The following is a 71,024-nucleotide window of genomic DNA, read 5'->3' as shown; positions in this document are numbered from 1 at the left end:
CGTTGGAAAATTTAAATTACCTAAACATATGTAAAATCTGATCCCTTGATTTAGGTTAAACCAGAAGTGAATGTTTTTATGTTATGTTTTGAATGCAAAAAAGATGATGTATTAGTTTGTCTTTACCTCCATTATGGACATATATAATGTGGTGGAAACCCTGCCCAACAGGTTAACTATTCATGTCCATGTGATGATTAGTTGGTCTTGTGTACATGTCTATCTGTGCAGTGGCTATGTCATTCATTTTGCGTATAATGTGAGTTTCTGTCATCCTAAAGTATATCTGTTTTCTCTTCCTGTATCTCTGCCACTCTCTACAGAAGGAAACCATTGAAAAGGGGAGGGAGTGTGTCCTCAGGGCACTACCTTTTTACCTGAATGAAGACCCAAGCATCCTCTTCAAAGAATAATTGGTTGGTAATTTTAGTTTCGTTTTTTATCTGTATTAAACCAAATTTTGAATAACTAATGTTGTTGCATGTTGTAATGTTGTTGTTGTTGTAATTTGCATGGAACCTGTTTAAATGTTTTGGGAAATCTTCTTGTATACCCAAACTATTTATATTTATCGTTGAATCTGTAGTCTGAAATAGTGGCGCACTGGGGTGCATGTTCCTAATATTGTGTTTACGTCATTAAAGGGTAGCTTTGGCCCTTTTTCTTTCTTTTTTTTAAAACTGGATGCCATTTTTCTATGTTTTTGTGTCTAAGCTACAGCTGTTCAGAGGGAGCTGGAACAAATTACCCTTGCTATCTTTACCATCGAAAGAGCTGATGCCAGCACTCCTCCAGCCGATGTGGGTATAACCATCTAGTGTGTCCTGCATGACCTGGAAGACCTGGCCTCTGCATGTGCACTCTTAATGGGTGGGATATATGCACTGAATCTCAGTTAACCTCAAGACTGAAAGCTAAGAGACAATCAAAAGTATTGAGATTTAAAGGATTTAATTGAGAGATGATACTGCACCAGAAATGTTGAAGGGTGGTGTGTATATTAGCGTTCAAGGCATATTGTTATGAGGTGGAAATATGTTCATATTCAGTTTGTGTTACATTGTGTGCATTGTAAAGGTAATTGCAATACATACTAAAATTAAGGGTAAGTTAGGAGGTTGATCTGATATCCCCGTGTTGGTGTTGTTCCCAGATCATCATACTAAATGTTGTTCCAGGATCAACATTGCAAGTGACCAATCAGAATGTTGTGACGTCATACTTTTGCGACTTCGGGAAAAACCGGCGTAAAACAAAAAACTGTACTTAAGCTGCGTGAAACCGCCTCTGTCCGCCGATCAACTGACCCTAACCCTAACCGTAACCCTTTAATAAACAGTAAGCAGAATTGATATTGTCCTTGCAACATTGGAATTTCATAAATGCACAAATGGCTTGGAATAGAATAACGTCACAACAATGTGATTGGTCACTTGCAATGTTGAACCTGGAACAACATTTTCATGATGGTCTGGGAACAACACCAACACGAGGATATCAGATCATCCAAGTTGGGAATGCAGGATGAATGTATATTTTGTGGACTTTTAAAGACGAACAATTGTTTCCATGTTAAAATGTTTACATCTGAAGTTTTTTGCCCAAACACTAGTAAAATAAATGTTGACAGTGGCGAGTGTTAAATGGTTACTGCTGTGCTGTTGCAAAAAAACTGAACGCTGACAAGCTGTTTTATTGTTAGACCATAATGTTGGCATGTTTTGTTAAAGTTTTATTTGGGATGGTGATGTAATTTTCTTTGATTGCTAATATCAGTGGACTATTTATTATTATTATTATTATTGTTGTTGTTGTTGTTGTTGTTGTTACATAATTTTTTTTTTTAAATTGTGGCTGTTGAGGTGGACACTTCACTTTGCATTGTTAAAGGAAAGCACTTCATTGGCATTGTGTTACTGGACTGACCCTAAGCAATCATTGCAAATAGCAACTTTGCTATCCATTTTAGACACTAAAAGAAAAAAACACTCACAGACCTTACTAGCATCACATGTGCATAACTCAAGTGTCATCTTATCAATGTGTTATGTGATCTTCAATGCGTTTTTTTTTTCTCTTCTATTTCTGGTAGATACAGACATTTAATTTAAAGTCTTGATGTTGCATCTGTCTACATACTGTTAATTACTAACCCTAATGAGCTGTTGTGTTTTATTTTGGACTGGGTTTACACAAATGCTCACTGAATGTGTTGGCAATAAAATAAATTAAAAAATAAGTTGGATGTACTTAATTCATTTGTGTGGAACCTGTTGACAAAATAGATTTATGTAAAACTAATTAATAAAGCACAAGGTGGCTGAAAATATAATATTTGAATTAATCTAACTTAAATTTAACATTTTACTGCCACAAATAAGAAATGTGTTGAAGTAACTAATCTAAACTATCTAACCTGAAAATATATCATCTATGTTCATACAACATAACTTGATTTAGTTAGTCTTAAATATGTCTTGTTAATCTTAAGTAGTTTTTTTTAATTAGATGAACTAAAGATTTTTGCTTTAAACTAACATAATTCAATTTCGTGGAACCTGTTGACAAAATAATTTTAATTAAAGTCAACGTTTCATTTTTTTGAGTGTAGCAGGACCCGTTTGGCCGTAGTAAGAGCCAAAATAATCCATCTTTTTGTATAACTGGAAAAATCTACAGGGAGTGCAGAATTATTAGGCAAGTTGTATTTCTGAGGAATAATTTTATTATTGAACAACAACCATGTTCTCAATGAACCCAAAAAACTCATTAATATCAAAGCTGAATGTTTTTGGAAGTAGTTTTTGTTTTTAGTTTGAGCTATTTTAGGGGGATATCTGTGTGTGCAGGTGACTATTACTGTGCATAATTATTAGGCAACTTAACAAAAAACAAATATATACCCATTTCAATTATTTATTTTTACCAGTGAAACCAATATAACATCTCCACATTCACAAATATACATTTCTGACATTCAAAAACAAAACAACAACAAATCAGTGACCAATATAGCCACCTTTCTTTGCAAGGACACTCAAAAGCCTGCCATCCATGGATTCTGTCAGTGTTTTGATCTGTTCACCATCAACATTGCGTGCAGCAGCAACCACAGCCTCCCAGACACTGTTCAGAGAGGTGTACTGTTTTCCCTCCTTGTAAATGGCTGTAGCTCAGGGCCCTGTTTCAGGAAGCCGGTTTAGTGGAAAAACTGAGTAAGTATACCCTGAGTTAACGAAAACTCTAGGTTTTCGGTTTCAGAAAGCGAGTTCAGCTGAAGCCTGAGTGAGTCACTATGACGACACACGCCGTGAAGCTAACCTGCCCCCTAGCAGGTTTACTACAACTAACCCTGACTGTCTCCGCCCCTTTGTCGGAAACCTGACAGTAGGAAGTGTCAGACATGGCGTGTCCCTTCCTTGAAGAACCAGTAGATCGTGAAGCCCAAATCCTCCGCAGAGCTCTCCGCCGGGAGAGAGTGATCAGAGCGCGTTTGGACATCTTATCATTTCCTGATGATTTTCTGTGCGAACGTTACCGTTTCTCAGCACAATCTATAATTTATTTGGATAACATCCTCAGGCCATATATTACGCATGTGACACATCGCGGACATGCTCTCAGTTCTGTACATATTATTTGTATTGCACTTCGGTTTTTTGCAAACGGGAGCTTTCTGTATAATATCGGTGACGCTGAGCACGTTTCCAAGGCTACCGTCTGTCGGGCAGTCAGGAATGTTACAGTTGCACTGAAACGTCTCCTGTACTCGTTTGTGGTGTTCCCCGGTCATAGACCCACAAGATTCATCAAAGAGGGATTCCACAAAATTGCAGGTATCAGGATGACCAAAACTTAATTTATGATGTGGTGATACTTGGACTAGAGATGGCACGATACCACTTTTTTATGTCCGATACCGATACCGATATCATAAATTTGGATATCTGCCGATACCGATATGAATCCGATATAGTGTTTTTTAATCAACAAAACTGTTTTTTAAAATATCTTGCTGCATTTTGCAAGTCTGCAAGTTCATACTCAAGTTTAAAACAACAACTACACTAAAGCTATTCTGTTATACCTGTATGCAAAAAAAAATATTTCATAGTTCAGCAATACTGATCAATCTAATAAACTTAGACCTACACCATCCTCCCTATTCTGGTATTTTAAAGAGTACTTAGTGTAAATATTAAGCAACCTAACTAATAGGGTTCCAACTCCCAGCAACAACAAAAATAAATAAATAAAAAATAGGGAACCACCCCTCACGCTCCACCTCATGATGCTTAATCAACGTAATCAACCTTAATTTGATGCAGTGTGAAAAAAAATGCACAGAAATCAATTATTTTTCAAGAAATATTAAATAGATTCAACATCTTTCTTCAACAAAATTGCAGAATGCACAGATGGTACCATCCCAAAGGAAAATGTACTATAGCTTACTAGGGTATATATATTAGACTTAATAGTCACTATATACAGTAATTGACTTCTATTCATTTTACATCAAATTAAAACTTTGGGTGTCAGATAATTATTTATTAAAAGCTCGACATTTTAAATGAGAATAAGAAAGAAAAGTATGTCTTTGTGCCCCCTTTTCCCTGTTAATGCCCTATCGGCCCCCCTGGCTAAACTTTGCTAGATCCGCCCCTGCACAGTTACCAGCCGTCAGCTGTAGAAAAAGATCCTGGAGTAGAAAGTAATATTAAATAAATTGTAACAACAGCTTATCAAGCTTAAACGTGCTGCTGTTGTTCAGCCGCTGGTTTCCTCTTTCTGGTGCAAAGTGGGCCAAAAACAAACGAGAGACAGACTCGCGACAGAAAAGCCGATCAGCTGATCATTTAAGCAGTTTCACGATTGAAGTAGCAGCAAGAAGAGGCAGTCGCTCCATATATCGCTTGTTAAGCTTAACGTGGGAATGCTTTACAAACATTCAGAGATGGACTTACACACTTGCTTTACTTCTCTCGGGGATAACTTTGTCGGAGATGAAATGCTATCCAGACCACCAACAGGTCCCGCATGCCACAGCCGCTCTATCACGTGATGCATACTGCTCCGACGTTCTGAGGTGAGTTACGGCGTGTTGCAAGTTTTGTGAGGTGCTTTCGTGATATTTAATGGATCGGATTACATTTTTTATTTTTCTCCGATATCCGATCCAGTAATTTAGGTCAGTATCGGACCGATACCGATACGTAATATTGGATCGGTCCATCTCTAACTTGGACTACTACTTAAATTTTACATTTATTTTCAGGGTTCCCAGGCGTGATTGGCTGTATAGATGGTACTCACATTCCAATCATTGCTCCTTCAGTAAATGAAGGAGACTATGTGAACAGGAAGTCTTTCCACAGCATTAATGTACAGGTACATAGTTCCCTGTAGCATTTCAAACTAACAAATTATTTCATCATAGTAATGGATGCTAATTTGTGTTCTCTGCACTGTGAAGATCATATATGATGCTGCCAACATCATCACAAATGTGGAAGCCAAGTGGCCAGGCTCTGTCCATGACTCACAAATATTCCGTGAATGTACACTGAGCACAAAATTTGGACATGGTGAGTTGAAAATACTTTAAAATATATAAAGACCAATTGCTTCAGGGACATTTGAACTGAAGTGTATCCTTCTGTCTTAGGAGAGTTCACTGGCTACTTGCTTGGTGATAGGGGGTATCCATGTTTACCCTATTTGCTTACCCCTTACTCTGACCCTGAACCGGGCCCACAGCAGCGATATAATCTGGCTAATTGCAGGACAAGAGCCAGAATTGAAATGACTATCGGAATGCTTAAGGCCCGGTTCCAGTGCCTGCAAAGACTCAGGGTCACCCCAGAAAGGGCATGTGACATTATTGTGGCATGTGTGATTCTTCACAACATTGCCACAATTAGAGGAGAACACTGTCCTTCTGAACCAAACATCAGCAGTGATCCAAACCATGAACATCCTGACCCTCCCACGGACATACAAGATGGAAGCGCAGTCAGAGACACCATATGTCACAATCATTTCTTTTGACCCATCACCTCAACATGTTGAAAGAAGAATAAACAGATTTTTTGTTCAACTGGCTTTATTGGTCGTCTGTATTTCCTGTACACAAAGTATTAAAAGATGTAAACCTCATAAAGTGTCTCTGTTGCTTCCTCCTCTGTAACAGCTGTCAATGTTTCTTCATTATTTTCCTGCAGTAAAGAAATAAACAACATTGCTGTTCTACTGTAAACTCATATAATCTGTGGAGTATTACTCACAACTGCATGTTGGTCTGGCTCAACAGGAGGCTGCACCAGATGCAGTACACCATCAACTGATAGAATATGAGGTTTATACAGGTCACTTATAACTTACAAGGGACCAAATGGCAATTAACAAACATACCAAGCACCTTACACTTCATTGTCATTATGCTCTCAAAGACAACCAAGACTGAGGGAAGGCAAAATCAGTCGGAAAATAACTTCACTACAAAATAATCCATTATGGTAAAGAGTTTATCAAATGAATGAGTAGCACTGCAAAGGTGACTGTGAAGAAAGGATGTATGCACATCATGTATTATTTTGAATTTACCCCTTATGTAGGCACTTGTGTCTTGCGGGGTTATTGACTCAGAGGATGTCCCCGCAGAGATGCCTTCGGCCACAGGGCGCCCACTGTTTTGGCTGAGGGCCAACTGCTCAGCCTCTGTGAGTGGTGGTGGTGGTGGAGGACCCCCACCTGTTTTTCGGGCCTCCACTTTTTTTCTGTTGGCTATAACGGGCCACATTTGAGCATACAGAGTAAGCAAATATGTACTTGTAATGTGCTCAGATAATTTCAATAAGTGCTTACAGACAGAAAATTAATGTAGCCTCTAACTGCAATTGATTTACATGGGACAAACTGACCAAGCACTGTGGCTCATAATACAATTACACCTTACCTGTTTGGACTATATTTTTATATTTCATTTTTACTTGCTGCCAGGCACGTTTGGGGCCTGTTGGGTTGCACCTGCGCTCACATCACATCACAAAATAAAATGTATAAAATAACAAATAAAATAACATATGATAAAATAACGTGTTAAATGGGTGGAAATCCCTAGATCAATGTTTATATTAACACTCACGCATTGACTCTGTCGGCTATGTTTTGCCGTGCATGCTCACTTTCTTTTGCAGCTGTGGCTGCGTTACTTTTTTCCGCGGAATTTGCATGTTATCGGCATATGCTGCCATCAGAATTTCGGCCTCAAGCGCTGTAAAATACATTGACCGCGCCTTCTTTCCCTCCGTCTCCATGGTGACTCGCTTAATCTGTGCTCCACTGATCAGGGCTTTATGTATCCTCGTCCGCGCGCTTCACTTGGGGTTAAAGCAACTCCGCGTTGACTGAACTACTTGTTATCAGCCTTTCTGAAACCGAATATTCCGAGTTGGACAGTTCGGGGTTACTCAACCCTGCGTATCGTTTTTCACTCTGAGTTTTCTAAACCGGCTTCCTGAAACAGGGCCAAGGTGGCAGAGCAGGTCAGCCACTAATCAGAAGGTCGGTGGTTCGATCCCAGGCTGCATCCTGGCTGCATGCCAAATATCCTTGGCAAGATACTAACCCCATGTTTGCCTACTGGTGGTGGTCAGAGGGCCCGGTGGCGCCAGTGTCCGGCAGCCTCGCCTCTGTCAGTGTGCCCCAGGGCAGCTGTGGCTACAATGTAGCTTGCCATCGCCAGTGTGTGAATGTGTGTGTGAATGGGTGAATGACTGAATGTAGTGTGAAGCGCTTTGGGGTCCTTAGGGACTAGAAAAGCGCTATACAAATGCAGGCCATTTACCATAAATCTCACATTTGATGATGGACCACAGGTTCTCAATGGGGTTCAGATCAGGTGAACAAGGTGGCCATGTCATTAGTTTTTCTTCTTTTATACCCTTTCTTGCCAGCCACGCTGTGGAGTACTTGGACGCGTGTGATGGAGCATTGTCCTGCATGAAAATCATGTTTTTCTTGAAGGATGCAGACTTCTTCCTGTACCACTGCTTGAAGAAGGTGTCTTCCAGAAACTGGCAGTAGGACTGGGAGTTGAGCTTGACTCCATCCTCAACCCGAAAAGGCCCCACAAGCTCATCTTTGATGATACCAGCCCAAACCAGTACTCCACCTCCACCTTGCTGGCATCTGAGTCGGACTGGAGCTCTCTGCCCTTTACCAATCCAGCCACGGGCCCATCCATCTGGCCCATGTTAAGGTTCAAATATTGAGGAAGGAGAGTAAACACAACCATGGTCCAGAAGAGCTTGGTCAGACAATTGATTTTAATGAATACACGCGTGGGAAGACCAGTTCCGTTCGCAGACAGGGCTGATCTCCGACTTAATCAAAGCATAAACAGATTTTTTATACCATCAGGGCTTGAACTTACTGACGCCCCCCTCATCAAGACTCACTCTCATGTCATCAGTCCATAAAACCTTAGAAAAATCAATCTTGAGATGTTTCTTGGCCCAGTCTTGACGTTTCAGCTTGTGTGTCTTGTTCAGTGGTGGTCGTCTTTCAGCCTTTCTTACCTTGGCCATGTCTCTGAGTATTGCACACCTTGTGCTTTTGGGCACTCCAGTGATGTTGCAGCTCTGAAATATGGCCAAACTGGTGGCAAGTGGCATCTTGGCAGCTGCACGCTTGACTTTTCTCAGTTCATGGGCAGTTATTTTGCGCTTTGGTTTTTCCACACGCTTCTTGCGACCCTGTTGACTATTTTGAATGAAACGCTTGATTGTTCGATGATCACGCTTCAGAAGCTTTGCAATTTTGAGACTGCTGCATCCCTCTGCAAGATATCTCACTATTTTTGACTTTTCTGAGCCTGTCAAGTTCTTCTTTTGACCCATTTTGCCAAAGGAAAGGACGTTGCCTAATAATTATGCACACCTGATATAGGGTGTTGATGTCATTAGACCACACCCCTTCTCATTACAGAGATGCACATAACCTAATATGCTTAATTGGTAGTAGGCTTTCGAGCCTATACAGCTTGGAGTAAGACAACATGCATGAAGAGGATGATGTGGACAAAATACTCATTTGCCTAATAATTCTGCACTCCCTGTACATCAGAAATTTCTGTGGTTATACCAAGTATGGACTGTTTTGGTGAGATAACAAATCTCCTTTTTAAAACACTGAAAATTACCTCCATTATATTTTCCCACCAATCCCGAAGTGCCGAACAGCTCCATAAGATATGTAAAATCAAAGCATTTTGACCATCACATCTCCAACATTCGTCCGTAGAGGCCAGGTTCCATTTATACAATTGTTGCGGTGTTCGATGCCACCTATGGATTATCTTAAATTGAATCAATCTACTGCCTGTTTCTTTATACATAGTATTAATATTTTGAAAACATGAATCCCATTCAACTGAAGATATGTCCAATGCCATGCCCTGGGCCCAGTAGCCCTTAACTTTAAGGAGAGGGTCAGCTGACCGTTCTTGCAATAAGTGATAAATCTTAGAGGTAATGCCTTTACCCAAGGATGATCTTGAGAGCAGGACTTCCACAGGGCTGCCCACAGGACAACTCAAAGGGGTTCCCAGCCACTATTTGGACATATCTCCAGAATTGATTACGCTGCAACTTATATAACTCCACAATTTTATCAAAGCTTAAAAAACATTTAGTCCCACAGTCAAATAAATCTGATACATTAAGGATGCCTGCTTTACGGCACTGTAACCAGTCAACCGATGTCCCTCCAATTAAAATTATTTTATTACTCCATAAGGTTGCCGAAGGTGATTTAATAAAGTCCCAGCGACCTGCCCTATGTAATTTAAACCACAATATCTTTGCAATTATAGGATGGGTAGTTTTATGACTGGTATCAAACAGCTCCCTCCAAGGAGAAATACCGCCATTAACTTCCGTCTCTATATGGGACCAGATGGGTTTAACTGGTGCAGTAGGTAACCAAGCTCTAAGTTGTTTCACGTTCATCACCCAATAATACCATTGGAAATTAGGCAATGAAAAACCTCCTTGTTTTGCACTCGCTTGAAGTTTCTTAATACTTAAACGATGTGGTGAGCTATCCCAAAGAAACTGCCGCATTAAAAAGTCTAGATCTTTGAAATACTTATCTGGAATGTGTAATGGAATATTAGATAAAATATAAAAGATCATGGGTGCAGTCATCATCTTAATACAACTAATTTTACCCCATATTGTGAGACACACTCTGGACCATCTACCAAATTCCATTTTTATCCTTTCAAACATTGGCTCCATATTTGCTCGAACCATCTTAGTGTAATCCGAGGTAATTTGTATCCCCAAATACCTCAAACCATTCACGGACCACAGAAACTCCCTGTCACGGCGAGTGAGATAAGCCGTATAAAAATAATAAATGAGGATCCAATCGCAGGCAGTAGTGGAGGAGTGAAGGTGGTTTATTGGACATGAAATAAATATAGACAAACAGCAAATGGAGCACAAACTAAACTAGACTGGAGACAACTAAACTACTGAATACGAACCGGAACTCAAACATGAAGCAAGGTGGACGACGGTACAAGATGGTGACGGCAGGGAACACACGGATGAAACATGGTGGGAAAACACAGACGGACCAGCAACTACAATGACAGAGGACACGACTTAAATACACACAGAGAAACACAGGGGAATTACACACAGGTGGTGGACACAGCTGGGAATAATCAACAAGACGAGACAGAGGTAAAACTGAACACACTCACATGGGACGCAGACCTTCACAATAAAACAGGAAACGAGAACACTACACCAAGACGCAGACCTGACACTGAGAGACAGACAGAATGACACATGGAACCTGAACTAAACTAAACGTGAGATACAACCGAGAACAAATCCTTAAACATGAATAAACAGAAACATAGAATTCTAATAATAATAATAATAATAATAATAATAATAATAGGGCAGCACGGTGGCACGGTGGTTAGCACTGTTGCCGCACAGCAAGAAGGTCCTGAGTTCAATTCCAACATCAGGCCGGGGTCTTTCTGTGTGGAGTTTGCATGTTCTCCCCGTGTTTGCGTGGGTTCTCTCCGGGTACTCCGGCTTCCTCCCACCGTCCAAAGACATGCAGCTTGTGGGGATAGGTTAATTGGATAATCCAAATTGTCACTAGGTGTGAATGTGCGAATGAATGTGAGTGCGAATGGTTGTCTGTCCCTGTGTGTTGGCCCTGCGACAGACTGGCGACCTGTCCAGGGTGTACCCCGCCTCTCGCCCTATGACAGCTGGGATAGGCTCCAGCGCCCCCCGCGACCCTGAAAAGGACAAGCGGAAGCGAATGGATGGATGGATGGATGGAATAATAATAATAATAATAATACTCATAACGCCCAAAACCACAACAAACATTCAAAAATAAACTAATCAATCAAAACTCAAAATACTGGGTCGAAACTGACCCAGAACCATGACAGTACCCCCCCCCCCCCCCACCTCCAAGGGCTGGCCCCCGACAGCCCCAAACAAAAAGACAGCAACAAAACAGAGCACCAGACCAGGGTGGGTGGAGGGGGTCAAGGAAGGAGGGTACGAAACCAAAAACAAGGGGCTGAAGCCGAACCAGATGAAGGCGGAGCTGAAGCCGGACCAAACGAAGACGAGGCAGGGCCAGGCGGAGCCGGACCAGATGAAGGCACGGAGGCTGGACCAGGCGTGGATGAAGGCACGGCAGCGGGACGGCTGCGGAACCAGACAGTGGTGATGCTGCAGGCAGTGATGCTGCAGGAGGTGATGTGGATGCAGGCAACGGTGTAGAAGCCACAGGGGATGATTCAGCAGGTGGTGGCTAAACAAACTTCCCCGGACCGTCAGCAGACGTGAGGATGTGCTTGCTGGGTCCTCCAGGACCCCCAGCAGACGAGGCATGGTGCTGGGTGGGCTCCTCAGACCCACCATCTGACTTGGCTTGAGGCTGGACGGGCAACTCGGGCCCCCCAGCTGACGACAGTTGAGGCTGGCTGGGTTCTCCCGAACCCCCAGCTGACGACACTTGAGGCTGGCTGGGCTCCTCAGGCCCTCCAGCCGACGAGGCAGGATGCTGGCTGGGTTCACCTGAACCCCCAGCTAACATGGCTTGAGACTGGACGGGCCCCTCTGGCCCTCCAGTGGAAACAGACACTGAAGCAGCAGGCACAGAGACCTCTTCCAGTGTGGACACTGGCTGGGACTGAGCAGCACAGTGGCTAGACTCAGGCAGCAACAGTGGGATGCAGTCCTCAGAGGGCTGAAAGTGTTCCCCAATACACTCAGCAGAGGACGGAGGCGGACGGGTGAACTCACTTGAACTCTCAGGGGGTGCTGAGAGCTGAGACTGTTCTGGTGAGTTCTCCGGTGAGGCTGCTGGCGCTGGCGTCTTGACCTCTAGGGGTCCAGAGTTGGCTGGTGACTGACACCCAGCCTCTGGGGAGGCCCTAGAGGGAGCAACTGTCTCTGACATGGCCAGCTTAAGAGAACCAGCAGATATTGTGGTGAAGTGTGTTCCCTGCTTTGAATGAGATAGTGAGGATGGTGGCTGAGTAAACGAGCGGACAGACAGCTGAACTGGTGGCGACAGAGCAATAGGCAGCGAAGCGGCTACAGAGTGACCTACAGGTAGCGGAGACGACTGTAGTGGAGTTGTAATAAGTGGTGGAGTGGGTGACTGAACTGAGGGCAGCGCGGCTGCTGACTGAACTGAGGGCAGCGCGGCTGCTGACTGAACTGAGGGCAGCATTACAGGCCTGGCATTTGACTGGGATGGAAGTGAGGATGGGACAATGGAGCGGACACGGTCATAAACATGGAACGAGGGTTCAGAACAGGCAGTCTTAGAAGCTATGGCCATGGGTGAGAAATCATTGTTATCCTCAGTAGAAACACAAAAAATTGCGGTAGCGGCGGGGGGGTGTAGGTGAAGCTCGTGGAGAACGAAACTCTGCACGAGCGGATGCAGAGAGTCCAATAGCCAGGGATAACCGGAAATAAGGTGTTGTAGGTTGGCTTCCACAGTGTAAAGAGAGGCGTCTCCCTCATGCTCTAACCACTGGTTAATTAATCTAGAAGCAGAGTCAATAACGGCCTCCCGAAGCTCCCTGGGTGGACTGAATGCCGCTGGATCCATAGCTGGCTGGTCCGTACTGTCACGGCGAGTGAGATAAGCCGTATAAAAATAATAAATGAGGATCAATCGCAGGCAGTAGTGGAGGAGTGAAGGTGGTTTATTGGACACGAAATAAATATAGACAAACAGCAAATGGAGCACAAACTAAACTAGACTGGAGACAACTAAACTACTGAATACGAACTGGAACTCAAACATGAAGCAAGGTGGACGACGGTACAAGATGGTGACGGCAGGGAACACACGGATGAAACATGGTGGAAAACACAGACGGACCAGCAACTACAATGACAGAGGACACGACTTAAATACACACAGAGAAACACAGGGGAATTACACACAGGTGGTGGACACAGCTGGGAATAATCAACAAGACGAAACAGAGGTAAAACTGAACACACTCACATGGGACGCAGACCTTCACAATAAAACAGGAAACGAGAACACTACACCAGACCTGACACAGAGACAGACAGAATGACACATGGAACCTGAACTAAACTAAACGTGAGATACAACCGAGAACAAATCCTTAAACATGAATAAACAGAAACATAGAATTCTAATAATAATAATAATAATAATACTCATAGCGCCCAAAACCACAAACATACATTCAAAAATAAACTAATCAATCAAAACTCAAAATACTGGGTCGAAACTGACCCAGAACCATGACACTCCCAACTGTTTAAATAAAGTATGGGGGCAGTGTCCTGACATAGGCATTGCCTCTGATTTATCCCAGTTGACGCGATACCCTGAAAGCAGCGTAAAGCTTTCTATACATTCTAATAGGGCTGGAATTGACTTCCCAGGCTGGGTCATAAGTAACAACACATCATCTGTATATAATAGAAGCTTATGTTGACTATTACCCATCGAAATTTCAAATATATTTACATTATTTCTCAGTTTTTGTGCCAAAGGCTCTATAGCAATTACAAAAAGACCGGGGCTAAGGGGACAACCCATTTTTGTGGATCTCAGTAAAAGGAATAGGTCTGATATGAGCCCATTCGTCAATACTCGCGCTGAAGGCGAATCATATAATATCTTTATCCACCTAATAAAATTGTCACCAAAACCAAACTTTTCTAATGTCTTAAACAGATAATCCCACTCAACACAATCAAAAGCTTGTGCAGCATCCAGCGATAGGGCCACTGTTGGATATACTGAATCATATACATAATTTTGCAAATTAACCAACCGCCTAATATTATCTGAACCATAGCGGTTTGGAACAAAACCAGATTGGTCTGCATGAATTATTTTCGCCATTACTACTTTTAATCGACCCGCTAAGACCTTTGCCAAGATTTTTTGGTCAGAATTCAGCAAAGATATGGGGCGGTAACCACTTGGGTCTAAAGGGTCTTTCCCAGTTTTAAGAATAAATGTTATAAGTCCAGAGTGCATTGACTGAGGTAATGAGCCTACTTTGAACGCCTCATTATAAACATCGAGCAACAGGGGACTTAACATATCCTCAAATGCTCTATAGAAATCCAATGGTAACCCATCTAATCCTGGAGCTTTATTAAGTGGCATACTGTTAATTGCACGGGTAATCTCCTCCACTGTAATTGGAGCATCTATAATCTGCTGGTCAGTAGTAGAAAGCTGTGGCAGGTTTAAATCAGTAAAGAATGCTTCGAATTTCTGTTCATCTAAACTCCCTTGTGTAGAACAAAGATTATTGTAAAAGGCCCTGAATCCATCATTTATATGTCTAAAAGAAGTTAAAATAACCCCATCTGATTGTCGTATGCCTGGGATATGGTTCATACTGTCTTTCTGTTTAAGACGGTATGCTAATAAACGACTGGGCTTTTCTCCCATTTCCCAATATGCTTGATTAATGCGAAATAAAGCGTATTCTGCCTTTCTGTTGTACAGTACATTCAACTTATATTTAACTTTAACAATTTTATTCAACGTAACTCTGTCTTTTGTATGGGAATGTACTGCCTCAAGTGCCTTTAATTTGGCTTCTAACGTAATGATATTCTTGTTAGCTGCCTTCTTTTTAAAGGAAGCGTAAGAAATTGTCCTCCGCCTTAAGTATGCCTTCATAGCATCTGTCAATGGAAAATTGTATTTAGTAGTCAGTATAATCTTTTAGTGATATAAGTTTGCATATGGTAGAATACTGCTTGTAGTTATTTGTATTAGGAAATATTTAACCATGTATGCTTAGAGGCATATAATTAATTGTGTAGTGACAGGATGTGTGATCTCTAACAGGCTGCAGGCTTGGTGTGCACCCCAGGAATGCACCCCCACGTCCTGGGAGCATGAGAGGTTGCACCTTGTTTTATTGTTTTAAAATAGCTATGTCTGTTTTAGTCTAAGTGCCTTTTGTTTAGATGAACTGCTGGACTTCCCCACCGTGTTATCTAGGGTGAACCATCTAGGGTGGGGGAGACTACCCTCTTTGTGACCAAGGATGTACCTTTTGTGCTTTTATGTATATGACCCTTTGACAAGCAGTAACACACACACACACACACACACACACACACACACACTGAAGTATAAAATAAAGACAAGGGCAAAGCTCAGCGCGAGTCTCAGTCTGGAGGCTGCCCTTGCTAGCAAGAAGTTCTGTGTGTTTCTCTTCTCTGAGTCTTTACTGAAGAAGTGTTTTAGAATATTTTCCCTAACAGCATCCCACCAAGTAGCCAATGTAGTGTCCTCTCGATTATTTGTCTGTTTGTAAAATTGTATTTCATCGCTTATCAATTTAATAAACCCAGAGTCTTTAATTAAGGACACATTTAAATGCCATCTGCGGCTTTGAGGAATCTGTAAAATATTTCCAAGACATAGAAAAATTGGCACATGGTCCGAGAATACTATATTAGATTAGATTAGATTAGATAGAACTTTATTAATCCCTCGGGTGGGTTCCTCTGGGAAATTCGATTTCCAAAAAAGCACAGCACCGACAGAAGTTACAGAGTTACAGAATATTATATATATATATATATATATATATATATATATATATATATATATATATATATATATATACATATATATATATACAACTAGTAGCTCAGTGTTCCAACATTCGAAAGAAGGGACTGCTCTCACAGCTAGAGATTGACGAGGTACAACACAAATGCTACGGCAAGGAGGAGTCAGGACGCCAGGTCAGGGGGGAGATATCATCACCCCCACCCGAGATTGGGTACATAGCCCCAAGTGCGATAGGAGAAGGATCGTTGAGTGCAAGAGGAACTGACCTGAAAAATAGGATCATGGCCAAGCTTGAAACCTGGATCCCCCGTAGCCGGTTACCAAGATTACGTGAAGTACCCTCAGAAGGTCTGCTAGATGATGTTAATGCAGCACTACGGACAATACCTACAACCACGGTTACCGACACTAACAAGCTGATCTACAATACGGCAGCAGTGATCAGTGAGATGCTTGGCTACAAGTTGAACAGCCACAAGGGGCAGTACCCTCCATGGAGAAGGAGGCTAGAGGGCAAGATCAAAGTAGCACGGAGGGAGGTTAGCCAACTAACGGAGTTGCAGAAAGGTGCGACAAATAAGGTGCCTAAGAAATACAGCAAGCTGTCCATACCTGAGGCCTTGGAAACTGCCAAGCAAAGACTCACAGCCTTGGCCAGCCGCTTGAGGAGGTACACCAGAGAGATAGAAGGCAGGAGAATAAACCAGCTGTTCTCCACAGAACCAGCAAAGGTGTACTCTCAGTGGCAAGGGAACAATAAGAGAACAGCACCACCAAGGCTGGAGACAGAACAATACTGGAAGAGCATATGGGAGAAGGATGCAACCCATAACGGCAATGCTCAGTGGCTAGAGGATCTGAGGGCAGACCACAGCGACCTCCCTGAACAGGGTCCAGTAACCATCACAGTGGCAGATATCCAAGAAAGGGTCTCCAGTATGAAGAGTTGGACAGCACCAGGGCCCGACATGGTTCACACCTACTGGCTGAAGAAGCTGACTGCACTCCACGAGCGTCTGGCAGCACAAATGAACCAGCTGCTAGTTAACGAAAGACACCCGGAATGGCTAACTGAAGGCCGGACGGTCCTGATCCCCAAGGACCCCAAGAAGGGACCGGTCCCCTCCAACTACCGACCAATAACCTGCCTCAGTACTACATGGAAGCTCCTGTCAGGTATCATATCGGCTAAGATGAACAGGCACATGGGTCAATACATGAGCGGGACACAGAAAGGAATTGGCAAGAATACCAGAGGTGCAAAACACCAGCTACTGGTAGACAGAACAATCAGCCGAGACTGCAAGACCAGACTGACCAACCTGTGCACTGCCTGGATTGATTACAAGAAGGCCTATGACTCAATGCCCCACAGCTGGATACTGGAATGCCTAGAATTGTACAAGATCAATGGGACCCTAAGAGCCTTCATCAGGAACTCAATGGGGATGTGGCGTACAACACTAGAGGCCAACTCCAAGCCCATAGCACAAGTTACCATCAAGTGCGGGATCTACCAAGGAGATGCTCTGTCCCCACTGCTGTTCTGCATAGGCCTGAACCCCCTCAGTGAGATCATTAACAAGACTGGCTACGGATACCGACTACGGAACGGAGCAGTTGTCAGCCACCTCCTGTACATGGATGACATCAAGCTGTATGCCAAGAGTGAACGAGACATCGATTCACTGATCCACACTACCAGGCTATACAGCAATGACATTGGAATGTCGTTCGGACTGGAGAAGTGTAGTCGGATGGTAACAAAGAGAGGGAAGGTAGTCAGAACTGAGGGGATTGATCTACCAGAAGGCAACATTGCAGACATAGAGGACAGTTACAAGTACCTGGGGATCCTGCAGGCAAATGGGAACCATGAAGAGGCCGCTAGAAAGGCTGCAACCACCAAGTACCTGCAGAGGGTCAGGCAAGTCCTGAGGAGTCAGCTGAATGGTAAGAACAAGATCCGGGCCATCAACACATACGCCCTGCCCGTGATCAGATACCCTGCTGGGGTAATAAGCTGGCCAAAGGAGGAGATAGAAACCACTGACATAAAGACAAGAAAGCTCCTTACCATGCATGGAGGGTTTCACCCCAAGTCCAGCACCCTGAGGCTGTACGATAAGCGGAAGGAAGGGGGCCGGGGACTGGTGAGTGTCAGCACCACAGTCCAGGATGAGACAAGGAACATCCAAGAATACATTGGGAAGATGGCCCCAACTGACCGAGTGCTCAGTGAATACCTCAGGCAGCAGAAACCCAAGAAAGAGGAGGGAGACGAGGAACCATCATGGAAGGACAGGCCCCTGCACGGTATGTACCACCGGCAGATAGAGGAGGTGGCTGATATCCAGAAATCCTACCAGTGGCTGGACAAAGCTGGACTGAAAGACAGCACAGAGGCACTAATCATGGCAGCACAAGAACAAGCTCTGAGCACAAGATCCATAGAGGCTGGGGTCTATCACACCAGGCAAGACCCCAGGTGCAGGCTGTGTAAAGATGCCCCAGAGACAATCCAGCACATAACAGCAGGGTGCAAGATGCTAGCAGGCAAGGCATACATGGAACGCCATAACCAAGTGGCCGGCATAGTGTACAGGAACATCTGTGCTGAGTACAACCTGGAAGTCCCGAGGTCAAAATGGGAGATGCCCCCAAGGGTGGTGGAGAATGACCGAGCTAAGATCCTGTGGGACTTCCAGATACAGACGGACAAAATGGTGGTGGCTAACCAACCGGACATAGTGGTGGTAGACAAACAGAAGAAGGCGGCCGTAGTGATCGATGTAGCGGTTCCGAATGACAGCAATATCAGGAAGAAGGAACACGAGAAGCTGGAGAAATACCAAGGGCTCAGAGAAGAGCTCGAGAGGATGTGGAGGGTGAAGGTAACGGTGGTCCCCGTGGTAATCGGAGCACTAGGTGCGGTGACTCCCAAGCTAGGCGAGTGGCTCCAGCAGATCCCGGGAATAACATCGGAGATCTCTGTCCAGAAGAGCGCAGTCCTGGGAACAGCTAAGATACTGCGCAGGACCCTCAAGCTCCCAGGCCTCTGGTAGAGGACCCGAGCTTGAAGGATAAACCGCCCGCAGGGGCGTGCTGGGTGTTTTTTATATATATATATATATATATATATATATATATATATATATATATATATATATATAATACACACACACACACACACACACACACATATATATATAAATACAGAGACAATATAAATAAAATATACGAAGGGGATAAATAGAATAAATAGGAATAAAAATAAAAATACAAGTGAATTGCACATTTCAAGAATTGCACATTTCAAGTATTGAGTCTATTGCACCGTTGACTATTTACAAAAGTATTGCACAAAAGGTATTGCACAGTGAGGTGAAGAGGCACTACAGCTTAGTTACCAATACTTGAATCTATAGAGTTATTCACTAAGGCTTCAGAAATAAGAAAGTAGTCGATTCTACTATAAACATTATGAGGCGGAGAGTAAAAGGAATATTCCCTGCCTTCTGGATGCATTGTCCGCCAAATATCATTCAGACCTAAATCTGAGGTCATCTGCCTTATGGCAACTACAGATTTACTCTCTGTGCCTCTCCTAGGAAGTGATCTATCTAGGTCTTGATCCAGTATTTGATTAAAATCTCCTCCTACCACTATTTGTGCACCTTCTAATTCCAAAAGATACTGTGACAGGTTGTGAAAAAAGGTGAGTATGTCCGCATTAGGTGCATAGATATTACATAAAATTATTGGTGTGTCCAGTAGTTGTCCATAAACCAATATAAATCTACCTTCCTTATCTGTTATTACTTTTGTTTCAGTAAAGCTAACTGCTTTATGAATCAGAACCGACACTCCCCTACTTTTACCAGTTCCAGGACTGGAAAAGACTTTACCTACCCAGGAACATTTAAGTTTTAAGGCTTCTGACTTACACGTGTGCATTTCTTGAATAAAGGCTATATCAACTCTTGATAACTTTAGATATGTTAATATTTTCTTCCTCTTAATCCCGTTATTCAACCCCTTAACATTCCAGCTGGCTATTTTGAAATCTGTGTCTATCCATGTTATATGTTGTCTCCTTGACCTGGAGACAACATATAAGATGACACCGCCATGGACCTCAACCTGCAGGCTTTGTGTTACCCGTCTCTTTATACAGGAGCATGTAGGGGTGGACTGCCTTTTTATTTGATTACCCTTTTCTCATGTTTTTCTTAGTTAGGGAGATAAGACATTGTCATTTGGTTTTATTCTTTTCATAAATAAGTTTTGTACATCCTTTAGATACGGTCCCTTTTGTTTGTTGTTTTGGGGTCCACCCCGAAGCTATAGTTCGCTCCTTTCCTTTGTTAGAATTCAATCACTGTGAAAAAAAATCACCATCAAAATTGTACTGGTTGTGTGATGTGCTGCTTGGGGTCAGACAGGGGTGGATCACCCTTATATTATGGTCTGGCCACCCTTAGAAAGGCCATAACACTAAAATGAAAATTAAAACTAGACTTATAACTGGCTGGTGTCCTTACCAGTGACCTTGGGTCTGAACTGTGGGCTCCTCTTTCCAGGTGTTCGTACTGCCTGAGTGGGACCAAGATGTGCTGTCTTGCCTCTTTTGGGTTTTCTGCATGTTTCTGGCTCAACATGCAAGTATCCACTTCTTGACGTTCGCTGTTGGTTGCAGCCACTTGAGGTTTTTGGGCTCATTTGGGTTCTCAACACTGGGTGACTTTGATGGGAGTGAAAGCATCCTCACAACATAAATCACCACACTACCTGCTTTTGTTTCAGAAATTTTCTTTATCCTTGTTAACATGTTTGGGTACTGGGTTTACCTGTAATGCATTTTGTGCTCCAAAAGCTGTTATTTTGTGCAGCTGTGCTCCAAAAGCTGTTAGCATGACCTTTTTTATCATTAGATTGTGCCACACCAGCACCTGAGAGAAAAGCTTTGAGTTTGATTTTGTGTTTGTGTTTTGCAGGCACTCAGGAGAATAAGTCATGATGTTTCTTGTGTTTGTCATGTTAGTATCTCAGTGCTTGTCAATCACCAGTCAACAGTGTCACCACTGTGAACAACATCCTTCGACTGTTCGAGCCAAAACCTTGGAGAAGTCCCTGCAGCCGCTTCAAAACTCATCACTGAGCTCGATCTCTCTTTTAACACGCTGGAGACAACAATGAAAGATGACTTTCTTTCAGATGCTGCTTTGACGGCTTTGTTCGTGAATAACAACAGAATCAAAACCATCCATGAAGAAACATTCACCCGCTGATTAATTTGGAGAAACTGGACTTCCACAAACCAGTTGGAGACTTTGTCTTCTGGATGGTTTCAGAACCTGATTTCTCTCCACTATTTCGATCTTTTGGGAAACAAATATACAACACTGGGTCCGGGAAACCTTTTCCTGCCACTGAGGAGCTTGAAGACCCTCCATTTTTGAGGAGCTTTCCTTCAGTCTGTCAGTGAAAGGGATTTTGTTGAACCTTGAAACTGCCGTGACCCTGTCCAAAGACCAGCTGGCCACCTGGCCGGGTCAGTCATGGATATTCACAAATACCCCATAGTACTGGTGAAAAGAAATATCGAGGGAAAATCCATGTTCAGACCATGTTCAGTGTGTCGTGACACTTGCACGATGGAAGAACACACCCACTTGTTGGTGCCAGAAGAGCCACTGAGAAATTATTGTTTTAGCTGGCTCATTACAAGTCGATGGCTGCTCACCTGGAGTAGGATAAAACTCTGGAGCGAATAATTGCCCGATTTTACTGGACAGGAAACTGTTTTAGACTTAGAGCTTTTTATTGTCATTGTGCAGTTTCTTGCACAGTGAAATTGGGTAAGTGGAGAGCATAGAGCCGCTGTATCTGTGCGCACCACCGTCTTGCATTTTTTGCATGTTTGGCTGGTGTCACTTTTGGACTTTGCTACCTGTAGCTAAACATTTGCAGCTAAATCATTTATTTAAAAGCAGAAGCTGCAACTGATCGAGGGAATATTTGTCTGAAAACTTAAACTGAACTCCAAGGGTACCATTGCTCCAGCTCACCATCTTTACCTGAGTGAATCAGTTTGTTGAACAATCTAAATGATTCAGAAACTTCTGTGACATCAACTTAACTAAGGCTCATTACAAGATTCACAAAACACTGCTGAATACTTTTAATATTTTTTTATTAGTTATTTTTGTTTTTGTTGTTATTTTGATTTTAATAAAACAAAATAACATAAAGAATTAAATCATTTCTTTGGTTTTTTTTTTATTTAATTTATTTTACAAATAAATTAATAATAATATTAATAATAATAACAACAAATTAGTGCTGTCAGTGTTAACGTCATTTTACCTAATGACGTTAACGCTGACAGCACTAATTTGTTGTTCCCAGAGAGCAAGCCAAACACTGGTCCAGAAAAGGACGATCTCTAGTAGATTTTGTTTTAACCTCCTAGGACCTGGTGTCCACATATGTAGACATAACATTTTGGGTTGTCTAGACCAAAATACAAAATTTTGCTCTTCAAAAACCTGATATCCACTTATGAGGGAGGACATGACACTGCCACTGTTCAATCGAAATTTAAAATGAATGTCCTCATATGTGGATCTCATTCTTTTGAGAAACAAAAAAAAGATAGTCTGAATCTGATGTCTTGGTTTTTACCTTCATCGGGTCCCAATCAACCTAAATGGCACAGAGGAATTAAAAATGCATGCCATGAAAGTTCAGGTCTTAGGAGGTTAAAAATGTCCCTGCTGATGAGACCAGTGAATGTGGGGCGACGGTGGCAAGAAAAAACTCCCTCCTGGAGGAAGAAATCTTGGGAGGACCAGGCTCTCTGGCAGGACCCTCCCTCCTGAGGGCAATACTTACCTATACTTGTCCTCCAGTGTGCGATGGTGGGCTGGGACGACTGCTTTTCCTTCTCAGCATGATGATGACCTTAACTTCCTTCCTTCCTTCCATTTCCTGTTTCAGAACTGAGAATGAAGACAAAACTGGTTAACAAGGTAACAGGACATTTAAAAATTCTCTCACTTCAGGATGAGATGCTGTGTCTTCTTACGTTTCTCTTGTAAAACAGGATGTAGGCCGACTGCTGCTGTTCCTCACAAACTGCAGATCCAGTTGTGTGGAGCACCTGTGCGTCATTATAGGTGAGCCAGCGATCTGATGTAGAGTGCTGACTCTCCTCAGGATGGACAGAACTACAGATGTAGTGTCCTGAAATCACATTAAGACAAATGAATCCAACTTCTGGAAGTCAACTGATTCAAGCAAACAGTGATTTTGACTTAGTGCTTCTTAGAACATCAAAAGCTTTTGTGTGTGAGTCCTTCACTGAAAAGTAGCAAGTTTCATTTTCTGTTTGTCACAAGTCTGTTGTTTTACCTGACTCTGTGCCTCCATAATGACTGATGATGCTGCAAAGACTATAACAGCCACCACCCTGAGAAGGAACAAATCCAAAGAGTGTTAGTTTCATAAAGTCTCACATCAGTGCCATAATTAAGCTGATTTGCTGAGGCTACGTCCACACTAATGCGTTTTCGTTTGAAAACGCATCGTTTTCTCTCCGCTTTGACCTCCCGTCCACACCGAGACGGCGTTTTCCTCAAGGAAAAACACAGCATCTTGAAAACGCTCTCGAAAACGCATACATTTCAAAACGGAGTTGTCCCATCGCAGTGTGGACACTCGAAAACGCAGACTTTCTAAAACGATGACGCATTTTGGTCATGTGATGCAGTCATGTGAGCAATTAAACAAAGATAAGCCGAGTGCATTAGACAGCAGTTGTTTTGATTGCTCTCAACTTTGACAGCCCTAAAAAAGATTAATATCAGTTTGTACATGCTCCGGATAGCTTTTCTTCAAATTCTGTAATTCTCACTCACTTTTGCGCATGCGCAGGACTGGAACGTAAGCGTTTTCGGCCGTTTCAATGCAGACGCACAACTATTTGAAAATGACTGAAAACGCCAGTGTGGACACGGAGTTTTCAAATCTATCCGGGCTAGTGTGGACGTAGCCTGAGACGTTCTGCAGTCTGTTTTTACCTGATTGGATGGCACCACCAAGTCCCTCTGCAGCCTGACGGGGTCATCCACCTTCTTAATCTTGTAGGTTTGTGTAAAGCCAAACCTCTTCAGATGCAAGATCAGAACTCTGGCAGAAAAGAAAAAAAACACAAACAAGGTAGAAAATAAGAAGAATGAGTGTCAAACACAAACAGAAGATGGGAGAAAACGACTGCTCAAGTATTGTCTCGAAGAACTCTGATATTTGATGCGCCACAGTTTGGAAACCTGGTCAGTCGATCAATTCTGATGTGACCTTACTCACCTTGGCAGTGTATCAAAAGACGACTTCAGTTCTGAGGCCGTCCCTCCACAATCACAGCGAAATTCTATTTCTTGTTCCTGAACAACAGCACAGAGAAGACAGGCTTTATGGTAGAAAGAAATCTCAACATATGCACACACACATGCACACAAACACTAACAAAAAAGGTGTGTTAAGATCGCTGATACGACAACTCTATTGGAATTTGTGATCTTACCTTCAAGTATGTCTCTAACATGTTTATAATAGACCCCTCTGGAACAAGGTCTAGAGACAAGCTGGTGAATTCCTCTTGCTGTGATGATTGGTGACCGCAGCTACACATTTCAGGAGTAACGTAGTTAAAGTAAAGATCAGGTACGTGGAAAAGAGGTATATGAAAATATTGCAACCAGCTCTGCGTTTCTGAAAGACAGGCTTACCTCTTGCATGTCCTCATGTTTTCCATTTTAAAAATGTGATGGTCTTCTACTGGGCAGCTATAACTTTGGCCCAGGAGAGCTGCGTTCCTCTCCAGGTGAGGTGTGAGCCTTTTGACCTCATCGAGGAATAATGTTAGGAATTCATGAGCGTCCTGAAAGAAAAGCAGAGAGATTTAAAACAGTACATCAAAATCAGAAGGTAAAGCAAAAAACGAAATGTCCAAATAGCTGACGCACTTTCTGTGCACTGCCGGTGTATTCAGGAGCTTGACTGCTGAATGCCTTCTTAAAAGCTCTTAGGTGGTGATCTTTAAGGCCATAATCTGTTGACTCGTGACAGTCCCTGACATCAATAAGCCTTCTGTAGAAAGGAAGGGTAAACAGACATTTCTGCTGTTAGATCTCTTTGTTCTTCAGGTTTTTGAAGAAAGTAGAAGGTTGACGTAGCGCACCTTAAGAGCTGAGCTTCTGGATCTGTGCTCCACAAAACCCCCTGACGCCTGATGTCTCTTATGAACTCCTCAATGTTGAGGAGGCTCTGCAGGCAGGAGTTCATGTAGCAGGTGTTTCCGATGTTTGGAAACCTGACACACACGCGCAACGTTTACAGTATCAGTGTAAAATAATTCATTTTCTCCACTTTGACAAAGTGAGTCTTTGTGCACCACGTGTACTCACCCGAAGCAGTCTATAGTCCCAGTTTGACTTTCTATTTTTTTCCCACCGCATGCTACACTGCTCCAAAAAGGTAAAAACACAAACACAAAATTAGGAAAGATGTCAAGATTCTGAGCAGTGTATGCGCATGTATGCATGAGCTTTGAAGTTGAAACATTTTGGAGGACGTCCAAAAGTAGTAAAAAAGATGTAAATACACAAGGTGGAAGAAAAATGCCAATAAAAGGGAAATAAAACAGCTCCAACTAAACCACTGCTATAAATATCTCCAGCAGCATTAAAGAGCGGCGCATTTCTTTACCTCTGATGAGACGTAGAAGGAATTTCCTTCTCTGCCACGTTTTGTTTGTGTAATTTCTGTTTAGAAACAAGAAAACCAACATCAGTAATGGCATAAAACAAACATACCAAGGGAGTCTCTCCATGAAAAGTGTCCAGTTAGAAAATTTGGTATTATTTCATATTATTTATCACTTTAGTGAGCTGTCAGCTCATGAAGCAGATATATAGGAATATCTTTAAATAAATTAAAAACAATTTATTCATGCTTTAAATTGAGTTTTAAAGTTTGTCCTATGAAATACAAAATCCTTCATTTGGTTCTGATCAAAATTCAGTTTTTACAGAAATCATCCATCAAGCTTCATTAAAAGATTCAAAAATGCTTATTTACCATAAAAAATATTTAGAGAAACATCCTGCAAGTCTCTTCAAACTTACCTTTCTGTGAAAAAAAAAACATTTAAACATCTTTGAACTTGATTTGAGGACATGGATGTGCTAAATTGCTCTTAATTCTTCGCATTTAACTGTGATGAGTAAATGCTTGATGACAGTGACTCTTTCCATAAAACATACCTTCCAGAATTTAAAAAGAAACCAGCGACACTTTTTTTGTGTCTTCACAGTGTTGCTCTCTGCCTCTGCATCGCTGTCAGTTTGCTGCAGAGGACGAACAAACATAAGTTTATTAAAAAAGTAAAGTCACTTTAAATTAACAAGTGCAATTTAAAGAGAATGTGCATTTCATATGTTTCGTGTAAAAGCAAACCGAGGAACAGCAGAGGTGTCTCCATTTTCTCTTCTTCTTTTGACCATTTTCAGCAACACAAGCATCCGGGATGCTGATGAGGACAAAAGTGTAAATGTTATTTTTCAAAGTGGAAATTTTTAACAAGGAGTACATGCTGGAGATTGCAGATAAAAATTAATAACTGTAATGGAACAAAATCATGTATTTTGTACATTTACACTCTACATTTTCAAACGCTAATCTCTGAATCAATAGAAATTATAGACAAGACTAGAAGTAGTAAAAAAGATGTAAATACGAAACACCAATAAAAGGGAAATAAAACAGCTCCAACTAAACCACTGCTATAAATATCTCCAGCAGCATTAAAGAGCGGCGCATTTCTTTACCTCTGATGAGACGTAGAAGGAATTTCCTTCTCTGCCACGTTTTGTTTGTGTGATTTCTGTTTAGAAACAAGAAAAGCAACATCAGTAATGGCATAAAACAAAGTATATGGTAAGAAAATACAATATCCTTCATTTGGATTCAAAATTCAGTTTTTACAGAAATCATCCAAGAAGCTTCCTTAAAAGTTTCAAAAATGCTTATTTACCATAAGAAAACATTCATAGAAATGTGCTGCGAGTCTCTTCAAACTTACCTTTCTGTGAAAAAGAAGTTTAAACATCTTTGGACTTGATGTGATCGCAGCCAAAATCTCCTCAGCTTTGCAAAAGTTCAACTGAAAACAAGCAGTCAAAGGTTGTATATTTATAAACTTTCAGCATAGAACGTTCATACCCTGAACAGCAAACATCAGCATTATGATGTATGGGGCTCATTTGCATATTTTGGAATGTATGCTCATTTGAACTGTATGGTGCTCGTCTCCAAGCAACTGCTACAAAAACAGGTCAAGTCAAGTGGCTTTTATTGTCATTTTAACCACGTGCAGAGGTACTGTACAGAGTGAAATGAGACCGCGTTCCTCCGAGACCCTGGTGCTATATATGACATATACGGACAAACCCAGGACTACATAAAGTGCAGTGTGCATAAATTGCAAAAATAAACAAGACAAAACAGTGCAAAACTAGACAGAACAGGACGATACAGACACAAGACAATGGAAATGTGCAAAATGCTGAGTATTGTGCAAAAGTAACTTGGTGTCTGTATGTATGTGTATGAGTGTGAGATACTGCAGATAAGTGCTTGGTAGTGACATGTGTGAAGGTGTGCGTGTGCCAGTGCAGTCACTGAGTGTTCAGGGGTCTGACGGCTTGTGGGAAGAAACTTTTCCGTAGTTTGGTAGCGAGGGCCCGGATGTTCTGGGACCTCTTTCCAGAAGGCAGCAGGGTGAAGAGTGTGTTTGAAGGCTGTGTGGGGTCCTCCAGCAAGCGGGTGTTATAAGGAGGGGAGAGGGACTCCAATGATCTTCTCAGCTGCTCTCACAATCCGTTGTAGGGTACTGCGATCTAATACGCTGCAGTTACCATACCAGACAGTGATGCAGCTACTTAGGATGCTCTTGTTAGTCCCACTGTAAAAGGTGGTGAGAATGGATGGTGGGAGATGGGCTTTCCTCAGCTTCTGCTTGAAGTAGAGACGCTGCTGGGCCTTCTTGGTTATGGAGCTGGTGTTGAGGGAGCAGGAGAGGTTCTCCGCCAGGTGGACACCAAGAAATCTGGTGCTCTTGACGACCTCCACAGAGGATCCATTCATGTTAAGTGGGCAGTGATCCCACTGTGCTCTCCTGAAGTCAACAATCTCTTTTGTTTTGTCCACGTTCACAGACAGGTTGTTGACTCTACACCTCTACAGATGGCCCGCAGTGCAACCCTTCAGCTTCCTACTAGATTCACCTATATACAAATTTAAAGACCTAGGAGACTTACTTCTCGTCACAGAGTTGTAGCATTCACAAGATTTTCAGAAAACTTGAACACTATTAAAGTGGTTAGTGAGACTCCACATCTGATAACAGTATAACACACTGCTTATTTATGTAAAATTGTCATCAATAAATGTGTTCAAAACAGAAGCTACACTGGCTTTAAAAGTTTTTGTTAACTCTGACTACCTGTCTGCTCTTACCTGTTTCTTTTGCTCTCTGCTGTCTTCATCCTCCATCCAACTCTACATTGTATTGTTAGGGATGACATGATGAAACTGAAGGGTGTCTGGGCACCGAAAAAAGAAAAGAAGAGAGATTGGATTAGGCTGCAGCTGGCGTGCCATTCTCTCACTTCAGGATGAGATGCTGTGTCTTCTTACGTTAATCTTGTAAAACAGGATGTAGGCTGAGTGCTGCTGTTCCTCACAAGCTGCAGATCTAGTTGTGTGCAGCACCTGTGCGTCATTATAGGTGAGCCAAGGATCTGATGTAGAGTGTGGACTCTCCTCGGGACGGACAGAATTACAGATGCAGCAGCTGCTTCCGATGTATGGAAACCTGACACACAAACAAAAGTTTACAGTATCAGTGTAAAATAATTCATTTTGTCCAGGTTGAGAAGGTGAGATTTGGTCCTTGTGCACCACGTGTACTCACCTGAAGCCGTCTGTAGTCTGAATTTTATTTTCCATTATTTATCCACCGCCCAAATGTTTCACTGCGCTACTGCAAAAAGGTAAAAACACAAACACACAATTAGACACTGAGCACTGGATGTGCATGCATGCATGAGCTTTGAAGTTTAAACTTTTTTTTATAATCAACAATTTTTATTTATTTCATTTTAAACTTCAATAACAGAGCTTAAGGATAACTACATAAATAAATAGTTTAAAAAACAAACAAACAAAAACAAAACACAACAACAAAAAACAAAACAAAGGGAAGTTATCCTATTCTTTCTTCGCACACCAATTCCCACACCACCACTCTGTCATTACTCCTCTGTTCTTCAAGTTACAGAAAGCCAGCTTGTAAAGGGGGACCAAATACAATCATATTGATGCAATTTGTCTAATAAACCATAAGTCACTTTTTCGTAAGACGCCAACTTAGCCATTGTCTTTAGCCACTCTTCATAGGGAGGGGGGGTTCTTTTTCCGCCAATGTCTTAGCAGGACCCGTTTGGCCGTAGTAAGAGCCAAAATAATCCATCTTTTTGTATAACTGGAAAAATCTACAGGGAGTGCAGAATTATTAGGCAAGTTGTATTTCTGAGGAATAATTTTATTATTGAACAACAACCATGTTCTCAATGAACCCAAAAAACTCATTAATATCAAAGCTGAATGTTTTTGGAAGTAGTTTTTGTTTTTAGTTTGAGCTATTTTAGGGGGATATCTGTGTGTGCAGGTGACTATTACTGTGCATGATTATTAGGCAACTTAACAAAAAACAAATATATACCCATTTCAATTATTTATTTTTACCAGTGAAACCAATATAACATCTCCACATTCACAAATATACATTTCTGACATTCAAAAACAAAACAACAACAAATCAGTGACCAATATAGCCACCTTTCTTTGCAAGGACACTCAAAAGCCTGCCATCCATGGATTCTGTCAGTGTTTTGATCTGTTCACCATCAACATTGCGTGCAGCAGCAACCACAGCCTCCCAGACACTGTTCAGAGAGGTGTACTGTTTTCCCTCCTTGTAAATCTCACATTTGATGATGGACCACAGGTTCTCAATGGGGTTCAGATCAGGTGAACAAGGTGGCCATGTCATTAGTTTTTCTTCTTTTATACCCTTTCTTGCCAGCCACGCTGTGGAGTACTTGGACGCGTGTGATGGAGCATTGTCCTGCATGAAAATCATGTTTTTCTTGAAGGATGCAGAAGAAGGTGTCTTCCAGAAACTGGCAGTAGGACTGGGAGTTGAGCTTGACTCCATCCTCAACCCGAAAAGGCCCCACAAGCTCATCTTTGATGATACCAGCCCAAACCAGTACTCCACCTCCACCTTGCTGGCATCTGAGTCGGATTGAGCTCTCTGCCCTTTACCAATCCAGCCACGGGCCCATCCATCTGGCCCATCAAGACTCACTCTCATGTCATCAGTCCATAAAACCTTAGAAAAATCAATCTTGAGATGTTTCTTGGCCCAGTCTTGACGTTTCAGCTTGTGTGTCTTGTTCAGTGGTGGTCGTCTTTCAGCCTTTCTTACCTTGGCCATGTCTCTGAGTATTGCACACCTTGTGCTTTTGGGCACTCCAGTGATGTTGCAGCTCTGAAATATGGCCAAACTGGTGGCAAGTGGCATCTTGGCAGCTGCACGCTTGACTTTTCTCAGTTCATGGGCAGTTATTTTGCGCCTTGGTTTTTCCACACGCTTCTTGCGACCCTGTTGACTATTTTGAATGAAACGCTTGATTGTTCGATGATCACGCTTCAGAAGCTTTGCAATTTTGAGACTGCTGCATCCCTCTGCAAGATATCTCACTATTTTTGACTTTTCTGAGCCTGTCAAGTTCTTCTTTTGACCCATTTTGCCAAAGGAAAGGACGTTGCCTAATAATTATGCACACCTGATATAGGGTGTTGATGTCATTAGACCACACCCCTTCTCATTACAGAGCTGCACATCACCTAATATGCTTAATTGGTAGTAGGCTTTCGAGCCTATACAGCTTGGAGTAAGACAACATGCATGAAGAGGATGATGTGGACAAAATACTCATTTGCCTAATAATTCTGCACTCCCTGTACATCAGAAATTTCTGTGGTTATACCAAGTATGGACTGTTTTGGTGAGATAACAAATCTCCTTTTTAAAACACTGAAAATTACCTCCATTATATTTTCCCACCAATCCCGAAGTGCCGAACAGCTCCATAAGATATGTAAAATCAAAGCATTTTGACCATCACATCTCCAACATTCGTCCGTAGAGGCCAGGTTCCATTTATACAATTGTTGCGGTGTTCGATGCCACCTATGGATTATCTTAAATTGAATCAATCTACTGCCTGTTTCTTTATACATAGTATTAATATTTTGAAAACATGAATCCCATTCAACTGAAGATATGTCCAATGCCATGCCCTGGGCCCAGTAGCCCTTAACTTTAAGGAGAGGGTCAGCTGACCGTTCTTGCAATAAGTGATAAATCTTAGAGGTAATGCCTTTACCCAAGGATGATCTTGAGAGCATGACTTCCACAGGGCTGCCCACAGGACAACTCAAAGGGGTTCCCAGCCACTTCGATAATGAACTATGTATTTGGACATATCTCCAGAATTGATTACGCTGCAACTTATATAACTCCACAATTTTATCAAAGCTTAAAAAACATTTAGTCCCACAGTCAAATAAATCTGATACATTAAGGATGCCTGCTTTACGGCACTGTAACCAGTCAACCGATGTCCCTCCAATTAAAATTATTTTATTACTCCATAAGGTTGCCGAAGGTGATTTAATAAAGTCCCAGCGACCTGCCCTATGTAATTTAAACCACAGTATCTTTGCAATTATAGGATGGGTAGTTTTATGACTGGTATCAAACAGCTCCCTCCAAGGAGAAATACCGCCATTAACTTCCGTCTCTATATGGGACCAGATGGGTTTAACTGGTGCAGTAGGTAACCAAGCTCTAAGTTGTTTCACGTTCATCACCCAATAATACCATTGGAAATTAGGCAATGAAAAACCTCCTTGTTTTGCACTCGCTTGAAGTTTCTTAATACTTAAACGATGTGGTGAGCTATCCCAAAGAAACTGCCGCATTAAAAAGTCTAGATCTTTGAAATACTTATCTGGAATGTGTAATGGAATATTAGATAAAATATAAAAGATCATGGGTGCAGTCATCATCTTAATACAACTAATTTTACCCCATATTGTGAGACACACTCTGGACCATCTACCAAATTCCATTTTTATCCTTTCAAACATTGGCTCCATATTTGCTCGAACCATCTTAGTGTAATCCGAGGTAATTTGTATCCCCAAATACCTCAAACCATTCACGGACCACAGAAACTCCCTGTCACGGCGAGTGAGATAAGCCGTATAAAAATAATAAATGAGGATCAATCGCAGGCAGTAGTGGAGGAGTGAAGGTGGTTTATTGGACACGAAATAAATATAGACAAACAGCAAATGGAGCACAAACTAAACTAGACTGGAGACAACTAAACTACTGAATACGAACCGGAACTCAAACATGAAGCAAGGTGGACGACGGTACAAGATGGTGACGGCAGGGAACACACGGATGAAACATGGTGGAAAACACAGACAGACCAGCAACTACAATGACAGAGGACACGACTTAAATACACACAGAGAAACACAGGGGAATTACACACAGGTGGTGGACAAAGCTGGGAATAATCAACAAGACTAGACAGAGGTAAAACTGAACACACTCACATGGGACGCAGACCTTCACAATAAAACAGGAAACGAGAACACTACACCAAGACGCAGACCTGACACTGAGAGACAGACAGAATGACACATGGAACCTGAACTAAACTAAACGTGAGATACAACCGAGAACAAATCCTTAAACATGAATAAACAGAAACATAGAATTCTAATAATAATAATAATAATAATAATAATAATAATAATAGGGCAGCACGGTGGCACGGTGGTTAGCACTGTTGCCGCACAGCAAGAAGGTCCTGAGTTCAATTCCAACATCAGGCCGGGGTCTTTCTGTGTGGAGTTTGCATGTTCTCCCCGTGTTTGCGTGGGTTCTCTCCGGGTACTCCGGCTTCCTCCCACCGTCCAAAGACATGCAGCTTGTGGGGATAGGTTAATTGGATAATCCAAATTGTCACTAGGTATGAATGTGAGTGCGAATGGTTGTCTGTCCCTGTGTGTTGGCCCTGCGACAGACTGGCGACCTGTCCAGGGTGTACCCCGCCTCTCGCCCTATGACAGCTGGGATAGGCTCCAGCGCCCCCCGCGACCCTGAAAAGGACAAGCGGAAGCGAATGGATGGATGGATGGAATAATAATAATAATAATAATAATAATAATAATACTCATAACGCCCAAAACCACAACAAACATTCAAAAATAAACTAATCAATCAAAACTCAAAATACTGGGTCGAAACTGACCCAGAACCATGACAGTACCCCCCCCCCCACCTCCAAGGGCTGGCCCCTGACAGCCCCAAACAAAAAGACAGCAACAAAACAGAGCACCAGACCAGGGTGGGTGGAGGGGGTCAAGGAAGGAGGGTATGAAACCAAAAACAAGGGGCTGAAGCCCAACCAGATGAAGGCGGAGGTGAAGCCGGACCAAACGAAGACGAGGCAGGGCCAGACGAAGGCGGAGCCGGACCAGATGAAGGCCAAAACCAGTCCAAAAACACAAGAAAACAGTCCACGAAAACAGATCAAAAACAAAACCAAACTAGAGCTCAACAAGAGTCTAAGAAAAGTTCAGGGGGTCGACAACACAAGGACCAAGACAGTTCTGGAGGCCGGCCGTGCACACGGCAACGGCGGCGACGGGCAAACAGTTCTGGAGGCCGACCATGGTTGACCATAACATACTATTGGCGAGACTAGAGCACACTGTAGGCATCAAGGGCACCGCCTTGGATTGGTTTAAATCTTACCTCTCCGATCGGCTCTCTTCGGTTCACTTGGCTACCTCCTCCTCCTCCGCTGTACCTGTTTGCTGCGGTGTTCCCCAGGGATCTGTGCTAGGCCCTACCCTGTTCTCACTGTATATGCTTCCTTTAAGTGTCATTTTGGAGAAATACCACATTGCCTTTCACTATTATGCTGATGACATCCAGATCTATTTTGAGCTGAATGATGATCTAGCTATGTCCGTGAGTAACTTTCAAGAGTGCATGTGCGAGGTCAAGCAATGGCTTCTGGCAAATTTTCTTATCCTTAACGATAAGAAAACTGAAATTATGATCTTTGGCAGTGACGCTCTTCGTGCCAAACTTCATGATGCTTTTGGTTTTCTCACCAGTTCTTTCCCTGACACTGTTAGGAATCTGGGTGTGCTACTTGACAGCTCATTTAAACTTGACAAACAAGTATCTGCTGTCGTTAGATCTAGTTTCTACCAACTTCGCCTTATTTCCAGGGCCAAACATTACATCCCGCACAATGACTTGGAAAAGCTTATCCATGCCTTTGTTACGTCACGACTAGATTACTGTAATTCACTTTATTATGGTCTCCACTCTACCCTCTTACATAGATTACAGACAGTCCAGAATGCCGCTGCACGCATTCTAACTAAAACTAGGAAGTTTGCTCACATCACTCCCGTCCTTGCTGATCTGCACTGGTTGCCTGTGAAATTTCGTATTCAATTTAAAATTCTGTTGTTTACTTTTAAAATTACTAATAACACAGGGCCAAGTTATCTTAAGGAACTCTTAAATTCATATCGTCCTACGAGGGCCTTAAGATCCTCCTCACAGTCATTGTTGGTTCAGCCCAGATCTCGCTTGAAGTCTAGAGGTGATCGAGCGTTCGCTCTAGCTGCACCTGAGCTGTGGAACAGTCTCCCGATTGGCATCCGGGCGTCTGATTCTATTCAATCTTTTAAATCACGGCTTAAAACATATCTGTTTGAACTTGCTTTTCCTACCAGTTAATTTCTCGCCTTGCTTCTAGTGTGTTGTTCAAATGTTCTAATGTGTCTGGTTGTTTTGCGTTGTCCTGTGCTGTCAATGTTTTCCATCACTGTGTTTGATGGTTCAGCTTTACAGCTTTACTCTGCTATAGCTCTGTGCTATAGTTTATTCTTATTAGTGGTTTTTACCTGTGAACATAATCTCACACTTATATGACTCTGACGTTATAGTCTTAATTATTTTATTATTTTATTGTTGCGTTGCCTATGTCCTCTATCACTGTGTATGATGGTACAGTTCTCTTTGCTACAGCTGTGTGCTATTGACTGTTCCTATTAGTGGTTTTTACCTGTGAACATAATCCCACACCTATATGATTCTGATGTTTTAGTGTAAATCATTTTATTGTTTTATTGTTTCATGTAAAGCACTTTGGCATGCCCCGGGCTTTTAATGTGCTCTATAAATAAAGATTGTTGTATTGTTGTTGTTGTTGACCGTGCACACGGCAACGGCGGTGATGGGCAAACAGTTCTGGAGGCCGACCACTTGGAAGGCAGTGGCGGCCACTGAGCAGGTCCGGAGGTCGGCCACGATGCCAGCGGCGGCAACGAACTCTTTCCGGAGGCCGTCCCCGAAGGCCATGATGCCAACTTAGAGGCCCGGAAAACGGCCGGCAGAGGCGAGGCAGAACGGGTCGAGCTGGCTCTGATGGCGGTGTGGCAACCGCAGGACCAGACGAGGCAGGACCAGACGAAGGCGGAGCTGAAGCCGAACCAGATGAAGGCGGAGCTGAAGCCGGACCAAACGAAGACGAGGCAGGGCCAGACGAAGGCGGAGCCGGACCAGATGAAGGCACGGAGGCTGGACCAGGCGTGGATGAAGGCACGGCAGCGGGACGGCTGCGGAACCAGACAGTGGTGATGCTGCAGGCAGTGATGCTGCAGGAGGTGATGTGGATGCAGGCAACGGTGTAGAAGCCACAGGGGATGATTCAGCAGGTGGTGGCTAAACAAACTTCCCCGGACCGTCAGCAGACGTGAGGATGTGCTTGCTGGGTCCTCCAGGACCCCCAGCAGACGAGGCATGGTGCTGGGTGGGCTCCTCAGACCCACCATCTGACTTGGCTTGAGGCTGGACGGGCAACTCGGGCCCCCCAGCTGACGACAGTTGAGGCTGGCTGGGTTCTCCCGAACCCCCAGCTGACGACACTTGAGGCTGGCTGGGCTCCTCAGGCCCGCCAGCCGACGAGGCAGGATGCTGGCTGGGTTCACCTGAACCCCCAGCTAACATGGCTTGAGACTGGACGGGCCCCTCTGGCCCTCCAGTGGAAACAGACACTGAAGCAGCAGGCACGGAGACCTCTGCCAGTGTGGACACTGGCTGGGACTGAGCAGCACAGTGGCTAGACTCAGGCAGCAACAGTGGGATGCAGTCCTCAGAGGGCTGAAAGTGTTCCCCAATACACTCAGCAGAGGACGGAGGCGGACGGGTGAACTCACTTGAACTCTCAGGGGGTGCTGAGAGCTGAGACTGTTCTGGTGAGTTCTCCGGTGAGGCTGCTGGCGCTGGCGTCTTGACCTCTAGGGGTCCAGAGTTGGCTGGTGACTGACACCCAGCCTCTGGGGAGGCCCTAGAGGGAGCAACTGTCTCTGACATGGCCAGCTTAAGAGAACCAGCAGATATTGTGGTGAAGTGTGTTCCCTGCTTTGAATGAGATAGTGAGGATGGTGGCTGAGTAAACGAGCGGACAGACAGCTGAACTGGTGGCGACAGAGCAATAGGCAGCGAAGCGGCTACAGAGTGACCTACAGGTAGCGGAGACGACTGTAGTGGAGTTGTAATAAGTGGTGGAGTGGGTGACTGAACTGAGGGCAGCGCGGCTGCTGACTGAACTGAGGGCAGCATTACAGGCCTGGCATTTGACTGGGATGGAAGTGAGGATGGGACAATGGAGCGGACACGGTCATAAACATGGAACGAGGGTTCAGAACAGGCAGTCTTAGAAGCTATGGCCATGGGTGAGAAATCATTGTTATCCTCAGTAGAAACACAAAAAATTGCGGTAGCGGCGGGGGGGTGTAGGTGAAGCTCGTGGAGAACGAAACTCTGCACAAGCGGATGCAGAGTCCAATAGCCAGGGATAACCGGAAATAAGGTGTTGTAGGTTGGCTTCCACAGTGTAAAGAGAGGCGTCTCCCTCATGCTCTAACCACTGGTTAATTAATCTAGAAGCAGAGTCAATAACGGCCTCCCGAAGCTCCCTGGGTGGACTGAATGCCGCTGGATCCATAGCTGGCTGGTCCGTACTGTCACGGCGAGTGAGATAAGCCGTATAAAAATAATAAATGAGGATCAATCGCAGGCAGTAGTGGAGGAGTGAAGGTGGTTTATTGGACACGAAATAAATATAGACAAACAGCAAATGGAGCACAAACTAAACTAGACTGGAGACAACTAAACTACTGAATACGAACCGGAACTCAAACATGAAGCAAGGTGGACGACGGTACAAGATGGTGACGGCAGGGAACACACGGATGAAACATGGTGGAAAACACAGACGGACCAGCAAATTCAAATTCAAATTCAAATTCAAATTTTATTTGTCACGTACACAGTCATACACAGTACGATATGCAGTGAAATGCTTGGACAACTGCTCGTGACCTAAAGAGAACAAAAAAGGAAAAGGCTATGAATAAGATAGGAAATAAATATGAAAAATTAAAAAGGGTAAATTTAACTAAGAAGGAATAAAATATAAATTAAGGTTAAAAATGAAATAACTGTACAACACAAATTAGAATGAAGGGTAAATTTAACTGGGAAGAATAAGATAAAGATAAATATATAAATTAAAGTTGAAAATAAAATAACTGTACAACAAAATACAAAATACACAATACACAATATAGAACTATATAAGAATGTATGAAGAAATATAAATGTAAATAAATATATACACAATAACAGCAGCTGTACAAGTATTAACCGGAAATGAAGAATATAGTGACCAGTGTTGTGCAAAACCAAAGTCCAGAAAGTCCAGTGTGTGTGTAAGAACTGTATGTGTGGGTCAGTACTGTGTGGTGGTGTGATTGAGAGACCGTATCGCCTGCGGGAAGAAGCTCCTCCTCAGTCTCTCTGTGTTGGTCTTCAGGGAGCGGAATCGCTTTCCTGACCTCAGCAGAGAGAACAGTCTGTTGTTGGGATGGCTGAGGTCCTTCACGATCTTCCTGGCCTTGGTCCAGCACCGCCTGCTGTAGATTGAGTGCAGGTCAGGGAGCTCGGAGCGGATGGTGCGCTCAGCTGACCGCACAACCCTCTGTAGAGCTCGTCTGTCCTGCATGGTGCTGTTCCCGAACCAGGTTAAGATGTTTCCCGCCAGGATGCTCTCTATGGTGCACGAGTAAAAGTTCCTGAGCACCTTGGAGGGCAGTTGGAAGTCTCTCAAGCGTCTGAGGTGGTAGAGACGCTGTCGGGCCTTTTTCACCACGGTGTTGATGTGACAGGACCATGACAGGTCCTGCGTGATGTGAACTCCGAGGTATTTGAAGCTGTCCACTCTCTCCACTGGGCACTCGTTGATGACGGGGGTCTGGTAGTTCCTCTCCTGCTTAGTGCTGAAGTCCACTATCAGCTCCTTTGTCTTACTGACGTTTAGAAGGAGGTTGTTCCTCTGGCACCAGTTCTCCAGATTCCTAATCTCCTTCAGGTAGGCCGTCTCGTTGTTATCAGAGATCAGGCCCACCACGACGGTGTCGTCAGCAAACTTGATGATGGTGGTGGAGCTGGTAGTGGCCACACAGTCATATGTGTACAAAGAGTACAGCAGGGGGCTCAGAACACACCCCTGGGGGGCTCCAGTGCTGAGAGTGGTGGAGGCTGAGACATGTCCGCCCATCCTTACTGCCTGTGGTCTGCCAGTTAGGAAGTTGGAGATCCACTGACACATAGATGAGCTGAGTCCCAGATGCTCCAGCTTGGTGGTGAGTGTGGAGGGAATTATGGTGTTAAATGCAGAGCTGTAGTCTATGAAGAGCATTTTAACATAATTCCCCCTTCTAGTGTCCAAGTGAGTGAGTGATGTGTGGAGGAGATGAGAGATGGCATCGTCTGTGGAACGATTTGGACGGTAAGCAAACTGTAGTGGGTCCAGTGTGTCTGGTAGTGAAGAAATGATGAAGTCTCTGACCAGGCGTTCAAAGCACTTCATCACTACTGAGGTGAGGGCTACAGGGCGATAGTCATTGAGAGAAGCAGGGTGGGGTTTCTTCGGGACAGGAACAATGATGGACTCTTTGAAGCATGTGGGGATCACCGACTGAGATAAAGAGATGTTGAATATCTCAGTGAACACAGGAGCTAGCTGGTATGCGCAGTCTCTTAGGATACGACCTGGGATGCCGTCTGGTCCTGCTGCTTTCCTGGTGTTCACTCTCTTGAAGGCTCTCCTTACTTCATGCTCGGAGATGACGAGCACGTTTCCGGTGCTGGCAGTATCTTCCTGTCTGCAGCCGTTAGCGCCGCTAACACTAGCATTGTTGGAGACCTTAGCTGCAGCCTCGAAGCGAGCATAGAAAGTGTTCAGCTCGTCTGCCAGAGTCACGGCCGCGTTCGTCATACCGGTTGTTGGTGCTTTATAGTCCGTTATTGTCCTTAGTCCCCGCCACAGGCTCCTAGAGTCACTCTGTTGGAGTTGTGACTCTAGTTTCCTCCCGTAGCGCTGCTTCGCCTCTTTCACCGCCCTCCGCACGTTATATGACGCGGCTTTGTACGGGTCCATGTCCCCCGTCATGAGTCCCGTGTTGTAGGCAGCGGTGCGGGATCTCAGAGCAACTACAATGACAGAGGACACGACTTAAATACACACAGAGAGAAACACAGGGGAATTACACACAGGTGGTGGACACAGCTGGGAATAATCAACAAGACGAAACAGAGGTAAAACTGAACACACTCACATGGGACGCAGACCTTCACAATAAAACAGGAAACGAGAACACTACACCAAGACGCAGACCTGACACAGAGACAGACAGAATGACACATGGAACCTGAACTAAACTAAACGTGAGATACAACCGAGAACAAATCCTTAAACATGAATAAACAGAAACATAGAATTCTAATAATAATAATAATAATAATACTCATAGCGCCCAAAACCACAACAAACATTCAAAAATAAACTAATCAATCAAAACTCAAAATACTGGGTCGAAACTGACCCAGAACCATGACACTCCCAACTGTTTAAATAAAGTATGGGGGCAGTGTCCTGACATAGGCATTGCCTCTGATTTATCCCAGTTGACGCGATACCCTGAAAGCAGCGTAAAGCTTTCTATACATTCTAATAGGGCTGGAATTGACTTCCCAGGCTGGGTCATAAGTAACAACACATCATCTGTATATAATAGAAGCTTATGTTGACTATTACCCATCGAAATTTCAAATATATTTACATTATTTCTCAGTTTTTGTGCCAAAGGCTCTATAGCAATTACAAAAAGACCGGGGCTAAGGGGACAACCCATTTTTGTGGATCTCAGTAAAAGGAATAGGTCTGATATGAGCCCATTCGTCAATACTCGCGCTGAAGGCGAATCATATAATATCTTTATCCACCTAATAAAATTGTCACCAAAACCAAACTTTTCTAATGTCTTAAACAGATAATCCCACTCAACACAATCAAAAGCTTGTGCAGCATCCAGCGATAGGGCCACTGTTGGATATACTGAATCATATACATAATTTTGCAAATTAACCAACCGCCTAATATTATCTGAACCATAGCGGTTTGGAACAAAACCAGATTGGTCTGCATGAATTATTTTCACCATTACTACTTTTAATCGACCCGCTAAGACCTTTGCCAAGATTTTTTGGTCAGAATTCAGCAAAGATATGGGGCGGTAACCACTTGGGTCTAAAGGGTCTTTCCCAGTTTTAAGAATAAATGTTATAAGTCCAGAGTGCATTGACTGAGGTAATGAGCCTACTTTGAACGTCTCATTATAAACATCGAGCAACAGGGGACTTAACATATCCTCAAATGCTCTATAGAAATCCAATGGTAACCCATCTAATCCTGGAGCTTTATTAAGTGGCATACTGTTAATTGCACGGGTAATCTCCTCCACTGTAATTGGAGCATCTATAATCTGCTGGTCAGTAGTAGAAAGCTGTGGCAGGTTTAAATCAGTAAAGAATGCTTCGAATTTCTGTTCATCTAAACTCCCTTGTGTAGAATAAAGATTATTGTAAAAGGCCCTGAATCCATCATTTATATGTCTAAAAGAAGTTAAAATAACCCCATCTGATTGTCGTATGCCTGGGATATGGTTCATACTGTCTTTCTGTTTAAGACGGTATGCTAATAAACGACTCGGCTTTTCTCCCATTTCCCAATATGCTTGATTAATGCGAAATAAAGCGTATTCTGCCTTTCTGTTGTACAGTACATTCAACTTATATTTAACTTTAACAATTTTATTCAACGTAACTCTGTCTTTTGTATGGGAATGTACTGCCTCAAGTGCCTTTAATTTGGCTTCTAACGTAATGATATTCTTGTTAGCTGCCTTCTTTTTAAAGGAAGCGTAAGAAATTGTCCTCCGCCTTAAGTATGCCTTCATAGCATCTGTCAATGGAAAATTGTATTTAGTAGTCAGTATAATCTTTTAGTGATATAAGTTTGCATATGGTAGAATACTGCTTGTAGTTATTTGTATTAGGAAATATTTAACCATGTATGCTTAGAGGCATATAATTAATTGTGTAGTGACAGGATGTGTGATCTCTAACAGGCTGCAGGCTTGGTGTGCACCCCAGGAATGCACCCCCACGTCCTGGGAGCATGAGAGGTTGCACCTTGTTTTATTGTTTTAACATAGCTATGTCTGTTTTAGTCTAAGTGCCTTTTGTTTAGATGAACTGCTGGACTTCCCCACCGTGTTATCTAGGGTGAACCATCTAGGGTGGGGGAGACTACCCTCTTTGTGACCAAGGATGTACCTTTTGTGCTTTTATGTATATGACCCTTTGACAAGCAGTAACACACACACACACACACACACACACATATATAAATACAGAGACAATATAAATAAAATATACGAAGGGGATAAATAGAATAAATAGGAATAAAAATAAAAATACAAGTGAATTGCACATTTCAAGAATTGCACATTTCAAGTATTGAGTCTATTGCACCGTTGACTATTTACAAAAGTATTGCACAAAAGGTATTGCACAGTGAGGTGAAGAGGCACTACAGCTTAGTTACCAATACTTGAATCTATAGAGTTATTCACTAAGGCTTCAGAAATAAGAAAGTAGTTGATTCTAGTATAAACATTATGAGGCGGAGAGTAAAAGGAATATTCCCTGCCTTCTGGATGCATTGTCCGCCAAATATCATTCAGACCTAAACCTGAGGTCATCTGCCTTATGGCAACTACAGATTTACTCTCTGTGCCTCTCCTAGGAAGTGATCTATCTAGGTCTTGATCCAGTATTTGATTAAAATCTCCTCCTACCACTATTTGTGCACCTTCTAATTCCAAAAGATACTGTGACAGGTTGTGAAAAAAGGCGAGTATGTCCGCATTAGGTGCATAGATATTACATAAAATTATTGGTGTGTCCAGTAGTTGTCCATAAACCAATATGAATCTACCTTCCTTATCGGTTATTACTTTTGTTTCAGTAAAGCTAACTGCTTTATGAATCAGAACCGACACTCCCCTACTTTTACCAGTTCCAGGACTGGAAAAGACTTTACCTACCCAGGAACATTTAAGTTTTAAGGCTTCTGACTTACACGTGTGCATTTCTTGAATAAAGGCTATATCAACTCTTGATAATGTAACACACGATACTTTACCACTACTGAATGTAGAGAAAGTTAGGATCTTAGGCTTATGGTGTCTAGGAATCGACTAAGGCGCGAATGACACACAGCTCAAAGAACAGTCAACATTTATTCAAAACAAACCAAAAACAGTCATTCAACAGTTCACAACAGTTCCAATTGTCCATATTTGTCAGTCTGTGTATTCAGCTTTAGAGTTCAGAGTTCAGTGTTCAGAGTTCTTTTCAGTCTTTTCAGTTCAGGTGTGTGAGTATAGTGTTAATGTTAGTAGTACTACCCGGGTAGCGTATTGTTCTGAGATCTCATAAGCTTATCTGTCAAGAAGTCACGCAGTTGTCACTTTAAGTAGGCTGGAAATCTTTCCTGCATCGCAGCTGGGGATCCGGAATCCTGGCTCGCAACTTTAGACTCCAACAAAAAAAAAAACCAACCTGCACAGGGCAGTGAACATATTTTACATGAATATCATATAACAACTTAATCAACACTAGTGACCAAATGTCTCTCACTCTTTGTATATAACGACTTAATGCAATCAATAATAAAATTAATCAAAGAGCCTTAAAACAATTTCCACATCATACAAATTTAACTCAAATCTCATATTTTGTGAACAGCAGTCACATCAATCCAATGAATTGAGAGAATGTACATTACTGATGCACGAGGAAAGTGCAAAACGTGGTCGCAGTACTATTTAGCCAAAGACTGCTCATATTTATCATCTCATTACAATAAATAAAACTTACCTACTAGCTTCCAAAGAAATATTTCCGATTGGTTTAAAACATTCACAAGTGAAGAAATAAAAAGATAATACAGCACTTAAAAGGAACACATGAAATTTACATTATACTAAGCTAATGATTAGCTGACGATTAGCTTGCTATGCTAGCGCAGTTAGTCAACTCACCGGAAATGAACAAAAAACACAAAAACAGAGGTACACCAGCATCAACAAGCGGAAAAGTAAAATCCAATTTGTGTCTTCACACACAACCTTTTTCTTGAACAAGGATTAAAGAAAAACTCGGTGAGTAGCTCCGACCAGCATATGTAGCCTTAGCGCTATTCTCCTTCTCTACAGTTCTCAACTCAAGTTCACAAGCACTAAACAATCTCATAGTGCCACCTACTGACATTCTTTGGGAACAGCAGTTCATTTTCATGAGGCAAATTTTAGGTGGGTTACAATAACTTTAGATATGTTAATATTTTCTTCCTCTTAATCCCGTTATTCAACCCCTTAACATTCCAGCTGGCTATTTTGAAATCTGTCTGTCTATCCATGTTATATGTTGTCTCCTTGACCTGGAGACAACATATAAGATGACACCGCCATGGACCTCAACCTGCAGGCTTTGTGTTACCTGTTTCTTTATACAGGAGCATGTAGGGGTGGACTGCCTTTTTATTTGATTACCCTTTTCTCATGTTTTTCTTAGTTAGGGACATTTTGGGGGACGTTATACTCTTACTTGTTAAACACATGCTCCCATCCACTCTCTTGGTCCAGAAGCTCCATAATCCAAGTGTCCCAACTCAGGTCTGATGGCATTTTTTCAGTGCTGTTTTTAACCTCTTGGGAACTTTCACTACATTCCTTACTTGATGCAGAAAGAAGAAACGAGTCAGGGATGCATAGCAAGCACAACAAGACACCAGCAGCCCAGACCTTTCACCAACTGAAGACATTTGCAGCACCATAAAACATGACAGAGAAGAGCTGGGACTATGTGAAAGGGTGAAGTGCTGCAGTCAAGTTGCAATGGTCCTATCTTTTATACAGTCTATGGTTCACTCTATTAAGATGTGATTATTTCCAAGGTCCATTTAGTTTTAGTTAGCTGAAGCTAAACCAGAAGTTAAAACGAGATGGTGAAAAACATTTTTAGTTAATGTTACGACTGTTGTCGTAATGTTGTCTCATATGTAAATCTGAGTGTGCAGGTGCCTTTCCGTGATTGGTGCATCCATGGGACGACCCATACAGATTGGCTAATGACCTGGAGACAACATATAAGATGACACCGCCATGGACCTCAACCTGCAGGCTTTGTGTTACCCGTCTCTTTATACAGGAGCATGTAGGGGTGGACTGCCTTTTTATTTGATTACCCTTTTCTCATGTTTTTCTTAGTTAGGGAGATAAGACATTGTCATTTGGTTTTATTCTTTTCATAAATAAGTTTTGTACATCCTTTAGATACGGTCCCTTTTGTTTGTTGTTTTGGGGTCCACCCCGAAGCTATAGTTCGCTCCTTTCCTTTGTTAGAATTCAATCACTGTGAAAAAAAAATCACCATCAAAATTATACTGGTTGTGTGATGTGCTGCTTGGGGTCAGACAGGGGTGGATCACCCTTATATTATGGTCTGGCCACCCTTAGAAAGGCCATAACACTAAAATGAAAATTAAAACTAGACTTATAACTGGCTGGTGTCCTTACCAGTGACCTTGGGTCTGAACTGTGGGCTCCTCTTTCCAGGTGTTCGTACTGCCTGAGTGGGACCAAGATGTGCTGTCTTGCCTCTTTTGGGTTTTCTGCATGTTTCTGGCTCAACATGCAAGTATCCACTTCTTGACGTTCGCTGTTGGTTGCAGCCACTTGAGGTTTTTGGGCTCATTTGGGTTCTCAACACTGGGTGACTTTGATGGGAGTGAAAGCATCCTCACAACATAAATCACCACACTACCTGCTTTTGTTTCAGATTTTTTCTTTATCCTTGTTAACATGTTTGGGTACTGGGTTTACCTGTAATGCATTTTGTGCTCCAAAAGCTGTTATTTTGTGCAGCTGTGCTCCAAAAGCTGTTAGCATGACCTTTTTTATCATTAGATTGTGCCACACCAGCACCTGAGAGAAAAGCTTTGAGTTTGATTTTGTGTTTGTGTTTTGCAGGCACTCAGGAGAATAAGTCATGATGTTTCTTGTGTTTGTCATGTTAGTATCTCAGTGCTTGTCAATCACCAGTCAACAGTGTCACCACTGTGAACAACATCCTTCGACTGTTCGAGCCAAAACCTTGGAGAAGTCCCTGCAGCTGCTTCAAAACTCATCACTGAGCTCGATCTCTCTTTTAACACGCTGGAGACAACAATGAAAGATGACTTTCTTTCAGATGCTGCTTTGACGGCTTTGTTCGTGAATAACAACAGAATCAAAACCATCCATGAAGAGACATTTCACCCGCTGATTAATTTGGAGAAACTGGACTTCCACAAACCAGTTGGAGACTTTGTCTTCTGGATGGTTTCAGAACCTGATTTCTCTCCACTAGTTCAATCTTTTGGGAAACAAATATACAACACTGGGTCCGGGAAACCTTTTCCTGCCACTGAGGAGCTTGAAGACCCTCCATTTTTGAGGAGCTTTCCTTCAGTCTGTCAGTGAAAGGGATTTTGTTGAACCTTGAAACTGCCGTGACCCTGTCCAAAGACCAGCTGGCCACCTGGCCGGGTCAGTCATGGATATTCACAAATACCCCATAGTACTGGTGGAAAAGACATATCGAGGGAAAATCCATGTTCAGACCATGTTCAGTGTGTCGTGACACTTGCACGATGGAAGAACACACCCACTTGTTGGTGCCAGAAGAGCCACTGAGAAATTATTGTTTTAGCTGGCTCATTACAAGTCGATGGCTGCTCACCTGGAGTAGGATAAAACTCTGGAGCGAATAATTGCCCGATTTTACTGGACAGGAAACTGTTTTAGACTTAGAGCTTTTTATTGTCATTGTGCAGTTTCTTGCACAGTGAAATTGGGTAAGTGGAGAGCATAGAGCCGCTGTATCTGTGCGCACCACCATCTTGCATTTTTTGCATGTTTGGCTGGTGTCACTTTTGGACTTTGCTACCTGTAGCTAAACATTTGCAGCTAAATCATTTATTTAAAAGCAGAAGCTGCAACTGATCGAGGGAATATTTGTCTGAAAACTTAAACTGAACTCCAAGGGTACCATTGCTCCAGCTCACCATCTTTACCTGAGTGAATCAGTTTGTTGAACAATCTAAATGATTCAGAAACTTCTGTGACATCAACTTAACTAAGGCTCATTACAAATTTCACAAAACACTGCTGAATACTTTTAATATTTTTTTATTAGTTATTTTTGTTTTTGTTGTTATTTTGATTTTAATAAAACAAAATAAAATAAAGAATTAAATCATTTTTGTTTTTTTTTTATTTAATTTATTTTACAAATAAATTAATAATAATATTAATAATAATAACAACAAATTAGTGCTGTCAGTGTTAACGTCATTTTACCTAATGACGTTAACGCTGACAGCACTAATTTGTTGTTCCCAGAGAGCAAGCCAAACACTGGTCCAGAAAAGGACGATCTCTAGTAGATTTTGTTTTAACCTCCTAGGACCTGGTGTCCACATATGTAGACATAACATTTTGGGTTGTCTAGACCAAAATACAAAATTTTGCTCTTCAAAAACCTGATATCCACTTATGAGGGAGGACATGACACTGCCACTGTTCAATCGAAATTTAAAATGAATGTCCTCATATGTGGATCTCATTCTTTTGAGAAACAAAAAAAAGATAGTCTGAATCTGATGTCTTGGTTTTTACCTTCATCGGGTCCCAATCAACCTAAATGGCACAGAGGAATTAAAAATGCATGCCATGAAAGTTCAGGTCTTAGGAGGTTAAAAATGTCCCTGCTGATGAGACCAGTGAATGTGGGGCGACGGTGGCAAGAAAAAACTCCCTCCTGGAGGAAGAAATCTTGGGAGGACCAGGCTCTCTGGCAGGACCCTCCCTCCTGAGGGCAATACTTACCTATACTTGTCCTCCAGTGTGCGATGGTGGGCTGGGACGACTGCTTTTCCTTCTCAGCATGATGATGACCTTAACTTCCTTCCTTCCTTCCATTTCCTGTTTCAGAACTGAGAATGAAGACAAAACTGGTTAACAAGGTAACAGGACATTTAAAAATTCTCTCACTTCAGGATGAGATGCTGTGTCTTCTTACGTTTCTCTTGTAAAACAGGATGTAGGCCGACTGCTGCTGTTCCTGACAAACTGCAGATCCAGTTGTGTGGAGCACCTGTGCGTCATTATAGGTGAGCCAGCGATCTGATGTAGAGTGCTGACTCTCCTCAGGATGGACAGAACTACAGATGTAGTGTCCTGAAATCACATTAAGACAAATGAATCCAACTTCTGGAAGTCAACTGATTCAAGCAAACAGTGATTTTGACTTAGTGCTTCTTAGAACATCAAAAGCTTTTGTGTGTGAGTCCTTCACTGAAAAGTAGCAAGTTTCATTTTCTGTTTGTCACAAGTCTGTTGTTTTACCTGACTCTGTGCCTCCATAATGACTGATGATGCTGCAAAGACTATAACAGCCACCACCCTGAGAAGGAACAAATCCAAAGAGTGTTAGTTTCATAAAGTCTCACATCAGTGCCATAATTAAGCTGATTTGCTGAGGCTACGTCCACACTAATGCGTTTTCGTTTGAAAACGCATCGTTTTCTCTCCGCTTTGACCTCCCGTCCACACCGAGACGGCGTTTTCCTCAAGGAAAAACACAGCATCTTGAAAACGCTCTCGAAAACGCATACATTTCAAAACGGAGTTGTCCCATCGCAGTGTGGACACTCGAAAACGCAGACTTTCTAAAACGATGACGCATTTTGGTCATGTGATGCAGTCATGTGAGCAATTAAACAAAGATAAGCCGAGTGCATTAGACAGCAGTTGTTTTGATTGCTCTCAACTTTGACAGCCCTAAAAAAGATTAATATCAGTTTGTACATGCTCCGGATAGCTTTTCTTCAAATTCTGTAATTCTCACTCACTTTTGCGCATGCGCAGGACTGGAACGTAAGCGTTTTCGGCCGTTTCAATGCAGACGCACAACTATTTGAAAATGACTGAAAACGCCAGTGTGGACACAGAGTTTTCAAATCTATCCGGGCTAGTGTGGACGTAGCCTGAGACGTTCTGCAGTCTGTTTTTACCTGATTGGATGGCACCACCAAGTCCCTCTGCAGCCTGACGGGGTCATCCACCTTCTTAATCTTGTAGGTTTGTGTAAAGCCAAACCTCTTCAGATGCAAGATCAGAACTCTGGCAGAAAAGAAAACAAACACAAACAAGGTAGAAAATAAGAAGAATGAGTGTCAAACACAAACAGAAGATGGGAGAAAACGACTGCTCAAGTATTGTCTCGAAGAACTCTGATATTTGATGCGCCACAGTTTGGAAACCTGGTCAGTCGATCAATTCTGATGTGACCTTACTCACCTTGGCAGTGTATCAAAAGACGACTTCAGTTCTGAGGCCGTCCCTCCACAATCACAGCGAAATTCTATTTCTTGTTCCTGAACAACAGCACAGAGAAAACAGGCTTTATGGTAGAAAGAAATCTCAACATATGCACACACACATGCACACAAACACTAACAAAAAAGGTGTGTTAAGATCGCTGATACGACAACTCTATTGGAATTTGTGATCTTACCTTCAAGTATGTCTCTAACATGTTTATAATAGACCCCTCTGGAACAAGGTCTAGAGACAAGCTGGTGAATTCCTCTTGCTGTGATGATTGGTGACCGCAGCTACACATTTCAGGAGTAACGTAGTTAAAGTAAAGATCAGGTACGTGGAAAAGAGGTATATGAAAATATTGCAACCAGCTCTGCGTTTCTGAAAGACAGGCTTACCTCTTGCATGTCCTCATGTTTTCCATTTTAAAAATGTGATGGTCTTCTACTGGGCAGCTATAACTTTGGCCCAGGAGAGCTGCGTTCCTCTCCAGGTGAGGTGTGAGCCTTTTGACCTCATCGAGGAATAATGTTAGGAATTCATGAGCGTCCTGAAAGAAAAGCAGAGAGATTTAAAACAGTACATCAAAATCAGAAGGTAAAGCAAAAAACGAAATGTCCAAATAGCTGACGCACTTTCTGTGCACTGCCGGTGTATTCAGGAGCTTGACTGCTGAATGCCTTCTTAAAAGCTCTTAGGTGGTGATCTTTAAGGCCATAATCTGTTGACTCGTGACAGTCCCTGACATCAATAAGCCTTCTGTAGAAAGGAAGGGTAAACAGACATTTCTGCTGTTAGATCTCTTTGTTCTTCAGGTTTTTGAAGAAAGTAGAAGGTTGACGTAGCGCACCTTAAGAGCTGAGCTTCTGGATCTGTGCTCCACAAAACCCCCTGACGCCTGATGTCTCTTATGAACTCCTCAATGTTGAGGAGGCTCTGCAGGCAGGAGTTCATGTAGCAGGTGTTTCCGATGTTTGGAAACCTGACACACACGCGCAACGTTTACAGTATCAGTGTAAAATAATTCATTTTCTCCACTTTGACAAAGTGAGTCTTTGTGCACCACGTGTACTCACCCGAAGCAGTCTATAGTCCCAGTTTGACTTTCTATTTTTTTCCCACCGCATGCTACACTGCTCCAAAAAGGTAAAAACACAAACACAAAATTAGGAAAGATGTCAAGATTCTGAGCAGTGTATGCGCATGTATGCATGAGCTTTGAAGTTGAAACATTTTGGAGGACGTCCAAAAGTAGTAAAAAAGATGTAAATACACAAGGTGGAAGAAAAATGCCAATAAAAGGGAAATAAAACAGCTCCAACTAAACCACTGCTATAAATATCTCCAGCAGCATTAAAGAGCGGCGCATTTCTTTACCTCTGATGAGACGTAGAAGGAATTTCCTTCTCTGCCACGTTTTGTTTGTGTAATTTCTGTTTAGAAACAAGAAAACCAACATCAGTAATGGCATAAAACAAACATACCAAGGGAGTCTCTCCATGAAAAGTGTCCAGTTAGAAAATTTGGTATTATTTCATATTATTTATCACTTTAGTGAGCTGTCAGCTCATGAAGCAGATATATAGGAATATCTTTAAATAAATTAAAAACAATTTATTCATGCTTTAAATTGAGTTTTAAAGTTTGTCCTATGAAATACAAAATCCTTCATTTGGTTTTGATCAAAATTCAGTTTTTACAGAAATCATCCATCAAGCTTCATTAAAAGATTCAAAAATGCTTATTTACCATAAAAAATATTTAGAGAAACATCCTGCAAGTCTCTTCAAACTTACCTTTCCGTGAAAAAAAAAACGTTTAAACATCTTTGAACTTAATTTGAGGACATGGATGTGCTAAATTACTCTTAATTCTTCGCATTTAACTGTGATGAGTAAATGCTTGATGACAGTGACTCTTTCCATAAAACATACCTTCCAGAATTTAAAAAGAAACCAGCGACACTTTTTTTGTGTCTTCACAGTGTTGCTCTCTGCCTCTGCATCGCTGTCAGTTTGCTGCAGAGGACGAACAAACATAAGTTTATTAAAAAAGTAAAGTCACTTTAAATTAACAAGTGCAATTTAAAGAGAATGTGCATTTCATATGTTTCGTGTAAAAGCAAACCGAGGAACAGCAGAGGTGTCTCCATTTTCTCTTCTTCTTTTGACCATTTTCAGCAACACAAGCATCCGGGATGCTGATGAGGACAAAAGTGTAAATGTTATTTTTCAAAGTGGAAATTTTTAACAAGGAGTACATGCTGGAGATTGCAGATAAAAATTAATAACTGTAATGGAACAAAATCATGTATTTTGTACATTTACACTCTACATTTTCAAACGCTAATCTCTGAATCAATAGAAATTATAGACAAGACTAGAAGTAGTAAAAAAGATGTAAATACAAAACAGCAATAAAAGGGAAATAAAAGAGCTCCAACTAAACCACTGCTATAAATATCTCCAGCAGCATTAAAGAGCGGCGCATTTCTTTACCTCTGATGAGACGTAGAAGGAATTTCCTTCTCTGCCACGTTTTGTTTGTGTGATTTCTGTTTAGAAACAAGAAAAGCAACATCAGTAATGGCATAAAACAAAGTATATGGTAAGAAAATACAATATCCTTCATTTGGATTCAAAATTCAGTTTTTACAGAAATCATCCAAGAAGCTTCCTTAAAAGTTTCAAAAATGCTTATTTACCATAAGAAAACATTCAGAGAAATGTGCTGCGAGTCTCTTCAAACTTACCTTTCTGTGAAAAAGAAGTTTAAACATCTTTGGACTTGATGTGATCGCAGCCAAAATCTCCTCAGCTTTGCAAAAGTTCAACTGAAAACAAGCAGTCAAAGGTTGTATATTTATAAACTTTCAGCATAGAACGTTCATACCCTGAACAGCAAACATCAGCATTATGATGTATGGGGCTCATTTGCATATTTTGGAATGTATGCTCATTTGAACTGTATGGTGCTCGTCTCCAAGCAACTGCTACAAAATACAGGTCAAGTCAAGTGGCTTTTATTGTCATTTTAACCACGTGCAGAGGTACTGTACAGAGTGAAATGAGACCGCGTTCCTCCGAGACCCTGGTGCTATATATGACATATACGGACAAACCCAGGACTACATAAAGTGCAGTGTGCATAAATTGCAAAAATAAACAAGACAAAACAGTGCAAAACTAGACAGAACAGGACGATACAGACACAAGACAATGGAAATGTGCAAAATGCTGAGTATTGTGCAAAAGTAACTTGGTGTCTGTATGTATGTGTATGAGTGTGAGATACTGCAGATAAGTGCTTGGTAGTGACATGTGTGAAGGTGTGCGTGTGCCAGTGCAGTCACTGAGTGTTCAGGGGTCTGACGGCTTGTGGGAAGAAACTTTTCCGTAGTTTGGTAGCGAGGGCCCGGATGTTCTGGGACCTCTTTCCAGAAGGCAGCAGGGTGAAGAGTGTGTTTGAAGGCTGTGTGGGGTCCTCCAGCAAGCGGGTGTTATAAGGAGGGGAGAGGGACTCCAATGATCTTCTCAGCTGCTCTCACAATCCGTTGTAGGGTACTGCGATCTAATACGCTGCAGTTACCATACCAGACAGTGATGCAGCTACTTAGGATGCTCTTGTTAGTCCCACTGTAAAAGGTGGTGAGAATGGATGGTGGGAGATGGGCTTTCCTCAGCTTCTGCTTGAAGTAGAGACGCTGCTGGGCCTTCTTGGTTATGGAGCTGGTGTTGAGGGAGCAGGAGAGGTTCTCCGCCAGGTGGACACCAAGAAATCTGGTGCTCTTGACGACCTCCACAGAGGATCCATTCATGTTAAGTGGGCAGTGATCCCACTGTGCTCTCCTGAAGTCAACAATCTCTTTTGTTTTGTCCACGTTCACAGACAGGTTGTTGACTCTACACCTCTACAGATGGCCCGCAGTGCAACCCTTCAGCTTCCTACTAGATTCACCTATATACAAATTTAAAGACCTAGGAGACTTACTTCTCGTCACAGAGTTGTAGCATTCACAAGATTTTCAGAAAACTTGAACTCAAGGTCAAGGTCACTGATATTCAAACTGACCCCAGAACTTTAGTAGATGCACCAATGGTATCAATTCAAAATCCTACGCTTCTCGTTCCATTTTTATTTCACTATCTGTAACTAAGACAAATAAACAGTATTTGGCACACAAGTCACTATTAAAGTGGTTCGTGAGACTCCACATCTGATAACAGTATAACACACTGCTTATTTATGTAAAATTGTCATCAATAAATGTGTTCAAAACAGAAGCTACACTGGCTTTAAAAGTTTTTGTTAACTCTGACTACCTGTCTGCTCTTACCTGTTTCTTTTGCTCTCTGCTGTCTTCATCCTCCATCCAACTCTACATTGTATTGTTAGGGATGACATGATGAAACTGAAGGGTGTCTGGGCACCGAAAAAAGAAAAGAAGAGAGATTGGATTAGGCTGCAGCTGGCGTGCCATTCTCTCACTTCAGGATGAGATGCTGTGTCTTCTTACGTTAATCTTGTAAAACAGGATGTAGGCTGAGTGCTGCTGTTCCTCACAAGCTGCAGATCTAGTTGTGTGCAGCACCTGTGCGTCATTATAGGTGAGCCAAGGATGTAGAGTGTGGACTCTCCTCGGGATGGACAGAATTACAGATGCAGCAGCTGTTTCCGATGTATGGAAACCTGACACACAAACAAAAGTTTACAGTATCAGTGTAAAATAATTCATTTTGTCCAGGTTGAGAAGGTGAGCTTTGGTCCTTGTGCACCACGTGTACTCACCTGAAGCTGTCTGTAGTCTGAATTTTATTTTCCATTATTTATCCACCGCCCAAATGTTTCACTGCGCTACTGCAAAAAGGTAAAAACACAAACACACAATTAGACACTGAGCACTGGATGTGCATGCATGCATGAGCTTTGAAGTTTAAACTTTTTTTATCATCAACAATTTTTATTTATTTCATTTTAAACTTCAATAACAGAGCTTAAGGATAACTACATAAATAAATAGTTTAAAAAACAAACAAACGAACTCAACAACTTCTTCAACAGGTTTGACCAGCCCACAACCCCCCCACCCTCACCCTCACCTTTACTACAGAGTCCTCTCCCCACTCTCCTACCTCCCTCGCTTCCCCCCCTTCCTGACACCATGACACCCCCCTCCTCCAATCACTCTCTCAGCAGCAAGACATCTCCCCCCCCCCCCTCCTCCCAAACATCTCCCAGTGTCACAGTGGATCAGGTCAGGAGACAACTGAGGAAGCTTCGCCCCAGAAAGGCAGCAGGCCCAGACAAGGTGTGTCCTAGGATGCTGAAGGCATGTGCTGCTGAACTTGGGGAGCCGCCACAACGAGTCTTCAACCTCAGTCTGCGACTGGGGAGAGTGCCCGCCCTATGGAAGACATCCTGCATCGTCCCGGTCCCCAATAAGGAACCGGCCCAATGAGCTGAATGACTTCCGACCGGTGGCACTGACGTCACATCTTATGAAGACTCTAGAGCGGCTCTTCCTCAACCTCCTCCGACCACAGGTGCAACATGCCCAGGACCCACTACAGTTTGCATACAAGGCGGATGTCGGAGTGGAAGATGCCATCCTGTACCTCCTGCATAGAGCCCACTCACACCTGGATGGGGGAAAAGGCACGGTCAGGATCCTGTTTCTTGACTTTTCCAGTGCCTTTAATACCATCCGGCCCTGTATGCTTCAGGAAAAACTGAACAGGATGGAGGTGGACCCCTGCCTGGTGGCTTGGATATCCGACTACCTCACCGACAGGCCACAGTACGTCAGGCTGAAGGACATCACGTCTGACACTGTGGTCAGCAGCACAGGAGCACCACAGGGAACTGTGCTGTCCCCTCTTCTCTTCACCCTGTACACCTCTGACTTCTGCTACAACTCTGAATTATGCCACATTCAGAAGTTTGCAGACGACACAGCCATCATGGGGTGTATCTGGGATGATCAAGAAGAGGAGTACAGAAGTCTGGTGAGGAACTTTGTCGCATGGAGTCACACAAACCACCTGCAACTCAACACCTCAAAGACTAAGGAACTGGTTGTGGACTTCGGGAGGTCCAGAGAAGGTCCACTGCCGGTTCAGATAGAGGGGGTGGAGGTGGAGGTGGTCAACAAGTACAAGTACCTCGGGCTGTGGGTGGACAATAAACTGGACTGGTCATGCAACACAAGAGCACCTGTATAAAAAAGCCCAAAGCCGACTGTACTTCCTCAGGAGGCTGAGGTCTTTTAACATCTGCAGGAAGCTCCTGAGGATGTTTTACCAGTCAGTGGTTGCTGGAGTACTTTTCTATTCTGTGGTGTGCTGGGGCAGCAGCACAGCAAAGAGGGACTCATGCAGGCTGGAGAAACTGATCAGGAAGGCTGGCTCTGTGGTCGGCATGAAGCTGGACACTCTGGTGACAGTGGCAGAGAAAAGGACATTAAAGAAACTGATGGACATTATGGACAATGCCAGGCATCCTCTGCACACGGCCATAAACAACCAGAAGAGTCTGTTCAGTGACAGATTGCTTCTCCCCAAGACAAGAACTAACAGACTTAAAAACTCCTTTGTCCCACACGCCATCAGACTGTTTAACTCCTCTCTGGAGGGGAGAGGGAGGGGAAACAGGAGGACAAAGGAGGGGGGAACAACTAAGCTGTAGTGCCTCTTCACTTCACTGTGCAATACCTTGTGCAATACTTTTGTAAATAGTCAATGGTGCAATAGACCTCAATACTTGAAATGTGCAATTCACTTGTATTTTTATTCCTATTTATTCTATTTATCCCCTTCATATATTTTATCTATATTTGTCTCTGTATTTATATGTGTGTGTGTGTGTGTGTGTGTGTATATATATATATATATATATATATATATATATATATATATATATACATATATATATATATATATATATAATATTCTGTAACTCTGTAACTTCTATCGGTGCTGTGCTTTTGGAAACCGAATTTCCCAGAGGAACCCACCCGAGGGATTAATAAAGTTTTATCTCATCTTATCTTATCAAACAAAAACAAAACACAACACAACAACAACAACAACAAAAAACAAAAAAAAACAGAGGGAAGTTATCCTATTCTTTCTTCGCACACCAATTCCCACACCACCACTCTGTCATTACTCCTCTGTTCTTCAAGTTACAGAAAGCCAGCTTGTAAAGGGGGACCAAATACAATCATATTGATGCAATTTGTCTAATAAACCATAAGTCACTTTTTCATAAGACGCCAACTTAGCCATTGTCTTTAGCCACTCTTCATAGGGAGGGGGGGGGGGGTTCTTTTTCCGCCAATGTCTTAGCAGGACCTGTTTGGCCGTAGTAAGAGCCAAAATAATCCATCTTTTTGTATAACTGGAAAAATCTCCATCAGAAAGTTCTGTGGTTATACCAAGTATGGACAGTTTTGGTGAGATAACAAATCTCCTTTTTAAAACACTGAAAATTACCTCCATTATATTTTCCCACCAATCCCGAAGTGCCGAACAGCTCCATAAGATATGTAAAATCAAAGCATTTTGACCATCACATCTCCAACATTCGTCCGTAGAGGCCAGGTTCCATTTATACAATTGTTGCGGTGTTCGATGCCACCTATGGATTATCTTAAGTTGAATCAATCTACTGCCTGTTTCTTTATACATAGTATTAATATTTTGAAAACATGAATCCCATTCAACTGAAGATATGTCCAATGCCATGTCCTGGGCCCAGTAGCCCTTAACTTTAAGGAGAGGGTCAGCTGACCGTTCTTGCAATAAGTGATAAATCTTAGAGGTAATGCCTTTACCCAAGGATGATCTTGAGAGCAGGACTTCCACAAGGCTGCCCACAGGACAACTCAAAGGGGTTCCCAGCCACTTCGATAATGAACTATGTATTTGGACATACAGTGGGGCAAAAAAGTATTTAGTCAGCCACCGATTGTGCAAGTTCCCCCACCTAAAATGATGACAGAGGTCAGTAATTTGCACCAGAGGTACACTTCAACTGTGAGAGACAGAATGTGAAAAAAAATCCATGAATCCACATGGTAGGATTTGTAAAGAATTTATTTGTAAATCAGGGTGGAAAATAAGTATTTGGTCAATAACAAAAATACAACTCAATACTTTGTAACATAACCTTTGTTGGCAATAACAGAGGTCAAACGTTTACTATAGGTCTTTACCAGGTTTGCACACACAGTAGCTGGTATTTTGGCCCATTCCTCCATGCAGATCTTCTTGAGAGCAGTGATGTTTTGGGGCTGTCGCCGAGCAACACGGACTTTCAACTCCCGCCACAGATTTTCTATGGGGTTGAGGTCTGGAGACTGGCTAGGCCACTCCAGGACTTTCAAATGCTTCTTACGGAGCCACTCCTTTGTTGCCCGGGCGGTGTGTTTTGGATCATTGTCATGTTGGAAGACCCAGCCTCGTTTCATCTTCAAAGTTCTCACTGATGGAAGGAGGTTTTGGCTCAAAATCTCACGATACATGGCCCCATTCATTCTGTCCTTAACACGGATCAGTCGTCCTGTCCCCTTGGCAGAAAAACAGCCCCATAGCATGATGTTTCCACCCCCATGCTTCACAGTAGGTATGGTGTTCTTGGGATGCAACTCAGTATTCTTCTGCCTCCAAACACGACGAGTTGAGTTTATACCAAAAAGTTCTACTTTGGTTTCATCTGACCACATGACATTCTCCCAATCCTCTGCTGTATCATCCATGTGCTCTCTGGCAAACGTCAGACGGGCCTGGACATGCACTGGCTTCAGCAGCGGAACACGTCTGGCACTGCGGGATTTGATTCCCTGCCGTTGTAGTGTGTTACTGATGGTGACCTTTGTTACTTTGGTCCCAGCTCTCTGCAGGTCATTCACCAGGTCCCCCCGTGTGGTTCTGGGATCTTTGCTCACCGTTCTCATGATCATTTTGACCCCACGGGATGAGATCTTGCGTGGAGCCCCAGATCGAGGGAGATTATCAGTGGTCTTGTATGTCTTCCATTTTCTGATGATTGCTCCCACAGTTGATTTTTTCACAACAAGCTGCTTGCCTATTGTAGATTCACTCTTCCCAGTCTGGTGCAGGTCTACAATACTTTTCCTGGTGTCCTTCGAAAGCTCTTTGGTCTTGGCCATGGCGGAGTTTGGAGTCTGACTGTTTGAGGCTGTGGACAGGTGTCTTTTATACAGATGATGAGTTCAAACAGGTGCCATTCATACAGGTAACGAGTGAGGGACAGTAAAGCTTCTTACAGAAGACGTTACAGGTCTGTGAGAGCCAGAGATTTTCCTTGTTTGAGGTGACCAAATACTTATTTTCCACCCTGATTTACGAATAAATTCTTTACAAATCCTACCATGTGGATTCATGGATTTTTTTTCCACATTCTGTCTCTCACAGTTGAAGTGTACCTCTGGTGCAAATTACTGACCTCTGTCATCATTTTAAGTGGGGGAACAATCGGTGGCTGACTAAATACTTTTTTGCCCCACTGTATCTCCAGAATTGATTACGCTGCAACTTATATAACTCTACAATTTTATCAAAGCTTAAAAAACATTTAGTCCCACAGTCAAATAAATCTGATACATTAAGGATGCCTGCTTTACGGCACTGTAACCAGTCAACCGATGTCCCTCCAATTAAAATTATTTTATTACTCCATAAGGTTGCCGAAGGTGATTTAATAAAGTCGCAGCGACCTGCCCTATGTAATTTAAACCACAATGTCTTTGCAATTATAGGATGGGTAGTTTTATGACTGGTATCAAACAGCTCCCTCCAAGGAGAAATACCGCCATTAACTTCCGTCTCTATATGGGACCAGATGGGTTTAACTGGTGCAGTAGGTAACCAAGCTCTAAGTTGTTTCACGTTCATCATCCAATAATACCATTGGAAATTAGGCAATGAAAAACCTCATTGTTTTGCACTCGCTTGAAGTTTCTTAATACTTAAACGATGCGGTGAGCTACCCCAAAGAAACTGCCGCATTAAAAAGTCTAGATCTTTGAAATACTTATCTGGAATGTGTAATGGAATATTAGATAAAATATAAAAGATCATGGGTGCAGTCATCATCTTGATACAACTAATTTTACCCCATATTGTGAGACGTACTCTGGACCATCTACCAAATTCCATTTTTATCCTTTCAAACATTGGCTCCATATTTGCTGGAACCATCTTAGTGTAATCCGAGGTAATTTGTATCCCCAAATACCTCAAACCATTCACGGACCACCAAAACTCCCACTGTTTAAATAAAGTATGGGGGCAGTGTCCTGACATAGGCATTGCCTCTGATTTATCCCAGTTGACGCGATACCCTGAAAGCAGCGTAAAGCTTTCTATACATTCTAATAGGGCTGGAATTGACTTCCCAGGCTGGGTCATAAGTAACAACATATCATCTGCATATAATAGAAGCTTATGTTGACTATTACCCATCGAAATTTCAAATATATTTACATTATTTCTCAGTTTTTGTGCCAAAGGCTCTATAGCAATTACAAAAAGACCAGGCCTAAGGGGACAACCCTGTCTTGTGGATCTCAGTAAAAGGAATAGGTCTGATATGAGCCCATTCGTCAATACTCGCGCTGAAGGCGAATCATATAATATCTTTATCCACCTAATAAAATTGTCACCAAAACCAAACTTTTCTAATGTCTTAAACAGATAATCCCACTCAACACAATCAAAAGCTTGTGCAGCATCCAGCGATAGGGCCACTGTTGGATATACTGAATCATATACATAATTTTGCAAATTAACCAACCGCCTAATATTATCTGAACCATAGCGGTTTGGAACAAAACCAGATTGGTCTGCATGAATTATTTTCACCATTACTACTTTTAATCGACCCGCTAAGACCTTTGCCAAGATTTTTTGGTCAGAATTCAGCAAAGATATGGGGCGGTAACCACTTGGGTCTAAAGGGTCTTTCCCAGTTTTAAGAATAAATGTTATAAGTCCAGAGTGCATTGACTGAGGTAATGAGCCTACTTTGAACGCCTCATTATAAACATCGAGCAACAGGGGACTTAACATATCCTCAAATGCTCTATAGAAATCCAATGGTAACCCATCTAATCCTGGAGCTTTATTAAGTGGCATACTGTTAATTGCACGGGTAATCTCCTCCACTGTAATTGGAGCATCTATAATCTGCTGGTCAGTAGTAGAAAGCTGTGGCAGGTTTAAATCAGTAAAGAATGCTTCGAATTTCTGTTCATCTAAACTCTCTTGTGTAGAATAAAGATTATTGTAAAAGGCCCTGAATCCATCATTTATATGTCTAAAAGAAGTTAAAATAACCCCATCTGATTGTCGTATGCCTGGGATATGGTTCATACTGTCTTTCTGTTTAAGACGGTATGCTAATAAACGACTCGGCTTTTCTCCCATTTCCCAATATGCTTGATTAATGCGAAATAAAGCGTATTCTGCCTTTCTGTTGTACAGTACATTCAACTTATATTTAACTTTAACAATTTTATTCAACGTAACTCTGTCTTTTGTATGGGAATGTACTGCCTCAAGTGCCTTTAATTTGGCTTCTAACGTAATGATATTCTTGTTAGCTGCCTTCTTTTTAAAGGAAGCGTAAGAAATTGTCCTCCCCCTTAAGTATGCCTTCATAGCATCCCACCAAGTAGCCAATGTAGTGTCCTCTCGATTATTTGTCTGTTTGTAAAATTGTATTTCATCGCTTATCAATTTAATAAACCCAGAGTCTTTAATTAAGGACACATTTAAATGCCATCTGCGGCTTTGAGGAATCTGTAAAATATTTCCAAGACATAGAAAAATTGGCACATGGTCCGAGAATACTATATTACCAATACTTGAATCTATAGAGTTATTCACTAAGGCTTCAGAAATAAGAAAGTAGCCGATTCTAGTATAAACATTATGAGGCGGAGAGTAAAAGGAATATTCCCTGCCTTCTGGATGCATTGTCCGCCAAATATCATTCAGACCTAAATCTGAGGTCATCTGCCTTATGGCAATTACAGATTTACCCTCTGTGCCTCTCCTAGGAAGTGATCTATCTAGGTCTTGATCCAGTATTTGATTAAAATCTCCTCCTACCACTATTTGTGCACCTTCTAATTCCAAAAGATACTGTGACAGGTTGTGAAAAAAGGCGAGTATGTCCGCATTAGGTGCATAGATATTACATAAAATTATTGGTGTGTCCAGTAGTTGTCCATAAACCAATATGAATCTACCTTCCTTATCTGTTATTACTTTTGTTTCAGTAAAGCTAACTGCTTTATGAATCAGAACCGACACTCCCCTACTTTTACCAGTTCCAGGACTGGAAAAGACTTTACCTACCCAGGAACATTTAAGTTTTAAGGCTTCTGACTTACACGTGTGCATTTCTTGAATAAAGGCTATATCAACTCTTGATAATGTAACACACGATACTTTACCACTACTGAATGTAGAGAAAGTTAGGATCTTAGGCTTATGGTGTCTAGGAATCGACTAAGGCGCGAATGACACACAGCTCAAAGAACAGTCAACATTTATTCAAAACAAACCAAAAACAGTCATTCAACAGTTCACAACAGTTCCAATTGTCCATATTTGTCAGTCTGTGTATTCAGTTTTAGAGTTCAGAGTTCAGTGTTCAGAGTTCTTTTCAGTCTTTTCAGTTCAGGTGTGTGAGTATAGTGTTAATGTTAGTAGTACTACCCGGGTAGCGTATTGTTCTGAGATCTCATAAGCTTATCTGTCAAGAAGCAACGCAGTTGTCACTTTAAGTAGGCTGGAAATCTTTCCTGCATCGCAGCTGGGGATCCGGAATCCTGGCTCGCAACTTTAGACTCCAACAAAAAAAAAACCAACCTGCACAGGGCAGTGAACATATTTTACATGAATATCATATAACAACTTAATTAACACTAGTGACCAAATGTCTCTCACTCTTTGTATATAACGACTTAATGCAATCAATAATAAAATTAATCAAAGAGCCTTAAAACAATTTCCACATCATACAAATTTAACTCAAATCTCATATTTTGTGAACAGCAGTCACATCAATCCAATGAATTGAGAGAATGTACATTACTGATGCACGAGGAAAGTGCAAAACGTGGTCGCAGTACTATTTAGCCAAAGACTGCTCATATTTATCATCTCATTACAATAAATAAAACTTACCTACTAGCTTCCAAAGAAATATTTCCGATTGGTTTAAAACATTCACAAGTGAAGAAATAAAAAGATAATACAACACTTAAAAGGAACACATGAAATTTACATTATACTAAGCTAATGATTAGCTGACGATTAGCTTGCTATGCTAGCGCAGTTAGTCAACTCACCGGAAATGAACAAAAAACACAAAAACAGAGGTACATCAGCATCAACAAGCGGAAAAGTAAAATCCAATTTGTGTCTTCACACACAACCTTTTTCTTGAACAAGGATTAAAGAAAAACTCGGTGAGTAGCTCCGACCAACATACGTAGCCTTAGCGCTATTCTCCTTCTCTACAGTTCTCAACTCAAGTTCACAAGCACTAAACAATCTCATAGTGCCACCTACTGACATTCTTTGGGAACAGCAGTTCATTTTCATGAGGCAAATTTTAGGTGGGTTACAATAACTTTAGATATGTTAATATTTTCTTCCTCTTAATCCCGTTATTCAACCCCTTAACATTCCAGCTGGCTATTTTGAAATCTGTCTGTCTATCCATGTTATATGTTGTCTCCTTGACCTGGAGACAACATATAAGATGACACCGCCATGGACCTCAACCTGCAGGCTTTGTGTTACCTGTTTCTTTATACAGGAGCATGTAGGGGTGGACTGCCTTTTTATTTGATTACCCTTTTCTCATGTTTTTCTTAGTTAGGGACATTTTGGGGGACGTTATACTCTTACTTGTTAAACACATGCTCCCATCCACTCTCTTGGTCCAGAAGCTCCATAATCCAAGTGTCCCAACTCAGGTCTGATGGCATTTTTTCAGTGCTGTTTTTAACCTCTTGGGAACTTTCACTACATTCCTTACTTGATGCAGAAAGAAGAAACGAGTCAGGGATGCATAGCAAGCACAACAAGACACCAGCAGCCCAGACCTTTCACCAACTGAAGACATTTGCAGCACCATAAAACATGACAGAGAAGAGCTGGGACTATGTGAAAGGGTGAAGTGCTGCAGTCAAGTTGCAATGGTCCTATCTTTTATACAGTCTATGGTTCACTCTATTAAGATGTGATTATTTCCAAGGTCCATTTAGTTTTAGTTAGCTGAAGCTAAACCAGAAGTTGAAACGAGATGGTGAAAAACATTTTTAGTTAATGTTACGACTGTTGTCGTAATGTTGTCTCATATGTAAATCTGAGTGTGCAGGTGCCTTTCCGTGATTGGTGCATCCATGGGACGGCCCATACAGATTGGCTAATGACCTGGAGACAACATATAAGATGACACCGCCATGGACCTCAACCTGCAGGCTTTGTGTTACCCGTCTCTTTATACAGGAGCATGTAGGGGTGGACTGCCTTTTTATTTGATTACCCTTTTCTCATGTTTTTCTTAGTTAGGGAGATAAGACATTGTCATTTGGTTTTATTCTTTTCATAAATAAGTTTTGTACATCCTTTAGATACGGTCCCTTTTGTTTGTTGTTTTGGGGTCCACCCCGAAGCTGTAGTTCGCTCCTTTCCTTTGTTAGAATTCAATCACTGTGAAAAAAAATCACCATCAAAATTGTACTGGTTGTGTGATGTGCTGCTTGGGGTCAGACAGGGGTGGATCACCCTCATATTATGGTCTGGCCACCCTTAGAAAGGCCATAACACTAAAATGAAAATTAAAACTAGACTTATAACTGGCTGGTGTCCTTACCAGTGCCCTTGGGTCTGAACTGTGGGCTCCTCTTTCCAGGTGTTCGTACTGCCTGAGTGGGACCAAGATGTGCTGTCTTGCCTCTTTTGGGTTTTCTGCATGTTTCTGGCTCAACATGCAAGTATCCACTTCTTGACGTTCGCTGTTGGTTGCAGCCACTTGAGGTTTTTGGGCTCATTTGGGTTCTCAACACTGGGTGACTTTGATGGGAGTGAAAGCATCCTCACAACATAAATCACCACACTACCTGCTTTTGTTTCAGAAATTTTCTTTATCCTTGTTAACATGTTTGGGTACTGGGTTTACCTGTAATGCATTTTGTGCTCCAAAAGCTGTTATTTTGTGCAGCTGTGCTCCAAAAGCTGTTAGCATGACCTTTTTTATCATTAGATTGTGCCACACCAGCATCTGAGAGAAAAGCTTTGAGTTTGATTTTGTGTTTGTGTTTTGCAGGCACTCAGGAGAATAAGTCATGATGTTTCTTGTGTTTGTCATGTTAGTATCTCAGTGCTTGTCAATCACCAGTCAACAGTGTCACCACTGTGAACAACATCCTTCGACTGTTCGAGCCAAAACCTTGGAGAAGTCCCTGCAGCCGCTTCAAAACTCATCACTGAGCTCGATCTCTCTTTTAACACGCTGGAGACAACAATGAAAGATGACTTTCTTTCAGATGCTGCTTTGACGGCTTTGTTCGTGAATAACAACAGAATCAAAACCATCCATGAAGAGACATTTCACCCGCTGATTAATTTGGAGAAACGGGACTTCCACAAACCAGTTGGAGACTTTGTCCTCTGGATGGTTTCAGAACCTGATTTCTCTCCACTAGTTCAATCTTTTGGGAAACAAATATACAACACTGGGTCCGGGAAACCTTTTCCTGCCACTGAGGAGCTTGAAGACCCTCCATTTTTGAGGAGCTTTCCTTCAGTCTGTCAGTGAAAGGGATTTTGTTGAACCTTGAAACTGCCGTGACCCTGTCCAAAGACCAGCTGGCCACCTGGCCGGGTCAGTCATGGATATTCACAAATACCCCATAGTACTGGTGGAAAAGACATATTGAGGGAAAATCCATGTTCAGACCATGTTCAGTGTGTCGTGACACTTGCACGATGGAAGAACACACCCACTTGTTGGTGCCAGAAGAGCCACTGAGAAATTATTGTTTTAGCTGGCTCATTACAAGTTGATGGCTGCTCACCTGGAGTAGGATAAAACTCTGGAGCGAATAATTGCCCGATTTTACTGGACAGGAAACTGTTTTAGACTTAGAGCTTTTTATTGTCATTGTGCAGTTTCTTGCACAGTGAAATTGGGTAAGTGGAGAGCATAGAGCCGCTGTATCTGTGCGCACCACCATCTTGCATTTTTTGCATGTTTGGCTGGTGTCACTTTTGGACTTTGCTACCTGTAGCTAAACATTTGCAGCTAAATCATTTATTTAAAAGCAGAAGCTGCAACTGATCGAGGGAATATTTGTCTGAAAACTTAAACTGAACTCCAAGGGTACCATTGCTCCAGCTCACCATCTTTACCTGAGTGAATCAGTTTGTTGAACAATCTAAATGATTCAGAAACTTCTGTGACATCAACTTAACTAAGGCTCATTACAAGATTCACAAAACACTGCTGAATACTTTTAATATTTTTTTATTAGTTATTTTTGTTTTTGTTGTTATTTTGATTTTAATAAAACAAAATAAAATAAAGAATTAAATCATTTCTTTGGTTTTTAAATTTAATTTATTTTACAAATAAATTAATAATAATATTAATAATAATAACAACAAATTAGTGCTGTCAGTGTTAACGTCATTTTACCTAATGACGTTAACGCTGACAGCACTAATTTGTTGTTCCCAGAGAGCAAGCCAAACACTGGTCCAGAAAAGGACGATCTCTAGTAGATTTTGTTTTAACCTCCTAGGACCTGGTGTCCACATATGTAGACATAACATTTTGGGTTGTCTAGACCAAAATACAAAATTTTGCTCTTCAAAAACCTGATATCCACTTATGAGGGAGGACATGACACTGCCACTGTTCAATCGAAATTTAAAATGAATGTCCTCATATGTGGATCTCATTCTTTTGAGAAACAAAAAAAAGATAGCCTGATTCTGATGTCTTGGTTTTTACCTTCATCGGGTCCCAATCAACCTAAATGGCACAGAGGAATTAAAAATGCATGCCATGAAAGTTCAGGTCTTAGGAGGTTAAAAATGTCCCTGCTGATGAGACCAGTGAATGTGGGGCGACGGTGGCAAGAAAAAACTCCCTCCTGGAGGAAGAAATCTTGGGAGGACCAGGCTCTCTGGCAGGACCCTCCCTCCTGAGGGCAATACTTACCTATACTTGTCCTCCAGTGTGCGATGGTGGGCTGGGACGACTGCTTTTCCTTCTCAGCATGATGATGACCTTAACTTCCTTCCTTCCTTCCATTTCCTGTTTCAGAACTGAGAATGAAGACAAAACTGGTTAACAAGGTAACAGGACATTTAAAAATTCTCTCACTTCAGGATGAGATGCTGTGTCTTCTTACGTTTCTCTTGTAAAACAGGATGTAGGCCGACTGCTGCTGTTCCTCACAAACTGCAGATCCAGTTGTGTGGAGCACCTGTGCGTCATTATAGGTGAGCCAGCGATCTGATGTAGAGTGCTGACTCTCCTCAGGATGGACAGAACTACAGATGTAGTGTCCTGAAATCACATTAAGACAAATGAATCCAACTTCTGGAAGTCAACTGATTCAAGCAAACAGTGATTTTGACTTAGTGCTTCTTAGAACATCAAAAGCTTTTGTGTGTGAGTCCTTCACTGAAAAGTAGCAAGTTTCATTTTCTGTTTGTCACAAGTCTGTTGTTTTACCTGACTCTGTGCCTCCATAATGACTGATGATGCTGCAAAGACTATAACAGCCACCACCCTGAGAAGGAACAAATCCAAAGAGTGTTAGTTTCATAAAGTCTCACATCAGTGCCATAATTAAGCTGATTTGCTGAGGCTACGTCCACACTAATGCGTTTTCGTTTGAAAACACATCGTTTTCTCTCCGCTTTGACCTCCCGTCCACACCGAGACGGCGTTTTCCTCAAGGAAAAACACAGCATCTTGAAAACGCTCTCGAAAACGCATACATTTCAAAACGGAGTTGTTCCATCGCAGTGTGGACACTCGAAAACGCAGACTTTCTAAAACGATGACGCATTTTGGTCATGTGATGCAGCCATGTGAGCAATTAAACAAAGATAAGCCGAGTGCATTAGACAGCAGTTGTTTTGATTGCTCTCAACTTTGACAGCCCTAAAAAAGATTAATATCAGTTTGTACATGCTCCGGATAGCTTTTCTTCAAATTCTGTAATTCTCACTCACTTTTGCGCATGCGCAGGACTGGAACGTAAGCGTTTTCGGCCGTTTCAATGCAGACGCACAACTATTTGAAAATGACTGAAAACGCCAGTGTGGACACGGAGTTTTCAAATCTATCCGGGCTAGTGTGGACGTAGCCTGAGACGTTCTGCAGTCTGTTTTTACCTGATTGGATGGCACCACCAAGTCCCTCTGCAGCCTGACGGGGTCATCCACCTTCTTAATCTTGTAGGTTTGTGTAAAGCCAAACCTCTTCAGATGCAAGATCAGAACTCTGGCAGAAAAGAAAAAAAACACAAACAAGGTAGAAAATAAGAAGAATGAGTGTCAAACACAAACAGAAGATGGGAGAAAACGACTGCTCAAGTATTGTCTCGAAAAACTCTGATATTTGATGCGCCACAGTTTGGAAACCTGGTCAGTCGATCAATTCTGATGTGACCTTACTCACCTTGGCAGTGTATCAAAAGACGACTTCAGTTCTGAGGCCGTCCCTCCACAATCACAGCGAAATTCTATTTCTTGTTCCTGAGCAACAGCACAGAGAAAACAGGCTTTATGGTAGAAAGAAATCTCAACATATGCACACACACATGCACACAAACACTAACAAAAAAGGTGTGTTAAGATCGCTGATACGACAACTCTATTGGAATTTGTGATCTTACCTTCAAGTATGTCTCTAACATGTTTATAATAGACCCCTCTGGAACAAGGTCTAGAGACAAGCTGGTGAATTCCTCTTGCTGTGATGATTGGTGACCGCAGCTACACATTTCAGGAGTAACGTAGTTAAAGTAAAGATCAGGTACGTGGAAAAGAGGTATATGAAAATATTGCAACCAGCTCTGCGTTTCTGAAAGACAGGCTTACCTCTTGCATGTCCTCATGTTTTCCATTTTAAAAATGTGATGGTCTTCTACTGGGCAGCTATAACTTTGGCCCAGGAGAGCTGCGTTCCTCTCCAGGTGAGGTGTGAGCCTTTTGACCTCATCGAGGAATAATGTTAGGAATTCATGAGCGTCCTGAAAGAAAAGCAGAGAGATTTAAAACAGTACATCAAAATCAGAAGGTAAAGCAAAAAACGAAATGTCCAAATAGCTGACGCACTTTCTGTGCACTGCCGGTGTATTCAGGAGCTTGACTGCTGAATGCCTTCTTAAAAGCTCTTAGGTGGTGATCTTTAAGGCCATAATCTGTTGACTCGTGACAGTCCCTGACATCAATAAGCCTTCTGTAGAAAGGAAGGGTAAACAGACATTTCTGCTGTTAGATCTCTTTGTTCTTCAGGTTTTTGAAGAAAGTAGAAGGTTGACGTAGCGCACCTTAAGAGCTCAGCTTCTGGATCTGTGCTCCACAAAACCCCCTGACGCCTGATGTCTCTTATGAACTCCTCAATGTTGAGGAGGCTCTGCAGGCAGGAGTTCATGTAGCAGGTGTTTCCGATGTTTGGAAACCTGACACACACGCGCAACGTTTACAGTATCAGTGTAAAATAATTCATTTTCTCCACTTTGACAAAGTGAGTCTTTGTGCACCACGTGTACTCACCCGAAGCAGTCTATAGTCCCAGTTTGACTTTCTATTTTTTTCCCACCGCATGCTACACTGCTCCAAAAAGGTAAAAACACAAACACAAAATTAGGAAAGATGTCAAGATTCTGAGCAGTGTATGCGCATGTATGCATGAGCTTTGAAGTTGAAACATTTTGGAGGACGTCCAAAAGTAGTAAAAAAGATGTAAATACACAAGGTGGAAGAAAAATGCCAATAAAAGGGAAATAAAACAGCTCCAACTAAACCACTGCTATAAATATCTCCAGCAGCATTAAAGAGCGGCGCATTTCTTTACCTCTGATGAGACGTAGAAGGAATTTCCTTCTCTGCCACGTTTTGTTTGTGTAATTTCTGTTTAGAAACAAGAAAACCAACATCAGTAATGGCATAAAACAAACATACCAAGGGAGTCTCTCCATGAAAAGTGTCCAGTTAGAAAATTTGGTATTATTTCATATTATTTATCACTTTAGTGAGCTGTCAGCTCATGAAGCAGATATATAGGAATATCTTTAAATAAATTAAAAACAATTTATTCATGCTTTAAATTGAGTTTTAAAGTTTGTCCTATGAAATACAAAATCCTTCATTTGGTTGTGATCAAAATTCAGTTTTTACAGAAATCATCCATCAAGCTTCATTAAAAGATTCAAAAATGCTTATTTACCATAAAAAATATTTAGAGAAACATCCTGCAAGTCTCTTCAAACTTACCTTTCTGTGAAGAAAAAAAACGTTTAAACATCTTTGAACTTAATTTGAGGACATGGATGTGCTAAATTGCTCTTAATTCTTCGCATTTAACTGTGGTGAGTAAATGCTTGATGACAGTGACTCTTTCCATAAAACATACCTTCCAGAATTTAAAAAGAAACCAGCGACACTTTTTTTGTGTCTTCACAGTGTTGCTCTCTGCCTCTGCATCGCTGTCAGTTTGCTGCAGAGGACGAACAAACATAAGTTTATTAAAAAAGTAAAGTCACTTTAAATTAACAAGTGCAATTTAAAGAGAATGTGCATTTCATATGTTTCGTGTAAAAGCAAACCGAGGAACAGCAGAGGTGTCTCCATTTTCTCTTCTTCTTTTGACCATTTTCAGCAACACAAGCATCCGGGATGCTGATGAGGACAAAAGTGTAAATGTTATTTTTCAAAGTGGAAATTTTTAACAAGGAGTACATGCTGGAGATTGCAGATAAAAATTAATAACTGTAATGGAACAAAATCATGTATTTTGTACATTTACACTCTACATTTTCAAACGCTAATCTCTGAATCAATAGAAATTATAGACAAGACTAGAAGTAGTAAAAAAGATGTGAATACAAAACACCAATAAAAGGGAAATAAAACAGCTCCAACTAAACCACTGCTATAAATATCTCCAGCAGCATTAAAGAGCGGCGCATTTCTTTACCTCTGATGAGACGTAGAAGGAATTTCCTTCTCTGCCACGTTTTGTTTGTGTGATTTCTGTTTAGAAACAAGAAAAGCAACATCAGTAATGGCATAAAACAAAGTATATGGTAAGAAAATACAATATCCTTCATTTGGATTCAAAATTCAGTTTTTACAGAAATCATCCAAGAAGCTTCCTTAAAAGTTTCAAAAATGCTTATTTACCATAAGAAAACATTCAGAGAAATGTGCTGCGAGTCTCTTCAAACTTACCTTTCTGTGAAAAAGAAGTTTAAACATCTTTGGACTTGATGTGATCGCAGCCAAAATCTCCTCAGCTTTGCAAAAGTTCAACTGAAAACAAGCAGTCAAAGGTTGTATATTTATAAACTTTCAGCATAGAACGTT

General features: G+C 42.0%; 3 protein-coding genes and 5 long non-coding RNA genes across 11 annotated transcripts in view; 2 read left to right on the top strand and 6 right to left on the bottom strand.

The window, feature by feature from the left end:
* LOC146683472 (uncharacterized) overlaps nt 1-1,916 on the top strand; it is a 3,643-nt gene extending 1,727 nt beyond the window's left edge. For all 4 annotated transcript variants that reach the window (XR_014917620.1, XR_014917621.1, XR_014917622.1 and 1 more), the window contains 2 exons: nt 324-416; nt 715-1,916. This is a non-coding gene — a long non-coding RNA (uncharacterized LOC146683472). The remainder of the gene's footprint in view (nt 1-323; nt 417-714) is intronic.
* A 3,334-nt stretch (nt 1,917-5,250) lies between these two features.
* LOC146683471 (uncharacterized) lies at nt 5,251-6,104 on the top strand. The gene is made up of 2 exons (XR_014917570.1): nt 5,251-5,391; nt 5,477-6,104. It is a non-coding gene; the product is annotated as an uncharacterized LOC146683471 (long non-coding RNA).
* Nucleotides 6,105-22,549: 16,445 nt separating this feature from the next.
* LOC146683470 (ubiquitin carboxyl-terminal hydrolase 37-like) lies at nt 22,550-25,690 on the bottom strand. The gene is made up of 9 exons (XM_085445705.1): nt 25,412-25,690; nt 25,197-25,320; nt 24,960-25,111; nt 24,755-24,854; nt 24,538-24,614; nt 24,252-24,360; nt 23,584-23,641; nt 23,258-23,415; nt 22,550-23,171 (listed from the first exon to the last, which is right to left on the bottom strand). Exons 1-9 carry the CDS (start codon nt 25,513-25,515, stop codon nt 23,166-23,168), a joined length of 888 nt encoding a protein of 295 aa, XP_085301831.1. The 5' UTR covers nt 25,516-25,690; the 3' UTR covers nt 22,550-23,165.
* Nucleotides 25,691-27,319: 1,629 nt separating this feature from the next.
* Nucleotides 27,320-29,105, bottom strand: LOC146683469 (uncharacterized). Its single transcript, XR_014917430.1, has 3 exons — nt 28,930-29,105; nt 28,750-28,835; nt 27,320-27,394 (listed from the first exon to the last, which is right to left on the bottom strand). It is a non-coding gene; the product is annotated as an uncharacterized LOC146683469 (long non-coding RNA).
* A 14,055-nt stretch (nt 29,106-43,160) lies between these two features.
* Nucleotides 43,161-44,515, bottom strand: LOC146683468 (uncharacterized). The gene is made up of 2 exons (XR_014917429.1): nt 43,984-44,515; nt 43,161-43,501 (listed from the first exon to the last, which is right to left on the bottom strand). It is a non-coding gene; the product is annotated as an uncharacterized LOC146683468 (long non-coding RNA).
* Nucleotides 44,516-47,355: 2,840 nt separating this feature from the next.
* LOC146683467 (ubiquitin carboxyl-terminal hydrolase 37-like) lies at nt 47,356-50,497 on the bottom strand. The gene is made up of 9 exons (XM_085446176.1): nt 50,219-50,497; nt 50,004-50,127; nt 49,767-49,918; nt 49,562-49,661; nt 49,345-49,421; nt 49,059-49,167; nt 48,391-48,448; nt 48,065-48,222; nt 47,356-47,978 (listed from the first exon to the last, which is right to left on the bottom strand). Exons 1-9 carry the CDS (start codon nt 50,320-50,322, stop codon nt 47,973-47,975), a joined length of 888 nt encoding a protein of 295 aa, XP_085302302.1. The 5' UTR covers nt 50,323-50,497; the 3' UTR covers nt 47,356-47,972.
* A 1,629-nt stretch (nt 50,498-52,126) lies between these two features.
* Nucleotides 52,127-63,264, bottom strand: LOC146683466 (uncharacterized). The gene is made up of 6 exons (XR_014917517.1): nt 62,753-63,264; nt 62,118-62,270; nt 54,157-54,225; nt 53,885-54,057; nt 53,705-53,790; nt 52,127-52,201 (listed from the first exon to the last, which is right to left on the bottom strand). It is a non-coding gene; the product is annotated as an uncharacterized LOC146683466 (long non-coding RNA).
* Nucleotides 63,265-66,124: 2,860 nt separating this feature from the next.
* LOC146683465 (ubiquitin carboxyl-terminal hydrolase 37-like) lies at nt 66,125-69,135 on the bottom strand. Its single transcript, XM_085446588.1, has 9 exons — nt 68,987-69,135; nt 68,772-68,895; nt 68,535-68,686; nt 68,330-68,429; nt 68,113-68,189; nt 67,827-67,935; nt 67,159-67,216; nt 66,833-66,990; nt 66,125-66,746 (listed from the first exon to the last, which is right to left on the bottom strand). The coding sequence occupies exons 1-9, from the start codon at nt 69,088-69,090 to the stop codon at nt 66,741-66,743; spliced, it is 888 nt and encodes a 295-aa protein (XP_085302714.1). The 5' UTR covers nt 69,091-69,135; the 3' UTR covers nt 66,125-66,740.
* Nucleotides 69,136-71,024: the final 1,889 nt, after the last annotated feature.

This window comes from Copadichromis virginalis, linkage group LG22, assembly GCF_057382275.1.
Source record: "Copadichromis virginalis isolate Kocher_CV1m ecotype Utaka linkage group LG22, C_Virginalis_male_GT1.1, whole genome shotgun sequence".
NCBI classification, from domain to species: domain Eukaryota; kingdom Metazoa; phylum Chordata; class Actinopteri; order Cichliformes; family Cichlidae; genus Copadichromis; species Copadichromis virginalis.
This window is presented reverse-complemented; position numbering and strand designations above follow the sequence as displayed.

Excerpts from the sequence above, each read along its gene's own strand:
- LOC146683470 (XM_085445705.1), bottom strand. The coding sequence starts at position 25,515 with ATGAACTCCTGCCTGCAGAGCCTCCTCAACATTGAGGAGTTCATAAGA. Across the intron at positions 24,615-24,754 it reads TGTTAGAGACATACTTGAAG|GAACAAGAAATAGAATTTCG; the intron begins GTAAGATCACAA and ends GCTGTTGTTCAG. Across the intron at positions 24,361-24,537 it reads TCTTTTGATACACTGCCAAG|AGTTCTGATCTTGCATCTGA; the intron begins GTGAGTAAGGTC and ends CTTTTCTGCCAG.
- LOC146683465 (XM_085446588.1), bottom strand. The coding sequence starts at position 69,090 with ATGAACTCCTGCCTGCAGAGCCTCCTCAACATTGAGGAGTTCATAAGA. Across the intron at positions 68,430-68,534 it reads AACATGAGGACATGCAAGAG|CTGCGGTCACCAATCATCAC; the intron begins GTAAGCCTGTCT and ends TGAAATGTGTAG. Across the intron at positions 68,190-68,329 it reads TGTTAGAGACATACTTGAAG|GAACAAGAAATAGAATTTCG; the intron begins GTAAGATCACAA and ends GCTGTTGCTCAG.
- LOC146683467 (XM_085446176.1), bottom strand. The coding sequence starts at position 50,322 with ATGAACTCCTGCCTGCAGAGCCTCCTCAACATTGAGGAGTTCATAAGA. Across the intron at positions 49,662-49,766 it reads AACATGAGGACATGCAAGAG|CTGCGGTCACCAATCATCAC; the intron begins GTAAGCCTGTCT and ends TGAAATGTGTAG. Across the intron at positions 49,168-49,344 it reads TCTTTTGATACACTGCCAAG|AGTTCTGATCTTGCATCTGA; the intron begins GTGAGTAAGGTC and ends CTTTTCTGCCAG.